The sequence below is a fragment of the Cherax quadricarinatus genome, chromosome 37, assembly GCF_038502225.1.
Source record: "Cherax quadricarinatus isolate ZL_2023a chromosome 37, ASM3850222v1, whole genome shotgun sequence".
NCBI lineage: Eukaryota > Metazoa > Arthropoda > Malacostraca > Decapoda > Parastacidae > Cherax > Cherax quadricarinatus.
The window spans coordinates 146,155-218,243 of NC_091328.1; the positions used below are offsets into that span (position 1 = coordinate 146,155).

General features: G+C 39.8%; 1 protein-coding gene across 9 annotated transcripts; it reads left to right on the forward strand.

Moving 5' to 3' along the window:
- Positions 1–1,743: 1,743 nt before the first annotated feature.
- LOC138851041 (FH1/FH2 domain-containing protein 3-like) lies at positions 1,744–59,627 on the forward strand. Of its 9 annotated transcripts, none has more exons than XM_070091752.1 (8): positions 1,757–2,004; positions 23,853–24,028; positions 25,497–25,563; positions 25,970–26,111; positions 27,188–27,758; positions 32,919–33,104; positions 40,775–40,917; positions 58,735–59,627. In XM_070091752.1, the coding sequence occupies exons 5-8, from the start codon at positions 27,687–27,689 to the stop codon at positions 58,748–58,750; spliced, it is 417 nt and encodes a 138-aa protein (XP_069947853.1). In that variant the 5' UTR covers positions 1,757–2,004; positions 23,853–24,028; positions 25,497–25,563; positions 25,970–26,111; positions 27,188–27,686; the 3' UTR covers positions 58,751–59,627. The 9 variants fall into 9 exon arrangements, 8 of the variants coding, with proteins under 8 accessions (XP_069947850.1, XP_069947853.1, XP_069947852.1 ...); XM_070091751.1 differs by having other exon boundaries at positions 25,497–25,540; XM_070091750.1 differs by lacking the exon at positions 25,497–25,563.
- The last annotated feature ends 12,462 nt before the right edge of the window (positions 59,628–72,089 follow it).

The window sequence follows — 72,089 nt, forward strand, 5'->3', positions numbered from 1 at the left end:
CTTGTCATACCAGGCAACTAAAATGCCATGAGCAAGGGGCTAGTAATCCCTTCTCCTGTATATATTACTAAATTTAAAGAGAGAAACTCGTTTTTCTTTTTAGATCACCCTGTCTTGATGGGATATAGCCGGTTTGTTGAAAAAATTATTAATATCTGTACATTACCTAGGATAACACAAAAAAGTCAGAATCCATTGATTCATCATGAGCACTTTTTTGATATTCCAATTTTTTTAATTTTTTGAATATTAACCATTTAACTAATTCTTCTGAGTTTTCAAATAAATTCATATTATACAAGAAATCCTCCTCCTTGCCTGTCTATATTGGCAGTAATTATGAGCAGGATATAATGATACTAGACACATGGTGTCTCTATTATTGGTAAAAAAACATACTGAAATGTGTCATAAGTATGTTCCCAAATTTAATAATGTCCAGTGTGTTCTGAGAATTATAGAAAATGCTTTATACAAAATATAAAAGAACAAATATACAGTGCACTCTTGCTTTCTTTTAAATTATTAATGTGAAACCATTATGGTGTTGATAGGGGTGGGGTGGCCACCTCATTCAATTTTTTATAATTATGGTGCTTACTGGAAACTACTGTTCACACCCACAAAATGCTACTTTTCTACAGTAATCAACATAAAGAATTATGTCATGCCTTACACATTCCCATGAATGATATTATACATTTCTCAATACATACAGCTTGCTTGGCTATTTTGCATTTGTTATTGTGTAAAACTTTTATATCTTAATGTAATAACTGTTATTCTAACTATACAGTATATAATGAAAGCAACCCAGTTCCATATAATGGTGGGCCCTGCTTAGCAGGTTAGCTTCAGGGTTAATGATGTTAAAACAGCCCAGTTCCATATAATGGTGGGCCCCACTTAAACAGCAGGTTAGCTTCCGGGGTGATGATGTAAAAACAAATTTGATGAAAAATGAAACATAGCAGTTTTTACTTTCAAATGCATATAAAAGCCTGATAACATGTTTACAATATCATATATTAAGTGAACAATAGAGCTAGGTCTAAAAAAAAAAGGGACATTCTCTCCTCACTTAGCAACATACTCATTTACTAATGCCTCAGACTTATGATGGGCTATCTGACCAGTGTGGATACCTAAATAATGTATATTAGAGCTGATTTCCTCTTATTCTTTTATTTCAATAACAGTACATTATTGTATAAACAGTTAAAAAAATACCAGATATGTTATAAATAGTGCAAAGGTGACATTAAAACAATATCAAAGATGATTGACACAAACTCACTACTATTATAGTATGATCCTCACTTAGCGATGAATTTGTTTAACAACGTGGTCTCAGGAACGGAACTCTGTTGTTAAGTGAGGAGAGGCTGTACAGTACACACAATACTTACCTTAAAATACTTTTTGTCCTTAGCTTATAATGAGTGGTAAATATATTTATTGTATGAAATCTGAATAAATAAAGAATTAGTATAATTGAAAACTGCTGCATTTATGAAATGTCATAAAGCAAAGTGCTGTAAAGTGGGGCCTGCCTGTACTATATGGTGCTACAGTGTAATAGCATTAACCACACATTGATCAGAAATATGTTATGACTTTGCAAAGAAATGATTTGTTATGTTAGTAAATTTTTTCATGGAACTCAGTGAGTAACATTGATTTCTTAACATTTATTGTTTGGTATGCATAAGACAAAGGTAGAGCAGGCCAGTTCAGCGTTAAATGTTTGTCAGCTTCTGACTTAAGTACAGTATAATTATATTTTGCAAAGTTAATTCCAAAAGATAGTGATGCTAAATTGAGTTTAAAGTTTGGCTATGTTTTTTTCTGCATGTACACGATTCTCCTCCTGAAGGGAGAAACAAGATGACCATTGCAAGACACTTCCTAAATTACTGTGAGAAAGCCAATAAAAGAATTTATGCCAGCAATTGGTGTGGCTTACACATCCATTCTAGGCTCCTCTACATAGCAACTGACTGGGTAAATATTGAAGTTATTGTTCATTAAAACTGTAAAAAATTTCAGTGCAGACAGATTAGACTTTCAAGATTACATTATCTTGTTGCATATACATACTCCATTTTGTATGTCTATTTATGTCACCTGGAGACAAGTACAATCGAACGTAGATCTACGTTCAGAGTGCTATGCGAGCGAACGTAGATCTACGTTCAGAGTGCTACGCGAGCGAACGTAGATCTACGTTTGGACAGTTTAAGGGTTAAATATTATATAGTAGGGTATGCAGGGTAAGCAGAAATTATAAGGTTGAAATTATTCATAATTGGGGAAGAAAAAGAGTGGTTAACCCATAAACATTCCAAACGTATATATACATTTTTACCGTTAGTGCCCCAAACGTATATATACGTTTTATGTGTCCTACATTTAACATTGCCACGGTAAGCCTGAGTCGCCTAGACATGTGAGAATGGGTGTGAGCACTCACTGTGCACCATATTAAAATAATTGGGGATGCCTGGGTACCATATGCTCTTTTTTCCTATTAAAAAACAACAATGTTTTTTTTTTTTCTCAAAAAAGTTGGGGCAGTACGGTAGTGAACGTATATATACGTTTGGACTGTTTACAGGTTAAGGATTGAACATAAAAAGTTCCAGGAACAAAAAGAGTTAGAAATGTTTAGGTTTCAAGAAAAAAACAAAGAGAAGCAGTTTGCTTCTCAACAAGCCACAATAAATAGAGTAGAACCATTTAATTTGGACAAAGTCATAAAATTTGTGCCAGATTTCCTAGAGGAAGACCCAGACCAGTTTTTCCTGTTGTTTGAAAGACTGGCCAGATTCCAAGATTGGCCAGACAAGGAATGGGTGACATTAGTACAAACCCAGTTAATTGGTAAAGGGTTATGAGCAGTTAGTTCTCTAGAGGAATGGGACTTTTCTGATTATAATAAACTGATGGAGGTAGTTTTACTTGCTTATCAGATGTTGCCAGAAAGGTATCAGCACAAGTTTAGAGGACTAAAGTTTCAGGCAGGTCAGTTTTTGGTGGAATACAGTCAGAAGTTGTCGCTTATAAACACGTGGTGTCGCTCAAAAGGTGTGGTAGACAATTATGAGGGTGTACTTTCCATAATTTTGCTAGAGGATCTTTTGAGAAATGTTCCTCCTGACCTTAAGGTATACCTTGATGAGAAGGATCTTGATGATTTTAATCATGCTTTACAGCTGGGTGATAGATTTTTACCTAACCAAAAACTTGATAGTAGTTACCACCCAGAACTTATTAAGAAATTTCAGAAGTTTAAGCCACATTTTTCAGCCTCATAACCACCAGTTTTAATAACCGTAATTCTCCAGTACATGCCCAGGAAAGTTTTAAGTCAGCTGTCACAGGTCCAGGAATACATGGAACATGTAGTTAATGCTGGGGTTGTTACAGGTCAGAACCCTCAGTCTACGCTCTCTGCTGTTCAGAACATGATTCTCTTGGCAAATCAGAGACAAAACAAATCTAAGTAATCTTCAGTACTCGTAATGTTGCTGCAGATGAAGCTTACTTTTACAATGAAAACTCCACCTTGCATTACATTATAATGGTTGCACTAGGTAATATAGTAGTTTATCAAGATCAGCTTTGGTATAGGCACAGGGAAATTTGTCATTTTTCTTGATACAAGAGTTAAATGAGCAAAGACAGCATTTCATGTGATATAAATTGTGTACATATTTTCAGTGTACATAACCTGTAACTGTTTTGCATGATGGTAGGATTGCTGGTTTCTTTTTCTGTCTCATAAACACGCTAGATAACAGGGATATCTTGCTACTCCTACTTACACTTTGGTCACACTTCACAGACACGCACATGCATATATATATACATACATCTAGGTTTTTCTCCTTTTTCTAAATAGCTCTTGTTCTTCTTTATTTCTTCTATTGTCCATGGGGAACAATAGTCGTATGAGGCGACTAAAATGCTGGGAGCAATGGGCTAGTAACCCCTTCTCCTGTAGACATTTACTAAAAAAGAGAAGAAGAAAAAACTTTATAAAACTGTGGATGTAGTGCGGATGACAAGAAACAGATGATTGCTGATGTTATGAATGAAAAGAAGTTGGATGTCCTGGCCCTAAGCGAAACAAAGCTGAAGGGGGTAGGGGAGTTTCGGTGGGGGGAAATAAATGGAATTAAATCTGGAGTATCTGAGAGAGTTAGAGCAAAGGAAGGGGTAGCAGTAATGTTGAAGGATCAGTTATGGAAGGAGAAAAGAGAATATGAATGTGTAAATTCAAGAATTATGTGGATTAAAGTAAAGGTTGGATGCGAAAAGTGGGTCATAATAAGCGTGTATGCACCTGGAGAAGAGAGGAATGTAGAGGAGAGAGAGAGATTTTGGGAGATGTTAAGTGAATGTATAGGAGCCTTTGAACCAAGTGAGAGAGTAATTGTGGTAGGGGACCTGAATGCTAAAGTAGCAGAAACTTTTAGAGAGGGTGTGGTAGGTAAGTTTGGGGTGCCAGGTGTAAATGATAATGGGAGCCCTTTGATTGAACTTTGTATAGAAAGGGGTTTAATTATAGATAATACATATTTTAAGAAAAAGAGGATAAATAAGTATACAAGATATGATGTAGGGCAAAATGACAGTAGTTTGTTGGATTATGTATTGGTAGATAAAAGACGGTTGAGTAGACTTCAGGATGTACATGTTTATAGAGAGGCCACAGATATATCAGATCACTTTCTAGTTGTAGCTACACTGAGAGTAAAAGGTAGATGGGATACAAGGAGAATAGAAGCATCAGGGAAGAGAGAGGTGAAGGTTTATAAACTAAAAGAGGAGGCAGTTAGGGTAAGATATAAACAGCTATTGGAGGATAGATGGGCTAATGAGAGCATAGGCAATGGGGTCGAAGAGGTATGGGGTAGGTTTAAAAATGTAATGTTGGAGTGTTCAGCAGAAGTTTGTGGTTACAGGAAAGTGGGTGTGGGAGGGAAGAGGAGCGATTGGTGGAATAATGATGTAAAGAGAGTAGTAAGGGAGAAAAAGTTAGCATATGAGAAGATTTTACAAAGTAGAAGTGATGCAAGGAGGGAAGAGTATATGGAGAAAAAGAGAGAGGTTAAGAGAGTGGTGAAGCAATGTAAAAAGAGAGCAAATGAGAGAGTGGTTGAGATGTTATCAACAAATTTTGTTGAAAATAAGAAAAAGTTTTGGAGTGAGATTAACAAGTTAAGGAAGCCTAGAGAACAAATGGATTTGTCAGTTAAAAATAGGAGAGGAGAGTTATTAAATGGAGAGTTAGAGGTATTGGGAAGATGGAGAGAATATTTTGAGGAATTGTTAAATGTTGATGAAGATAGGGAAGCTGTGATTTCAAGTATAGGGCAAGAAGGAATAACATCTTGTAGGAGTGAGGAAGAGCCAGTTGTGAGTGTGGGGGAAGTTCGTGAGGCAGTAGGTAAAATGAAAGGGAGTAAGGCAGCTGGGATTGATGGGATAAAGATAGAAATGTTAAAAGCAGGTGAGGATATAGTTTTGGAGTGGTTGGTGCAATTATTTAATAAATGTATGGAAGAGGGTAAGGTACCTAGGGACTGGCAGAGAGCATGCATAGTTCCTTTGTATAAAGGCAAAGGGGACAAAAGAGTGTGCAAAAATTATAGGGGGATAAGTCTGTTGAGTATACCTGGTAAAGTGTATGGTAGAGTTATTATTGAAAGAATTAAGAGTAAGACGGAGAATAGGATAGCAGATGAACAAGGAGGCTTTAGGAAAGGTAGGGGGTGTGTGGACCAGGTGTTTACAGTGAAACATATAAGTGAACAGTATTTAGATAAGGCTAAAGAGGTCTTTGTGGCATTTATGGATTTGGAAAAGGCGTATGACAGGGTGGATAGGGGGGCAATGTGGCAGATGTTGCAGGTGTATGGTATAGGAGGTAGGTTACTGAAAGCAGTGAAGAGTTTTTACAAGGATAGTGAGGCTCAAGTTAGAGTATGTAGGAAAGAGGGAAATTATTTCCCAGTAAAAGTAGGCCTTAGACAAGGATGTGTGATGTCACCGTGGTTGTTTAATATATTTATAGATGGGGTTATAAGAGAAGTAAATGCGAGGGTCTTGGCAAGAGGCGTGGAGTTAAAAGATAAAGAATCACACACAAAGTGGGAGTTGTCACAGCTACTCTTTGCTGATGACACTGTGCTCTTGGGAGATTCTGAAGAGAAGTTGCAGAGATTGGTGGATGAATTTGGTAGGGTATGCAAAAGAAGAAAATTAAAAGTGAATACAGGAAAGAGTAAGGTTATGAGGATAACAAAAAGATTAGGTGATGAAAGATTGGATATCAGATTGGAAGGAGAGTATGGAGGAGGTGAATGTATTCAGATATTTGGGAGTGGACGTGTCAGCGGATGGGTCTATGAAAGATGAGGTGAATCATAGAAATGATGAGGGGAAAAGGGTGAGTGGTGCACTTAGGAGTCTGTGGAGACAAAGAACTTTGTCCTTGTAGACAAAGAGGGGAATGTATGAGAGTATAGTTTTACCAATGCTCTTATATGGGTGTGAAGCATGGGTGATGAATGTTGCAGCGAGGAGAAGGCTGGAGGCAGTGGAGATGTCATGTCTGAGGGCAATGTGTGGTGTGAATATAATGCAGAGAATTCGTAGTTTGGAAGTTAGGAAGAGGTGCGGGATTACCAAAAATGTTGTCCAGAGGGCTGAGGAAGGGTTGTTGAGGTGGTTCGGACATGTAGAGAGAATGGAGTGAAACAGAATGACTTCAAGAGTGTATCAGTCTGTAGTGGAAGGAAGGCGGGGTAGGGGTCGGCCTAGGAAAGGTTGGAGGGAGGGGGGTAAAGGAGGTTTTGTGTGCGAGGGACTTGGACTTCCAGCAGGCATGCGTGAGCGTGTTTGATAGGAGTGAATGGAGACAAATGGTTTTTAATACTTGACGTGCTGTTGGAGTGTGAGCAAAGTAACATTTATGAAGGAGTTCAGGGAAACCGGCAGGCCGGACTTGAGTCCTGGAGATGGGATGTACAGTGCCTGCACTCTGAAGGAGGGGTGTTAATGTTGCAATTTAAAAACTGTAGTGTAAAGCACCCTTCTGGCAAGACAGTGATGGAGTGAATGATGGTGAAAGTTTTTCTTTTTTGGGCTACCCTGCCTTGGTGGGAATCGGCCAGTGTGATAATAAAAAAAAATAATATGTAGGAAGAGCCCATTTCCCCAGGGACAAGGGCCCCAGCCTATGCCAAGTGGGCAGGGGGCTTTTTAACCTTATTACTGTACATATTACAATAAACAGGGACACCTGCAGCCATTTTACAGAAAATGCTTAGGGACCAGGCTGCAGCAGATGCTTGACGATTTTGTGAAAAACAAAAATTACACTGGTTATTTAACCCCTTGACTGTCGCGGTCATATATATACATCATGGGAGATACAGTGTTTGACGTATCTATACGCATAAATTCTAGCGGCTTCAAATCAAGTGGGAGAGGGCTGGTAGGCCTACATGAGAGAGAATGGGTCTCAGTGGTGGGTGTGCACCCTGTGAAAAAAATCTGGGACTCAGCGGTGCATTGTGGAAATGCCATCTTGGTAGTCCATTTTCACCATGCCTCACGGTAAGAAGTTCCTCACTCCTCAACGGATTGGAGGTCTTTTGTTCCCAAGTGATAGCTCAAACAGCGATGAAAGTGTCAGTGAAAGTGAATTCCCTGGTTTTGAAGTGGGTGTGACCGAAAAAAGTGCCCAGGATAACATAATTAGTGATGAAAACCCAGATGACCCACAACCTTCCATCTCCGTTGCTCGGCCGGCTTGTTCATGTTCACCTGTACCAGGACGAAAGAGGAAACTATTTGCCCTTGTACAAGACTCGGATGTGAGCAGTGTAAGTGACAGTGATAGTGATTTCAAGGTTATTGAAAGCAGTTCTAGTTGTGACAGTGAGGGTGAATATTCCCCAGTGAAGCGGCAGTATATACGACGTCGCATGCAGTCTGGTAGTGTGCCATATGCTCTTCCAAGAGGAAGGAGTACATCTCAGAGCACATCCCGTGGCCCTACACCATGACCTCATAGTGAAGATGACGATATTGTTACGATGGGTATCAATGATGCAAGTGAGGCAGCAGGCGATGGTGGTGATAGTGATGGTGGCACGAGTCATGTGACACCAGCAGCGGGCCACACTACTACCCGTGCTGCTGACTCTGCACAACTACAACCAGCCTCACCCGACCCCACACTCCCACAACAACCACAACCACATTACAATATCCAGAACCCACCAGCTGACCGCATCTGGGATTGGCAGCAAGATGACGAGTTTGTTTCCAATCCCCATGACTTTGATGGAGGACAAAGTGGAATACGGCCATCATGTACACTTGGGAACAATCCCACTGAACTGGAATGCTTTCAGTTGTTCTTCGATGAACCCCTGATGGACATTATTGTCAGGGAAAGCAATACATACTATAAGAACGCCATGGCAAACACTATTCTGTCACCAAGATCACGCCTACACCAGTGAAAGGACAGAACTGTGGCACAGATATATCTGTTCTTTGCCACAATAATGCTTATGCCACATGTGTATAAGCACAGTGTCAACACATACCGGGCGACAGACCGCCTCATTTCAACCCCTGCTTTCACTGACATTATACCAGTGAATAGATTTGTGTTACTGTTACGTATGTTACACTTTTCAGACAAAACATGGCCTGACAGAAGCGACAGGTTATATAAGATCAGACATGTGTTTATGTACCTGAAACAAAAGTGCTGTATGTATTTTTATCCCTTCAGGAAGCTTGTTATTGATGAGTCTTTGATTTTGCTCAAAGGAAGACTCTCATTCAAACAGTATATACCAAGCAAGAGGAAACGTTTTGGTATAAAGTTATTTGCTCTGTGTGGTTGCAAAACTGGTCTGGTTTTGGATATAATTATGTACACTGGCAGTAAAACATTGGAAGATACCAGAAAGTTACTGGGTATGTCTGGTGATGTGGTTAGAACAATGATGGAACCATATATTGGTAAGGGGCATATTTTATATACTGACAACTGGTTTCTTGCGAGTGAACATGACAGATGTGTGTGGCACAGTGCGTGGAAATCATAAACATATGCCTAGGTTCGATGCTGGCAGTCGTAGAGGTGAAGTGCAGGTGTTTGCTGCCAATGACATCATGGCATTTCGGTGGCATGACAAACGTGATGTCACACTGCTGACATCAGTTCACCGACATGAAATGGTAGACACTGGCAAGCAGAATAGAGAGACCAATGAACCCATTGTAAAACCTGCAGCTGTGATGGATTACAACCTCAATATGCTCTTAGTGGACAAATGTGACATGCAGATTGGGTTTGCTGACTGTGTTCGCAAGAGTTATAAGTGGTACATAAAACTGTTTTTCCATCTTCTTGACATTTCCATGCTGAATGCTTATAATATAAGTTGAAGACCAAGAACAAACCCAAATATGGTGAATTTTGTTTGTCAGTCATCAGACAAATAATATTCAAGTACCAAGGAACAACACCTGCAACAGACCAGCGCCCACGAAATTATCAACACGTCCTCTCGTCTGAGGCCTGGTGATCACTACCCCATACCCCTGCCTGCTACTACTGCCAAGAAAAATGCTCAGAAGAGGTGTTTTGTCTGTGGACATACCACAAAATGCCCACAAAAAACACAGAGACACTCGTTTTATGTGTGAGGAGTGTAAAACACCATTGTGCTTATACCCATGTTTCAAAGAATTCCACAAGCTGCAGCAGTTCTAGAAAAGTGTCCAGTGATTGTACATATGTATATATATTATAGAACAATCGTAATAAACAATTTTTTTCATTGTGTAAACAAGTTTTGGCAACATTATAATGGATCAGCCGGGCTGTGGCTCGTATGTTGGTTTGCGTGCAGCCAGCAGCAACAGCCTGGTTGATCAGGCTCTGATCCACCAGGAGGCCTGGTCTCAGACCGGGCCGCGGGGGCGTTGACCCCCGGAACTCTCTCCAGGTAATACGAGTGTTTTTGCTATAATTGTGTTACATTCAACGAGTGTATATTTGAACATTGCACAATAATTTGGTCTCACAGGCCACAAAAGTTATGTGAAAAAATAAAATAGTGAAAACAAGAAACCATCGAATACAAGTAAATCAAAGTTTACCGGGTGAGCGGCAGTCGCCGCTGTTGCCGTTCACAGATCATTTTCAGCAAACTTCACACCTCTATATCTCGGTAAGTACTGATGGGAAATTTTTTTTTTTTGGACTAAAACAATCAGAAAAATAATCTTAACATTTTCATAAGAAAAAATAATTTTTTTTTTTCGAATATTTTGCCACACCAGGAGACACTTCAGGATTGGGCCTTTCGACAGTCAAAGAGTTAAGTGTATGTAGTTGTGTAGGGGATAATGGTTCTCATGAAAGATGCTGTTTTTAGCATCAATGCTTTCAATTGTAGATGCAGTTCTGAGCCCATTGTAGAAACATGTTCTGTGTTGACCTTACCTTGGAAGAATTTTATCCAAAGCCAGACAATTAATTTTACGAGGAATTCTGGACATGGCCTCATAAATCTAGTGAAAAGTCCCTGCTCATGCCTTCCTTTTCTGGGTTAGCAGAAGATGTTTATGTTAAGGGGCACGATGGAGTGTGTGTCCTTAGGTCATACTACAAGGACATAAATTACAGTTCTTTGTCTGAACAAAGCCAATGAGAAGGAAGCCCACCAGAGTTGTGATGGTGTGTGGGACCCTTGTGAAGCAACAAGTCTGGTCGAAGGTGGTTCCAAGTGTGTCTTGCTTTCAAATGATTTGTTTTTTGTATCATCTGTAAATATTGTCCATATACAATGGAACCTCTGCTTATGAATTTAATCCATTCAGTGACCTTGTTCATATCCTGATTTGTTCATATGCTGGATTAATTTTCCTCATTTAAATTAACTGAAATGCCATTACAGTGGAACCTCTACTTGCGAGCGTGTCCACGTGCGAGTTTTTCCAAATATGAGCAGTCGATGGGTCGATTTTTTGCTTCCATACGCGAGCAAAATTTCCACAAGCGAGCAGACCTCAAGGCAGGTTCCTTGACACTGGTTAGGGACTCTTGCTCTTGATCTCGGGAATTGTATCTCATTTGTTTGTTGGACTATCTTATTGAAACTTGGGCAATGTATGATGGAAAGATGCTTCTTAACGTACACCAAAAATGAAAGAAATCTAAGCATAAATAATGGAGTACACTTCTCAGCAATTAGCCACCCCTTAGTGGTAATTTCAAATGGTTTTTATGGTTGTATTCTCATTTTTTTGGTCTCATTTGATAGAATGGAAGATATATTACAGAAATAGATATGATTTTGATTGCTTTCATTTATTTATTTTATTTATTTATTTATTTATTTATAATTTGAGCACACTTACAGAGGTACAAAAAAAAAATACAGATAAGAGCAGCATGCCAAAGCCACTTATACTATGCATAGCATTACGGGCTGGCTTAAAATTAACTTAAGATTAACTAAGCAATGATGAAATCAGTGAAAAACATTAATGTAAACTGATTACTATAAAGCACAAGTGAGTATTACAAAGACAGGTCATATGTGATATAATTGTGAGAAACATTTAAGATATACAATTTATAAGGTTCAGTTATTCAGTATTTATTTGGTTTTGGGTGAGTAAGTGATCTTTGAGAAGAGACTTGAATTTATAAACAGGTAGTGTTTCTTTTATATTAACAGGTAATGAATTCCAGATTTTAGGGCCTTTTATGTGCATTGAGTTTTTGCATAGCGTGAGATGGACACGAGGAATATCAAAGAGTGATCTGTGCCTTGTGTTATGGTCATGTGTTCTGTTGAGGTTGGCAAGGAGATGTTTGAGGGGAGGGTTAATATCAGAGTTGAGTGTTCTATGTATGTAATAGGTGCAGTAATAAGTATGGATGTTTTGTATGGTGAGTAGGTTGAGTGTATTGAATATTGGTGGAGTGTGCTGCCTGTAGTGAGAATTTGTTATCATTCTAACTGCAGCCTTTTGTTGGGTAATTAGTGGTCTGAGATGGTTACTTGTTGTTGAGCCCCATGCACAAATTCCATAGGTGAGATAGGGGTAAATAAGAGAGTGATATAGGGCCAGGAGGGCTGACTGTGGAGCATAGTACCGTATCTTCGATAGTATGCCTACAGTCTTGGAAATTTTCTTAGAAATTTGTTGTATATGTGTATGAAATTTGAGTCTATTATCAAGGTGGATTCCTAAGAATTTTCCCTCTGTTAGCTTTGTGATAGGTGATCCGTTTATCATTATGTTAAGAGGGACATCTGTAGCTCTGTTACCAAACTGAATGAAGTAGGTTTTGTCAATGTTTAGTGTAAGTTTGTTAGTACTCATCCAGGTAGATATTTTCTGTAATTCGGTATTTACAGTATTGGCTAGCGTGACTGGGCTCGGGTGGGAGAAGACGTATGTTGTGTCATCAGCAAATAGTGTGGGTTTGAGTAATTGAGAAGCATTTGGTAGGTCATTTATGTATAGGAGAAAGAGAAGAGGGCCAAGGACACTTCCCTGTGGGACACCAACTGTAATTGGTTGTGCAGAAGAGTTTGCCCCATTTGCGTACACATATTGGCTTCTGTTGCTGAGGTATGACTTGAGGTAGTTGAGGGAGTGCCCTCTTATACCATAGTGTGATAATTTTACGTGGAGCAAGTCATGGTCAACTGTATCAAAAGCTTTACGTAAGTCAATGAAGATCCCCAGTGGGACTTCTTTTTTCTCTATTGCAGTGTATATATGTTCTAGCATGTGTATAATAGCATCATTAGTATTTTTATTAGGCCTGAATCCAAATTGGCAGGGGTTGAGTATGTTTTGGGAGATAAGGTAGGAGTAGATTCGTTTATGAATTAATTTTTCGAAGATTTTTGAGAGAGGGTGTAAGTTGGATATTGGCCTATAGTTATTCAACTCTGTTTGGTCTCCTCCTTTGTGGATCGGGGTGACCCTTGCTATTTTGAGTACTGTAGGGAAGGTGGAGGATTCAATGGATTTGTTAAAGAGTGTTGCAATGATTGGTGATAGCACTTGTGACACTTTTTTGTATATAAAGGGTGGTAAGGTATTTAAATCTCCTGCCTTGTTTTTTAGTGCGTTGATAATAAGGGAGACTTCGTATGGGTTAGTCGGAGCTAGGAACAGTGTGTTCGGGTAGTTGCCGGTGAGGTAGTCATTTGGTGGGGTATCTGAGCTTGGGATTTTATTGGCAAGGTTTTGTCCTATAGTGGAGAAGAAATCATTGAGTCTGTTTGCTGTTTCTGTTGGTGGGAGTTGGGGTTCATCTGATTTTGCTAATTTTATTTCGCTATTTCGTGATATCTTTTTTGTTCCCAGAATTTCTGATAGGGTTTTCCAGGTCTTTTTTATATCACCTCGTAAGTTGGATAATCTGTTCTCATAATACAATTTTTTTGCCCTTCTTATCAGGCTGGTTAGGATTGACGAGTAACGTTTTGTTTGGTCTCTGGTTATGTGACCCATTCTGTACTGTTTTTCATATTGGTGTTTTGTATTTATGGATTTGAGAATGCTGGGTGTTAGCCAGGGACTGTTCAGTCTCTTAGCTGTCATCTGCTTAGTTTTTTTAGGGCAGTGCTTGTTATAGAGGTATTGAGTCTTTTTTAGAAAATTATTAATACATTCGTCAATATCTGTATTGATTTCTAGCTCAGTGTGCCAATCAATGTTTGCTAATGCTGTTGTGAAGTTATTAATGGCTGCCTCATTGTGAAGTCTGAAGGTGACTTTAGTAGTGTCTTGGGGTAATTTACCAAGAGTTGTTATGAGGAAAGTAGGGTAGTGGTCTGTGGTATTATCTGTAATTATGCCTGATTTTAAAGGGGATATGGTGTTGGTCCAGATGTGGTCAAGTAGGGAAACACTAGTCTCTGTAACTCTTGTAGGTTTTGTTACTGTTGGTAGCAACATACAGTTACTCATTGTGTTTGTGAATTCAGTAACGTGTGGGTCCTGGTCTTGCAGGAGATTTATATTGAAGTCACCTGAGAGTAGTAAGTGATCTTTGTTCATGCGTGCATCAGTTATCATACTTCCTAGGTTTTGACTAAATTGGCTAATGTTTGACTGTGGAACTCTGTAGATGTTTATCAATGTGAGAGGTTTTTGTAGGTATTTGGATTTGAATTTGGCTATTATATATTCCCCATGTTCATCTCTTGTGCAAGTATTAGTGATACATTCTAGTTGGTCTGAGTAGTATATGGCTGTGCCACCCCCTTGTTGGTCTGGCCTACAGTTGTGTATGGCTGTGTAACCAGGAATGGTATAGACATCTGTAGTATCAGGCTTTAGCCAGGTTTCAGTTAGTGTAATGATGGACATATTGGCATGTAAGGAATTTAGTAATGCTATGAGGTCATCGTAATGCTTGCTTAAAGATCTGATATTGTAGTTAAAGATAGTTATGTTGTTGTTGGCACTGAGAAGTGCCTTTGATTGTTCTGCAGTGTAGTAATTACAGTAACTGTTTGATTCATTTAAGTCATTAAATAAGAGGTTGGTATCTGGATCAATGCTTGTAATCATAAGATTTGTAGTGAATCTATAGTTAGAATTAAGTATAAAACAAAGTAAATAGTCTTAAGCTAAAAAATAGCACCTGAATTATTTAACAAATGTAAAATAATGGGCTAAGGTATTTTTTTTTTTTTTTTTTTTTTTTAAGCTAAAATAAAGGAGACAATATAAAAGGGACTAGTACAAATAAAGTGATGATCAAATAATGGAGCTTGGGAATATGATAGTAGGTAGTACTATAAAATAAATGAGCTTTGGAATATAATGCCAAAATTGTGAACTTGTTCTACTTTAGCACCTGAGAATAGCACCTTTGATTATTTTAACAATTGTGAATGTATAAGCTAGGGTAGTTATATAAAGCTAAAATAAAGGAGAAAATATATAAGGGACTAAAATTAAGTAATGGTAAACAAAGTTAAATGGACAGATGGTCACTATGAAATAATATTGGTTTAGGAGTAAGATCTGATTTGTAATATTAGATAAATTGAGCAGTTTATTGCACAATAAAAGTAAAAAAAAATGAGGTAGTTGGTACTAGCTAGCAAAAGATAGTTTTGGTACTTGCAAAAAAGTAATTGGAATATACACTAATTGAATATACAATGTAAAGTGACTAAAAAAACAAGTAGTGATAAACAAAATTAAATGGACAGGTAAGAAAAAATGAATATTATTAATTTGGAGTAAGATTTGACTTTTAATTTAAAATTATGAGCAATTAATAGCAGTAAGAAAGTTATAGAGTATTGGAGGTAGTTGGCATTAGCTAGTGATGAAAAATAATAAAAATAATAATGTACAATATGATAGTAACGTACACTATATGCACCACACGTATATATGTATTAAGGGCACTTATTTAATCTGTTACAGAAATGTCAGCTTTTCTAAGGAAGGTAGAGAAATCATGTTCGTTTGAGATGGTATATTGTTGTCCTGTTGATGTTTTCCTTACTAGTATTTTCCCATCTCGCGTGAAACACTGATGTATTTTGTTTTCCTGTTTAAGTTTTCTCAGCCTGAACAGAAGGTTTTGACGTTTTTTTGTTAGACACTCATTTATGTACACTCCATTTTTCATTGTAATTGCTGATTTAATTAGGTCCTTTCTTTTATCGTATGAATGAAGTCGGATCATTATACTGTGTTTACTTCCTGGTTTTCCTAACAAACGTGTTTCTTTGATTTCATTGTTTTGCACGATGACTTGTACGTGGTTCTGTATTATCCTGATAGCAGTTTCTTTGCACTGTGCTTGTGTTATGTCACTAGGAATGTGTGGACTGTTTATTATAACTGCATCAGACAACTTATCTTGTTCAGTTTTGTCGTCTTGGAAATCAAGGTATTCATTTAGTCGAGTGTGCATGTTCAGATTCCAGTCCTTGATTGCTTCTTCAACCTTCATATTTATTGTTGTTATTTGTTCAGTGTGACTGGCTATAGCTGCTTTTAGAGTATTTTCTGTATCAACACTTCCCGATGTAATCTTCTCTTCAAGGTTTTGGATCTTATTCTCGAGGTTGGTTATCTTGGAATCTCGTCGCTCGAGTGCTGCTTTGATATCTTTGATTTCATTTTCTAGAGCAACGATGTAGTCCTTGATATTGTCAGGAATAATCGTACCTGAGTTATCATGGATGAATCCTTTGAAGGGAGTGGAGTTGGAGGGGGAGTCAGCCATGTTTGTTGTTGTTGTTGTTGTTCCTTGGGTGGCGGCGGAGAGAGGGGTTGATGATACACTGGCGTCCTGCTGGGTAGACAAGTTGAGTTCTAGGGTCCTTGCTGTTATTCTTTTATTACTGGTGTTGTGTCTTCTGCGATATCCTTTCATAGTATCACTGAAGTAGATACTGTGTAGCAATGGAGGAGAAGGCTTGTTTTCTCGGAGCTTGGGTTAAGTGGTTGTCTGGCAGCGGAGGCAGTGTTTGGGTTAGCAGGGCTGTCTTCCTTAGATCTTCTAATTTTGTCAAGATTTGGGTTACATTCTTAGTATTCTTGGGTCATGTTGTGGTCTACGTGGGTTCATGTAGTTGAACTTTCACTTAGGCCATCACAAGTTTTGATGGGCGATGTTTTTTTGAGAAAGAAGAGCTGGTAGGATACCGTTGCTGCCGCTGCCGCTGTTAGACACCGAAAAGTGCCTTGAAATTGAGCTCAACCTAGGAGAAATGGTCCATTGCTTGGCTGTTTCAGAGTAAACAAATGACGTCACTGTCCATTCCAATATGCAGTCATGAATGGGTTGACATATTTATACAATTATTACAATAAGGAATAACAGTAAATCTTATATTTTTTGTGTGAATAAAAATTACAAATAATATAATAATAATAATGATAATAATAATAATATATATGTAATATGTATAATAATAATACATATATAATAATAATGTACTACATATAATAATTATAATAATAGACGGCTTCAAAAGGCCGTCACTAGATGGCAGTGTTTACCGCAACAAAGAGGGAGCGGTTGTGGTCGCCTCCACCTGTTACATAATGACATATTTTATTCATTCTAGAGTATATATAGTGTTTCTATGTTATTTATATTGTTTGTTATGTCATATTAGATGAACTTTGATATACAAATAAGCCGTATAGATGATATTAGCGAAATTATTCATGAAGTATTTTGCCCAGTCTCCAGACAAACTCTTGTCCACCGCCGACATCACCCATACCACTACATGAATGGCATATTTTATTCATTTTAGAGAATATATCAGGTTTCTATGTTATTTATATTGTTTATTATGTCATATTAGATGAAGTGAGATAGATAAATAAGCCGTAGAGTTGATATTAGCGAAATTATGGAAGTACAGAATTCCACTGGAATGGATTAATTGCATTTCAGTAAATTTAAATGAGGAAAATTGACTCTGCGAACGAGCAAACCCAGTTGCGAGCAAGGTCATGGAACAGATTAAACTCGCAAGTAGAGGTTCCACTGTAATTCGTTCCGTGGGAATTCCTGCTGTCAGGAGGCATGACAAAATAGTACTTTAGTATAATGCTTCGGCTTTTTTATTTATCACAATTCATCTAATATGACATAAACAATATTAACAACATAGAAACATGATATATACTCTAGAATGAATAAAATAGGCCATAATGTGGCAAGTGATGGCAATGCCGGCAGTGGCAGAAAGCATCCACCATTTATTCTCCCACTTTAGTATCTTCCCAGTCCATATCCCCACACCTAGCTTGTGTGTATCTGTGATTAGTGGTGAGGTTGTTATGTATGTAACCACTGGTGTGGTCAAGACAGATGTATATATAGGTGAAGACGTGATCACTGTGGCCACGGTGGTGGTGGCTTTCAGCTGCCTAACTCTCTGCTACTCCTCATTTTCTGCTGCTGCCTCACTCTGCTGCTGCCTCACTCTGTTGCTGCTTCACCCTCTGCTGTTGCCTCACTCTCTGCTGCTGCTTCACTTTCTGCTGCTGCCTCACTGCTGCTGCCTCAGTCTGCTGCTGCCTCACTCTCTGCTGCTGCCTCACTCTGCTGCTGCCCCACTCTGCTGCTGCCTCACTCTGCTGCTGTTTCACTCTCTGCTGCTGCCTCACTCTGCTGCTGCCCCACTCTACTGCTGCCTCACTCTGCTTCTACCTCACTCTGCTGCTGCTTCACTCTCTGCTGCTTCACTCTCTGCTGCTGCCTCACTCTGCTGCTGCCTCACTCTGCTGCTGCTTCACTCTCTGCTGCTGCCTCACTCTGCTGCTGCTTCACTCTCTGCTGCTGCCTCACTCTGCTGCTGCTTCACTCTCTGCTGCTGCCTCACTCTGCTGCTGCCTCACTCTGCTGCTGCCCCACTCTGCTGCTGCCTCACTCTGCTGCTGCCTCACTCTGTTGCTGTTTCACTCTTTGCTGCTGCCTCACTGTGCTGCTGCCTCACTCTGCTGCTGCCTCACTCTGCTGCTGCCTCACTCTGTTGCTGTTTCACTCTTTGCTGCTGCCTCACTGTGCTGCTGCCTCACTCTGCTGCTGCCTCACTGTGCTGCTGCTGCACTCTCTGCTGCTGCCTCACTCTGCTGCTGCTTCACTCTCTGCTGCTGCCTCACTCTGCTGCTGCCTCATTCTGCTGCTGCCTCACTCTGCTGCTGCTTCACTCTCTGCTGCTGCCTCACTCTGCTGCTGCCTCATTCTGCTGCTGCTTCACTCTCTGCTGCTGCCTCACTCTGCTGCTGCCTCAGTCTGCTGCTGCTTCACTCTGCTGTTGCCTCACTCTCTGCTGCTGCCTCACTGCTGTTGCCTCACTCTGCTGCTGCCTCACTCTGCTGCTGCTGCTTCACTCTGCTGCTGCCTCACTCTCTGCTGTTGCCTCACTCTGCTGCTGCCTCACTCTGTTGCTGCTTCACTCTCTGCTGCTGCCTCACTCTTCTGCTGCCTCACTCTGCTGCTGCTTCACTCTCTGCTGCTGCCTCACTCTGCTGCTGCCTCACTCTCTGCTACTGCCTCACTGCTGTTGCCCCACTCTACTGCTGCCTCACTCTGCTGCTGCCTCACTCTGTTGCTGCTTCACTCTCTGCTGCTGCCTCACTCTGCTGCTGTCTCACTCTCTGCTGCTGCCTCACACTGCTGCTGCCCCACTCTGCTGCTGCCTCACTCTTCTGCTGCCTCACTTTCTGCTGCTGCCTCACTCTGCTGCTGCCCCATTCTGCTGCTGCCTCACTCTGCTGCTACCTCACTCTGCTGCTTCTTCACTCTCTGCTGCTGCCTCACTCTGCTGCTGCCTCACTCTGCTGCTGCTTCACTCTCTGCTGCTGCCCCACTCTGCTGCTGCTTCATTCTGCTGCTGCCTCACTCAGCTGCTGCCTCACTCTGCTGCTGCTTCACTCTCTGCTGCTGCCTCACTCTGCTGCTGCTTCACTCTCTGCTGCTGCCTCACTCTGCTGCTGCCCCACTTTGCTGCTGCCTCGCTCTGCTGCTGTTTCACTCTGCTGCTGCCTTACTCTGCTGCTGCTTCACTCTCTGCTGCTGCCTCACTCTGCTGCTGCCTCACTCTGCTGCTGCTACAGTCTCTGCTGCTGCCTCACTCTGCTGCTACTTCACTCTCTGCTGCTGCCTCACTCTGCTGCTGCTTCACTCTCTGCTGCTGCCTCACTCTGCTGCTGCCCCACTCTACTGCTGCCTCACTCTGCTTCTACCTCATTCTGCTGCTGCTTCACTCTGCTGCTGCCTCACTCTGCTGCTGCTTCACTCTCTGCTGCTGCCCCACTCTGCTGCTCCTTCACTCTCTGCTGCTGCCTCACTCTGCTGCTGCTTCACTCTCTGCTGCTGCCTCACTCTGCTGCTGCCTCACTCTGCTGCTGCCTCACTCTGCTGCTGCCTCACTCTGTTGCTGTTTCACTCTTTGCTTCTGCCTCACTGTGCTGCTGCCTCACTCTACTGCTGCCTCACTGTGCTGCTGCTGCACTCTCTGCTGCTGCCTCACTCTGCTGCTGCTTCACTCTCTGCTGCTGCCTCACTCTGCTGCTGCCTCACTCTGCTGCTGCCTCACTCTGCTGCTGCCTCACTCTGCTGCTGCCTCACTCTGCTGCTGCTTCACTCTCTGCTGCTGCCTCACTCTGCTGCTGCCTCACTCTGCTGCTGCCCCACTCTGCTGCTGCCTCACTCTGCTGCTGCCTCACTCTGCTGCTGTTTCATCTTTCCTGCTGCCTCACTCTGCTGCTGCTTCACTCTCTGCTGCTGCCTCACTCTGCTGCTGCCTCACTCTGCTACTGCCTCACTCTGCTGCTGCCTCACTCTGCTGCTGCTATACTCTCTGCTGCTGCCTCACTCTGCTGCTGCCTCACTGTGCTGCTACTTCACTCTCTGCTGCTGCCTCACTCTGCTGCTGCCTCACTCTGCTGCTGCCCCACTCTGCTGCTGCCTCACTCTGCTGCTGCCTCACTCTGCTGCTGTTTCATCTTTCCTGCTGCCTCACTCTGCTGCTGCTTCACTCTCTGCTGCTGCCTCACTCTGCTGCTGCCTCACTCTGCTGCTGCCTCACTCTGCTGCTGCCTCACTCTGCTGCTGCCTCACTCTGCTGCTGCTTCACTCTCTGCTGCTGCCTCACTCTGCTGCTGCCTCACTCTGCTGCTGCTTCACTCTCTGCTGCTGCCTCACTCTGCTGCTGCTTCACTCTCTGCTGCTGCCTCACTCTGCTGCTGCCTCACTCTGCTGCTGCTTCACTGCTACTGCTTCACTCTCTGCTGCTGCCTCACTCTGCTGCTGCTTCACTCTCTGCTGCTGCCTCACTCTGCTGCTGCTTCACTCTCTGCTGCTGCCTCACTCTGCTGCTGCTTCACTCTCTGCTGCTGCCTCACTCTGCTGCTGCCCCACTCTGCTGCTTCACTCTCTGCTGCTGCCTCACTCTCTGCTGCTGCTTCACTCTCTGCTGCTGCCTCACTCTGCTGCTGCCTCACTGCTGCTGCTTCACTCTCTGGTGCTGCCTCACTCTGCTGCTGCTTCACTCTCTGCTGCTGCCTCACTCTGCTGCTGCTTCACTCTCTGCTGCTGCCTCACTCTGCTGCTGCTTCACTCTCTGCTGCTGCCTCACTCTGCTGCTGCCTCACTCTGCTGCTGCCTCACTCTGCTGCTGCTTCACTCTGCTGCTTTCTTCTTCATTTCTCTACCTCTTTTTCATAATTTCTAGTCGCTTCCTGAGCTTCTTGCTGATTGTATGTTAATACTGTTTCTTCAGGTGAGGTATTCTTTAAGAAATTTGTTAGGTTAAACACAAAATTTTTCATCCCAATGGTCTGCAGCAGTCACTCAGAGCGACATATACATCTACCTTCTTTTCCTTATGACCCTTGGTTGGCACCGAGATAATCGTGGTCTCACAGTAGCTACAGCCACACATAGGGTTACCTTGGTTGGCACCGAGATAATCGTGGTCTCACAGTAGCTACAGCCACACATAGGGTTACCTTGGTTGACACCAAGATAGTTGTGGTCTCACAGTAGCTACAGCCACACATAGGGTTACCTTGGTTGGCACCGAGATAGTCTTGGTCTCACAGTAGCTACAGCCACACATAGGGTTACCAATTTGTATTTGAAGCATTTGACACCAAAATATGAAAAAAATTATGAAAAATGTCTAAAAATGACGACATATTATTATTACTATTATATTATATAATTATTATTATATTTATTATTATTTTATTGTTATTACATTATTATTATTATTATTATTATTATTATTATTATTAATTTAAGGAACTGAAGCACAGATTCAATTTCCTAGATCAAGAGCCCTTCACCATGTACGTACTACCACTGCTAATAATAATAATATATCTGGACATGATACATAGTTGTACAAGTAATTATAGTAGTTGGGTGTACAGAAGCACGTTGTATGCAGAACATTATGGGCAGCTTAAAATTAACTTAAAATTAACTAAGCAATGATAGGTTCAGTGGTAAAAATTACCAACAATAATAATAATAATAATAGTAATAATAATAATAATACAATGTAATAGTAATAATAATGATAGTGACTTTCTTTGTTCCAATTTTATTATTATAGGTAAACATTGTAACCTTTGCAAAGAAATAAATATTTTATTTATTTATTTAACCCATTGACTGTCGCAACCCCAAATACTGAGGTGTCTCCTGGTGTTCCAAAATATTTGAAAAAAAAAATATATTTTTTCTTATGAAATGATAGAGAAACTTTTCCCAATGGTAATGACACCAAAAGTACGAAATTTGATGGAAAATTTACGAAATTACGCTCATGGGAAGTTAGCGACCTCGGCAATATTTACGATTTGGCAATTTTGCCCACTTTGAGCACTATTTTCAGCTAATTCCATTGTTCCAGTCGACCAAACTCATAGCTGTTTCTTTAGAATTTCATTTGTATTATCGATTGGGTACAAGAAACTGCCCAATTACTGATTTCAACTACCCAATACAGTGGTCAGAAAATGGCAATTTGGCCAATTTCACACAAATTAAAAAATATGAAAATTTCAAAATAGGGTCCAGAATGAACAATGCAAACATTTCTGGCCCTAAAATAACATTTTCTTTGTTCGTCAGTCATGTCTCCAGGCCTCTCTGATATTACTCTTGCTTTCTTTTTTGAATTTTTACTCAAAAAATAGAAGATTTACTGTTATGCAGACTACTGCAATATTGTAATAATTGTATAAATAATGTCAACCCATTCATGACTGCATATTAGAATGGCTACTTGGACATTTATTGGACAATGACGTCATTTGTTTACTCTTGAACATCGGCAAAAATCAAGCATTACCCCCAATTTGAGCTCCATTTCAAGGTCCTTTTCACAGTAAAACCAATCAAGATCACCTCTATTTCTATAATATGTTTTCCATTCTATCAAATGTGACTACAAAAACGAGAATATAACCATAAAAACTATACGAAAATACACCTCAAAGTCGGCGTTTTAATCCAAAAAAACGGCTCAATTTTTTTCCTCATGCACTGCGTGCTGCAAGATTTTTTTTATACAGTGCACACTGATCACACAGACCCATTCTCTCACATGTGGGCCTACCAGCTTTCTCCTGCTTGATTTGAAGCCGCTAGAATTTTTAAGTATGTATACGTCAAACACATTGGCTCGCAAGACGTAAACATACGACCGAAACAGTCAAAGGGTTAAGGAACCTCTCTTGAGGGGGAAGAATGCATCCTGAAATTTCGTTCATATCCAGAAGTAAAAAATCGACCAAACGACGATTCATATCCTGAAAAGTTTGCATGGTGGGGCGTTTGTAAGCAGAGGTTCCACTGTAATTGCTGCTGTCATTAGCTCATTCATTTCTACCTAGTTTATCTTGATATAAGCAAGTGAGCTAGCAAAAAATGCAACTTTTGTATTCTTTATATATAGGGTGGGGGTGCTTGTCCTGAAGTCTTCATGTGATTTGCATGATCCTCTCTATAGACAGTATTGTGTTATAAACTTGCAGTGTTGTTGTGTGATTTCAGCTGCATTATCTCTACAAACCTCCCTACAGTATTGTGTTGCAAATCTGCAAAGTCATGTGGTTGTGATTTGTGTTGCAATAAACACATTTAATGGTTAGCATTTTCCTATAATGCTGGTGGGTTATGTCACCCACACTATAAAGAACCTAAACAGGCTTCTTCAGAGGTTCTTTTTTGTGTGTGTGGTCTCTTAACATTTTTTTTTTCTTCCCAGGAACATTGTAGGGGCACAGATAATCATAGATCATTGATGGACCTGTGAATTGGAAAACAAAACCTTCCTGAAAACCAACAATGATGAAAAGACAATAAAATGACCGCAGCAATCTTCACCTGATCACATGAAGGTCGCTGCCCCAACAAAAGTCAACTAGAGGAAAGAACTGTATGGTATGCATGTGTTTTTTATAGTCAAATCTCCCTTAAGCCATAGAAATGTGTCCCATTGAAGCATCTAACTTCAGGAATAATAGACCTTACTGCTTAACAATTTTGTTTAAACCAAGGATTACACTGGCTATTAACCCTTTGACTGTTTTGGTCGTATATATACGTCTTACGAGCCAGTGTTTAAGACGTATATATACTCAATAATTCTAGCGGCTTCAAATCAAGCGGAAGAAAGCTGGTAGGCCCAAATGTGAGAGAATGGGTCTGTGTGGTCAGTGTGCACCACATAAAAAAAATCCAGTGCGTAATGAGAAAAAAAAAAACTGATCGTTTTTTTGGATTAAAACGCCGACTTCGAGGTGTATTTTCGTATAGTATTTATCGATGTATTTGCGTTTTCATGGTCTTAGGTGATAAAATGGAAAACATATTACAGAAATATAGATGATTTTCATTACTTTGAAGATGAAAACATCCTTGAAACTGAGCTCAAAGTAGCGGAAATGTTCAATTTTTACCAATGTTCAGGAGTAAACAAATCACACCACACGTCCAATACACGTCAACTGGGGAGTCTAATATTCTTTCACTAGTGCACTGATATTATTTATACCATTTTTACAATAATGCAGTAGTCTGCATAACAGTAAATTTTGTATTTTTTTGTATGAATAAAAAATCAAAATAGAAAGCAGTAATAATATAAGAGGGAACTAGAGATGTGACTAATGAACAGAGGATATGTTATTTTAGTGCCAAGAATGTCTACCTTGTTTATTCTGGACCCTATTTTGAAATTGGCATCTTTTTTAGTTTGCGTGAAATTGGCCAAATTGCCAATTTCTGACCACAATATTGGGTAGTCCAAATTGGTAAATGGGAGGTTTCTTGTACTCAGCTGATAGATAAAATGGAGTTCTAAAGAAATAGCTATGAGTTTGGTCAACTGGCACAAAGGAATTGGCTGAAAATAGGGCTCAAAGTCGGCGAAATCGCCGATGCGCATATGTCGCCGAGACCGCTAACTTTGCGGGAGCGTAATTCCATGAGTTTTCGACCAAATTTCGAACTTTTGGTGTCATTACCATCGGGAAAAGATTCTCTATCATTTCATAAGAATTTTTTTTTTTTTTTTTTTTTTTTTTTTTTTTTTTTTTTTTTTTTTTTTTTTCAAAAATTTAGTGACATAGAATGACAGTTTCAGAAAGTGGCCTGAAACAGTCAAAGGGTTGAAGTCTATATAGATGTCTGGGGGATGATGGTTCTCTTGGGACATGCTGTGTTTTAGCATCATTGTATTAAATTGTAGATGCATTTCTGAGCCCAGTGCAAGAACGCAAACTTCTTCTCTTATGCTGACCTTATCATGGAGGAGTTTATCTAAGGCTTAACAGTTTGTTTTACGAGGAATTCTGACCAGGGCCTCGTAAATTATATGAAAGTCCATGTTCATGCCTTCGTTTTCCAGGGTCGCAGCAGATGTTTCTGTTTCCGTGCCTTTTTGTTTGTAAAGTAAGTCTCTTTAAAGTTACCAGGTATGTAGTATTGTAGATTTCTATCTTTGTAATATTTATCCATGAGGCTCTTGTAGGATTTTAAAGCTTACCTGGTTGTTATAACTGGAGTTAGTGTGTAATGCGTGGGATGAACTTACATCCCATTTTGAATATTGCTTGGAGATATTTAGGACATTTAAAGTAAATGTAAATGACTAGAAGTTATCTGTTGGCCATTTTAGTATAACTTTGTTGGGTCATGACATAGGTTGTGACAAGTAAATTTGCCAAAGTTTTTGTTATTGAAAATTATCCATTTGCTCTTGATTAGAAGTTCCTGCAAAGATTGTAGATTTGAAGAAGCTTTTCAGTGTGTTAAATGTCTTGAATGTGGTGCTGCCAGTAATTTGTTTTTTAGATTTTTAAAGGCTTTTGTTACTTACAGGTTGATGAATATGATTTTGGAGTCTGGGGAGTCATAGCCAAGAAAAGGTAGCCAGAAGCAGTGAGTGGAAACCAGAGGCAGTGAGTGCAAACCTGAGGCAGCAAGTGGAAACTATAAAAGGAATCCTGTGGAAAGCTACCAGGTATGTATTATTGTTTAATTGTTAAACTGAAGCAGATTGATGTCTTAGAAATATTTATGAAAGGTTACCTAGCTGTTATAATTGTAGTTGTTCATACGTGGGATGACCACGTGTCCTTTGTTGAATATCTGTTGGATAGGTTTAGGACATTTAAAGTAAATGTAAGTGACTTCAAGTCATGTGTTGGCCATTTGAGTACCAGTTTGTTGGGTCTTGAAGGTAGTGAGAAAGTACCATGTAAATTTGCCAAAGTGTTTATTACTGAGAAATAAAAAACACTGCCTATGTGTGTCCCTCCCTCCCCTCTGCCTGTGTGTATCCCACCCCCTCTCTGCCTGTGTGTGTCCCTCCCCCCTTCTCCGGTGCCTGTGGGTATCCCTCCCTTCTCTGCTTGTGTGTGCATATGTCTCTCCCTTCCCCTCTCTGCCTATGTGTGTGTATGTTCCTCCGTCCCCCTCTCTGCCTATGTGTGTGTATGTCCCTCACTCCCCCTCTCTGCCTGTGTGTGTGTGTATGTCCCTCCCTCCCCTTCTCTGCTTGTGTGTGCATATGTCTCTCCCTTCCCCTCTCTGCCTATGTGTGTGTATGTTCCTCCCTCCCCCTCTCTGCCTGTGTGTGTGTATGTCCCTCCCTCCCCCTCTCTGCCTGTGTGTGTGTGTATGTCCCTCCCTCCCCCTCTCTGCCTGTGTGTGTGTATGTTCCTCCCTCCCCCTCTCTGCGTGTGTGTGTGTGTATGTCCCTCCCTCCCCCTCTCTGCCTGTGTGTGTGTGTATGTCCCTCCCTCCCCCTCTCTGCCTGTGTGTGTGTATGTTCCTCCCTCCCCCTCTCTGCCTGTGTGTGTGTGTATGTCCCTCTCTCCCCCTTTCTGCCTGTGTGTATGTCCCTCCCTCCCCCTCTCTGCCTGTGTGCGTGTATGTCCCTCCCTCCCCCTCTCTGCCTATGTGTGTGTCCCTCCCTCCCCCCCCCTTTATTTTCTTTGTTTAACACACCAGTCATCTCTCATCAAGGTAGTGGAGACTCACCACAACAAAAAGGAAGCACATTTACCATCATTCATTCTGTCACTGTCTTGCCAGAAGTGTGATGACACCACAGTTCAGATGAACCTACCGACAATAACATCCTCGCCAGAAGTGTGATGACACCACAGTTCAGATGAACCTACCAACAACAACATTCTTGCCAGAAGTGTGATGACACCACAGTTCAGATGAACCTACCAACAGCAACATCCTCACCAGAAGTGTGATGACACTACAGTTCAGATGAACCTACCAACAACAACATCCTCACCAGAAGTGTGATGACACCATAGTTCAGATCAACCTACCAACAACATCATCTTCACCGGAAGTGTGATGACACCACAGTTCAGATCAACCTACCAACAACAACATCCTCACCAGAAGTGTGATGACACCATGGTTCAGGTGAACCTACCAACAACAACATCCTCACCAGAAGTGTGATGACACCACAGTTCAGATGAACCTACCAGCAACATCCTCACCAGACGTGTGATGACACCACAGTTCAGATCAACCTACCAACAACAACATCCTCACCAGAAGTGTGATGACACCACAGTTCAGATCAACCTACCGACAGCAACATCCTCGCCAGAAGTGTGATGACACCACAGTTCAGGTGAACCTACCAACAACAACATCCTTGCCAGAAGTGTGATGACACCACAGTTCAGATCAACCTACCAACAACAACATCCTCACCAGAAGTGTGATGACACCACAGTTCAGATCAACCTACCGACAGCAACATCCTCGCCAGAAGTGTGATGACACCACAGTTCAGATCAACCTTCCAACAACAACATCCTTGCCTCTTCTTCAGAGTGTAGTCACTCTAAACTTCATTGATTAATGTGCATGTTTATTACATTTGTATACTTGCACAGCTGTACATTGTGCACTTATACACCTGAAAACTTGTATACAGTAGTCCCCACTTATATGGCAGGTTAGGTTCCAGGTCACTGCTGGAAAGCAGACATTGCCGTATAACAGAATGCCATTTTTTCCACTTATAAGTCATATAAATATCAGATAAGAAGTTTGCACTAACATCTATTAAGTTAGCAATGCAACTAGGTGTTAAAAATAATAAAAAGTAAAATACATACACAGTACACCCATTACTTACCTTAAAATATTTATAGTCCTAATGTAGGGTGAGAGGTGAGTTTTATTTGTAGTAAGTCAGGTTTGGGAGGTATGATAGCCAGCCAGGCCACAGCCTAGCCCACCACATCCATATGTAATATGCTATGACATTTAATTAAACCTCCCCAGAGCGATAAAATACATATACATTCATTAATTACCTTAGAATATTTATAGTCTTAACCCTTTCAGGGTCGAGAGGCCCTCTCCTAAACTCGTTCTCAGGGTCGAAAATTTTTTGGAAAAAAAAAAATAATTTTTTCTTTTGAAATGATAGAGAATCTTTACCTGATCATAATGACACCAAAAGTATGAAATTTGATGGAAAACTTAGGGAATTATGCTCTCGCAAAATTAGCGGTCTCTATGATGTTGATGCATCGGCAATTTCACCCACTCTGAGCCCTGTTTTCAGCCAATTTCAGTGTACTAGTCGATAACAATCATATCTATTTCACTAGAACTTCATTTTTTCTATTGAATGAGTACAAGAAACCACCAATTTACATTGACACAGAGGGTATATATAGGCTCAGAGTGAGGTGCAATACTAGTGGTAGTAATAGTAGTGATATAAGTTATAGTAGTAGTAGTAGTTACAATATGGTAGAACAATTAACTCACACATGAGTAAAAGGATATAAAAGCTATTACTTGGGTAACATAAAAATAGGTTAGACAAATATTTCTGTTGGAGACTGGATAGAGAAGGCCTGTTTCACTGTTCATTCTCTGTAATGTGCTTTGTGTAGTATTAACAGGAGAGACTGTGATGGTAGGGTTTACTGTTTTCAGGAGGATTCTTGCTAAGACTTCAGAGATGGTGAAGCTGCCTTTGTTTTGTCTAATTGTATTCGAAACAGTGATTAGTAATGATTCAAGGCACTTGCGTCTGCAGAAATTAGTTTCTTTGATCACTAATTGGGTGTCCCTGAATTTCATGAGATGATTGGTGGAATTTCAGTGTTGTACACAGGCGGTGTTCAAGTTATCGTTCCTACATGCGTAAATGTGTTGATTGAGGCGGGTGTTGAGTTTTCTTGCTGTTTCACCTACATAAATCTTGTCGCAGCCTCCACAGGGTATAGTGTAAACCCCTGCATTGACTGGTTCATGGTGTTTTGATTTTGTCCATGATAAATCCTTTATTGAAGTGCTGGAAGCGATGGTGACTCTGGTGTTAGAAATATTGTCTAACCTATTTTTATGTTACCCAAGTAATAGCTTTTATATCCTTTTACTCATGTGCGAGTTAATTGTTCTACTACTACTACTACTACTACTACTACTAATACTACTACTACTACTACTACTACTACTACTACTACTACTACTACTACTACTACTACTACTACTACTAATACTACTACTACTACTACTACTACTACTACTACTAATACTACTACTACTACTACTACTACTACTACTACTACTACTACTACTACTACTACTACTACTACTACTACTAATACTACTACTACTACTAATACTAATACTACTACTACTAATACTACTACTACTACTACTAATACTACTACTACTAATACTACTACTACTAATACTACTACTACTAATACTAATACTACTACTACTAATACTACTACTACTACTACTAATACTACTACTACTACTACTAATACTACTACTACTAATACTAATACTACTACTACTACTACTACTACTACTACTACTACTACTACTACTACTACTACTACTACTACTACTACTAATACTACTACTACTACTACTACTAATACTACTACTACTACTACTAATACTACTACTACTAATACTACTACTACTAATACTACTACTACTACTACTAATACTACTACTACTACTACTACTACTACTACTACTAATACTACTACTACTACTACTACTACTAATACTACTACTACTACTACTAATACTACTACTACTACTACTACTACTACTACTACTACTACTACTACTACTACTACTACTACTACTACTACTACTACTACCACCACCACCACCACCACCATTAGTATTGCACCTCACTCTGAGCCTATATATACCCTCTGTGTCCATGTACTGTTTGTAATGGCTTGACAAAGCTCCTGGAGAGCAAAACGTTGCCACAATAAAAATGTCACATTAGTTGCACTTGTGTCCTTTTACTTTACTTCACACAAATTTCAGAAGATGCCAATTTCCAAATAAGGTCCAGAATAAACAAGACAGACATTCCTGGCACTAAAATAACACTTTCTCTGTTCACTAGTCATGTCCCCAGGCCCCACTTACATCTCTCTTGCTTTCCACTTTGAATTTTTATTCTCACAAAAAATAGAAGATTTGTTATTGCTGTTCTTACTGCTGAACAGCGGTTTAGTGCCGATGAAGGTAGCGTAGGTAGCAATGATACGGCCGTGGACTAGTTTGGCTTTAATTGGGTAGGAGTGAGTACACAACGGGCAGTGTGAGGGAGTGACCGCAAGCCAGTCCGTGGAGGGGGAGCACTTGTGTGTGTCAAGTCGGTCGGCCTCGGAGTGAGAGAGGGTGGGCTGTACTTCCCACCGACCTAGGTAGGCCTACAGAGGGCAGCACTGAATGCCGCGAAATATGAACTAGTCAGAGCAGACGGCTAGGCTGTGTGCTCTGACAGTACAGGCTGTCTACAGATTTACTGTTATGCAGATTACTGCATTAGTGTAGAAGTGGTATAGAAATGGTATAAATAATATCAGTGCACTTGTGAAAGAAAGAATATTAGACTCACCAGTTGACGTGTATTGGATGCTTGGCATGATTTGTTTACTTTGAAAATTTGGTAAAAATCAAACATTTCTGCTACTTTGAGCTCAATTTCAAGGTACTTTTCATTATGAAACCAATCAAAATCATTTAAATTTCTGTAATATGTCTTCCATAATATAAAATGACACCAGGAAAACTAGAATACAACCATAAATACCATACGAAAATACACTGTAAAGTCGCTGTTTTAAACCAAAAACACGGTCGGAGTTTTGTTTTTGCTCATTATGCACTGTGTGCTGTAGGATTTTTTTTATACTGTGCACACTGACCACATAGACCCATTCTTTCATATGTAGGCCTACTAGCTTTCTCTCACTAGATTTGAAGGCGCTAGAATTTAGGTGTTCCAGTACATCAATAACCCTGGTGCATAAGCCATACTAGTACATCGGAAACCCTGAAAGGGTTAATGTAGGGCAAGAGGTGAGATTTATTTGTAGGAAGTCAGGTTTGGGAAGTTTGGTAGCCAGCCAGGTCAGCCAACCCCACCCACACATAATATACTACGACATTTAATTGAAGCGCCCCAGAGCGATCAAATACACATACAGCACATTCATTAATTAACTTAAAATATTTGTAGTTTTAATGTAGGGTGAAAGGTGAGTTTTATTTGTAGGAAGTCAGGTGGTAGCCAGCCAAGGCAGAGCTCCCCACCCCACCCATACGTAATGTAAACAAACCAGGTGAACACGTCTGGTTTTCATCACTTTACATTGTGTACAAATTGTCTCCACATTGATACAGTAGAATAAATAAGGAGAAACACTCCCATTCTCCTGTAACACCATTTTTAGAAGAAATGACACTCTGAGTGAAGGCATACGAAAGGAATAATTTTCTAGTTACACCCAGTAATATTATAGTGATACATTTTTTTGTGATGTTGGACTACAAGTTGCCTGGCTACCACAAGTCCAGCAAGTCGCCTGGCTTCCACATCTCATATTTATGTTAATTTATTCTACTGTGTTTATATGTTACATAGCTTGTTTATTATATAATTTTGAAAAGAATATCATAGATGGATTATTGGAAATGTCTATATTAATGTAATATAAGACATTTATTGCACCCAAGGCATTATGTATTATGTTAAGAGTAGAGAGACTATCAGTGATTTTAATGTGTGCCTGCATGCCAGCACAGTGTGTAAGCATATTTAGGTACAGGTACACATAAGTATAATTATCAGAGTACATATAAAATATTCAATAACTTTTAAACACTTGAAAGTTTCGAAAGTTTCCAGACATAATAGAGAGATGAGCTCACGGAGAATGTAAACAAACCAGGTGGGGCGCACCATATTTGAAAGACCACTCGCTGTATAGCAAGTTTTGGTCGTAATTTGAAATTGCCGAATTAGCGGAACACCGTAAGGCGAGACCCTACTGCACTTTTGCTCATGTACACTAGTACACCTGTGCACTTGTACACCTGTACACTTGTACACTTGTACACTTGTATGCTTGTACACCTGTACACTATTCAGATGTCAGCTTGTAAGTCCTCGTAATAATTTAATGATTTATTCTAGACTTTATTAATAATAATTAGGCCTATTTTATTTCTATTGGTAAGAGACCCCTGGCTGTCTTGAAGAAGGCACTGGACAGGTACGTAAAGTCAGTACATGACCAGCCAGGCTGTGGTTCCTATATCAGTCTATATGCTGCCAGCAGTTACAGCCTGCTTGATCAGGCCCTGATCCACCATGAAGCCTGGTCATAGACCAGACCATGAAGGCCCAAAACCCCCAAAACCCTCTCTAGGTATACCCAGAACCTAAAAATGACGTAGTGTTTTGCACTGAATAACTTATTTTCTTATCTTGCAGAAATTATTGACTACAATGTTACCAACACCAGAAGAGAAGCACAAGATTCACGAAGCCACCATTTACAACCCATACCTTCCTCTGGGGTCGGCAGAACAGTTTCTTATGATGCTGTTGTCCATATCTGAACTTCCCGCCAGATTACAACTCTGGATCTTTAAGCTAGACTATGAGAACATGGAGAAGGTAATAACAAACAGGGTAATTTTTGTCCCTTTTATCAGATTTGCTTTGACATTTAGCTGGTGACTGACATGGCTGCTCTGCTTGTGTTGCTCTCTGAGACTTCCATCTTTATTGCAGAATTTTTTAACTGCATTTCCCCTTATTTCCCTTCCCATTCTGTTCATGTCCTCCCCGTAACACCTCCAACTCTTCTGTTCTGAAATCTTGTTCACCTCTGCCATGTTCCATTGAATGAACCGTGTGTGTTTAGCACTTCCCATGAATATAATAATAATAATATTGCATGGAAATGCTTCTTCACACCATAGAAATAAAATAAAATAAAATATTTATTTTTTTGTTAAGGTTACAATGTGTGTTTACATATAGTATGAATGGAGCTAAGAAAACCACTATCATGCCTAGGCATTTTGGGCAGACTTAACTTAATACTTATAGACTACTTAAGTCTAGACAGGTGAAGAGTGGTAAAATACAGTCAATCTTCAGTCAAATTTTCAAATTCAAATTCAAATTCAAAGTTTATTCTCTATAAGGATTACAATGCTGAATTTACAGAATTTGGTTATTGTGTGGTTTACATGTAGTAAAATACTAATTACAGAGGGGACCACTAGAACACCTAGCATGGCTAGGCATTTCTGGCAGACTTAGATTAATTCTTAATTTTAAAATATTACAAATTATGAGGTAAGTTGGTATTATGGCTAAGTGACTAAATACTAGTTTATGAGTTTAGCAATGTGAATGCTTTTGTTTTGGCACAATACATAGTTTCAAATTCAAATTCAAAGTTTATTCTCTATAAGGATTACAATGCTGAGTTTACAGAGTTTGGTTATTGTGTGGTTTACATGTAGTAAAATCTATTGTTAATATGAGAAATTATAAGAAATTCTGTTTGCCTGAATTGTATTAGTGGCTTTCTTTTGTGCCTAACAATGTTTTATTGCATATAAATTACTTTATTTTAAGTAGTAGGTTGGTAGACAGCAGCCACCCAGGGAGGTACTACCATCCTGCCAAGTGAGTATAAAACGGAAACCTGTATAGTAGTGCCCCACTTATATGGCAGGTTAGGTTCCAGGCTACTGCCGGAAAGTGGACATCGCAGGAAAGCAGAATGCCATTTGTTTCAAATTATAAATGTCAGATAAGTTTACACTAACATATATTAAGTTAGCAGTAGAACAAGGCATTAAAAAACAATACAGTACACTCATTACTTACCTCAAAATGTTTGTAGTCTTAATGTAGGGTGAGAAGTGAGTAGTGTTTATTGTAAGAAGTTAGGTGTGGTAGGTATGATAGCCAGCCAGGCCACCCCACCCCACCCACACATAATATACTTCAACATTTGACCCTTTGACTGTCACAGGCCCCTTTCTGAAACTGTCATTCTATGTCACAAAATTTAAAAAAAAAAAATATTTTTTCTTATGAAATGATAGAGAATTTTTTCCCGATGGTAATGACACCAAAAGTACGAAATTTGGTCAAAAACTCAGGGAATTAAGCTCCCGCGAAGTTATCGGTTTCGGCGACATATACTCATCGGCGATTTCGCTGACTTTGAGCCCTGTTTTTGGCCAATTCCATTGTTCCAATTGACCAAACTCATAGCTGTTTCTTTAGAACTCCATTTTTTCTATCAATGGAGTACAAGAAACCGCCCATTTACAGATTTGAACTACCCAGTAAAGTGGTCAGAAATTGGCAATTTGGCCAATTTCATGCAAATTAAAAAATATGCCAGTTTCAAAATAGGGTCCAGAATAAACAATGTAGACATTCTTGGCACTAAAATAACATATCCTCTGTTCATTAGTCATGTCTCTAGGCCACTCTTATATTATTACTATTGCTTTCTATTTTGATTTTTTATTCATACAAAAAATACAAAATTTACTGTTATGCAGACTACTGCATTATTGTAAAAATGGTATAAATAATATCAATGCACTAGTGAAAGAATATTAGACTCCCCAGTTGACGTGTATTGGACGTGTGGTGTGATTTGCTTACTCCTGAACATTGGTAAAAATCGAACATTTCCGCTATTTTGAGCTCAATTTCAAGGTCGTTTTCATCATGAAACTAATCAAAATCATCTCTATTTCTGTAATACGTTTTCCATTTTATCATGTGAGACCATGAAAACAAGAATACAATGATAAATACTATACGAAAATACACCTCAAAGTCGGCGTTTTAATCCAAAAAAAAACGGTCAGGTTTTTTTTTTTCATTATGCACTGCATGCTGCAGGATAATTTTTATGTGGTGCACACTGACCACACAGACCCATTCTCTCACATGTGGGCCTACCAGCTTTCTCCTGCTTGATTTGAAGCCGCTAGAATTATTGAGTATATATACGTCTGAAACACTGGCTCATAAGGCGTATATATATGACCAAAACAGTCAAAGTTTTAAAGAGCCCCAGAGTGATAAAATGCATATAGTGTACACTCATTACCTACCTTAAAATATTTTTAGTCTTAATACAGTAGGGCCCCACTTATATGGCGGGTTAGGTTCCAGGCTACCGCCGTAAAGTGGAACACCTCTTTTTTCCACTTATAAATGCATGCAAATACTAGATAACAAGTTTACACTAACATATATTAAGTTAGTAAGTAAGTTTATTCAGATATACACAAATGCAGTTACATAGATTATCATACATAGCAGCATGTGTAAAGTACCTAGGATAACCCAAAAAAGTCAGACAGTGTGACTTATTTCCATTGGGGTTAGCAGTAGAACTAGGTATTAAAAAACAATAAAAAAGCAAAATACACATATAGTACACTCATTACTTACCTTAAAATATTTGTAGTCTTAATCTAGGGTGAGACAAGTAGTATTTATTGTAAGAAATCAAGTGTGGTGTGTATGGTAACCAGCCGGGCTACCATAGCAGGCCACCCCATCCACACATAATATTCCATAACATTTAACCCTTTCAGGGTTTCAGCCGTACTAGTACGGCTTACGCACCAGGGTTTTTGATGTACTAGAACGCCTAAATTCTAGCGCCCTCAAATCTAGTGAGAGAAAGCTGGTAGGCCTACATATGAAAGAATGGGTCTATGTGGTCAGTGTGCATGGTATAAAAAAAATCCTGCAGCACACAGTGCGTAATGAGAAAAAAAAAACTTTGACCGTGTTTTTTGATTAAAACAGCGACTTTGCACTATATTTTCGTATGGTATTTATTGTTGTATTCTAGTTTTCCTGGTCTCATTTTATAGAATTGAAGACATGTAACAGAAATTGAGATGATTTTGACTGGTTTTACAAAGAAACCTACCTTGAAATTGCTCTCAAAGTAGCAGAAATGTTCGATTTTTACCAAAGTTCAAAAGTAAACAAATCATGCTATGTGTCCAATACACGTCAACTGGTGAGTCTAATATTCTTTCACAAGTGCACAGATAATATTTATACCATTTCTACACCTATGCAGTAGTCTGCATAACAGTAAATCTACATTCTTTTGGAAAGCAGAAGAATGTAAGAGGGGCATGGGGACGCGATTAATGAACAGAGGAAATGTTATTTTAGTGCCAGGAATGGCTTTTTTGTTTATTCTGGACCCTATTCAGAAATTGGCATCTTTTGAAATTTGTGTGAAATTCGCAAAATTGCTAAATTCTGACCACTGTATTGGATAGTTGAAATCTGTAAATGGGTAGTTTCTTGTACTCATTCGATAGAAAAAAATGGAGTTCTAGCGAAATAGCTATGATTTTTGTCGACAAGTACACTGGAATTGGCCGAAAATACGGCTCAAAATGGGCAAAATCGCCGATGCATACACATCGTCGAGACCACTAACTTCGTGAGAGCTTAATTCCGTAAGTTTTCCATCAAATTTCATACTTTTGGTATCATTATGATCGGGAAAAGATTCTCTATCTTTTCATAAGATTTTTTTTTTTTTTTTTTTTTTTTTTTTTTTTTTTTTTTTTTTTTTTTTTTTTTGAAATTTGGGCGACCCTGAGAGCAATTCTCTGAGAGGGCCTGTCGGCCCTGAAAGGGTTAAGTTGGTGAGGAGAAGTTACATCTCATATTTATGTTTATTTATTCTACTCTGGGGTGTATCATCTTTAAGATAAGATAAGATAAGATTTCGTTCGGATTTTTAACCCCGGAGGGTTAGCCACCCAGGATAACCCAAGAAAGTCAGTGCGTCATCGAGGACTGTCTAACTTATTTCCATTGGGGTCCTTAATCTTGTCCCCCAGGATGCGACCCACACCAGTCGACTAATACCCAGGTACCTATTTGCTGCTAGGTGAACAGGACAACAGGTGTAAGGAAACGTGTCGAAATGTTTCCACCCGCCGGGAATCGAACCCGGGCCCTCCGTGTGTGAAGCGGGAGCTTTAGCCACCAGGCCACCGGGCCACCGGGCCATGTTATGTATCTGTTTATTATATAATATTGTAAAAAATATCATGGCTGGATTAATAAAAATGTGTATATTAACGTAATATATGACATTTAATGAGACTCGGTCATTATTATTATTATTATTATTATTATAACTAATATGGCGTCACTTGTATAAGTCATCTGGCTCCCACATCCCATATTTATGTTTATTTATTCTACTGTGTAGTGTATTTCTTCTTTCAACAAACCGGCCATATCCCACCGAGGCAGGGTGGCCCAAAAAGAAAAACGAAAGTTTCTCTTTTTAAATTTAGTAATTTATACGGGAGAAGGGGTTACTAGCCCCTTGCTCCCGGCATTTTAGTCGCCTCTTACAACACGCATGGCTTACGGAGGAAGAATTCTGTTCCACTTCCCCATGGAGATAATAGGAAATAAACAAGAAAAAGAACTAGAAAGAAAATAGAAGAAAACTCAGAGGGGTATGTATATATATGCTTGTACATGTATGTGTAGTGTGCTCTAAGTGTATTTATCATCTTTATATTTTATGTATCATGTTTATTATATAATTTTGAAAAAATATCATACATGGATTAATGAAAATGTGTATATTAACGTAATATATGACATTTAATGAGACTCAATGATTATTATTGAGTATTATTATCATTACTAACATGGCATCTCGAGACATAAGACACTCTTACTGATTTTAATGTGTACCTGCACGCCAGCACAGTGTGTAAGTTTATTTAGGTACAGGTATACATAAGTATAATTATCAGAGTATATATAAAATATGAAATAACTTTTAAAAATGCTTGAAATTTTGGAGTTTCCAGACACAATGGAGAGATGTGGTGCTTATGGAGCTCATGGAGAATGTAAACAAACAGGGTGGCGGTGTGGTGACCGTATTAAAAAGTCAGGTGGGGGAGCCGTATAGAGAGTTTAGGTCATAATTTGAAATGACCGTATTAGCAGAACACCATAAAGCGGGGCTCTACTGTATAGGGTGCAAGGTGAATACAGCCTCTCCTCACTTAACAACGGAGATAGGGGCCTAAGACCCTGTCAGTAAACGATTTCATTGCTAATCGAGGAATGACCCCTTACCGAGACTTGAAAAGTGTCACCACCCAAAAAGTAAAACATTTGATTTTGTGTTTGTTGGAAAATTCTTTTCAATCTGTTTATTATTAATGGTAATACAACATGAAGTAGGTCAGTGACTTACTTCCAAGATATTCCAGGAAATGCGTACATAGCTGATTACTTGGGAAATTTTTTGTTTTGAGAAAATTACACTTTTTTCAGTCTTTGCATAGGGTAAGAGTGATTTTTCTTTAGTTACTCTTCAGGCGCGTAATATTTTCTGTTATGGTCACGGTCACTTTTTTTTTTTTATCCCTCTCCACCTCCACTCTTCAATACCTCTCTATATAATATCAGTTTTCATTAATTTGGGCATCTTTATCATGCTTCTACATTATTTGTGTTATACCTAATATTAGCCTGGAATGGATGTGATAGGTAGATAACCTTTATTGATAGTACAGTGGACCCCCGGTTTACGATCAGCTCCCAATGCGACCAATTATGTAAGTGTATTTATGTAAGTGCGTTTGTACGTGTATGTTTGGGGGTCTGAAATGGACTAATCTAATTCACAATATTCCTTATGGGAACAAATTCGGTCAGTACTGGAAACTGAACATACCTCTGGAATGAAATAATATCGTAAACCGGGGGTCCACTGTAATGGTATAATTAAACAATATTTTATAGTGCTGTGAGCTTACACGTCCATACATCATGGTGAAGCATGAATTAATGAGACTGCTGGTGCCTTCTCCTCTCTCTTGTATAGCCCCAGCCCCACACATCCTCCAGTGCCTCTCCATATATGTCAGTTTTTATTAATTTGGGTAGCTTTTTCATGCTTCTACGTTATTTAATCAAACTTTTTGTTCATCCATGACTTGCCGTAAATGTTTCTGTTGATTCCTCACCTTCACCTGCCTTCAAGGTCTCAAAGATACTGTGTGCCTTGGCATGAATAATTGAAAGGCTCATCGGTATTCTTTTTTGTATCCAATAGTCAAACCACATCACCAGTAATTTCTCCAGTTCTTGAATGAGGCCTTTCTGCTGCCTAGTTATTATGGCTTGAAATCCTGTCGATGCTTTCACTGCCTCTTTCACTCTATCTTTATCCTTCAAGATAGTGGAAATGGTAGAATGTGCCACCTTCAAGTCATCGGCTATCACTTGTACTTTCTTACCAGCTTCATACTCATTTATAACCTTCATTTTCACCTCAAGATCAAGAGTCTTCCTTTGGTTCTTACCACTTCCTTCAGGTGAAGTCAAGATCTTCCTTTTTGCTGACATCTTGTACTATGGGATGCACAATAAAGTGCAAATTTGTACAAATATATATTCTTGGAGACAGTGAAAGCTGAGTGTCTGTAGGACGAAGTCTGAGATACTTGACGCTGAGACATCACTTTGCCTGTATAACTGCCATACGTATTTTGTACAAGTTTGGTAGCTAGCATTTAAGCTACTCCAGAGCAGTTGTTGTTATTATTATTATTATTAGTAGTAGTAGTAGGAGTAGTAGTAGTGGTAGTAGTATTCTTCTTTCAACAAACCAGCTGCATCCCACTGAGGCAGGGTGACCCAAAAAGAAAAACAAAAGTTTTTCTTCTTTTTACATTTAGCAATATAGTATACAGGAGAAAGGATCACTAGCCTCTTGCTCCTGACATTTTAGTTGCCTTTTATTGGCACTTAAAACAATGTATATTTGCTTCAGTTCTCCTTGTTGACTAAGCACGAGATTACACGGTCTGGCCATGAGTTTACATTTCACTGCTGTGTGAATAGTCAATAATGTTCTGTCACAGTTTACCCACTTACTCAGATTGATCTTGCAAGTCTTGGTGTTGTCCACGCTTCCTTATATGAGCATAATGCATGGCTGCCAGCCATCACTACATGGTTCAGTCAAGGAACCAATTTTCCCAATTCTGAAATGTTTCACGTTAAATGAGTCTTACTAGCTATAGCTGAGGTACAAATAGAGTTTTGGATAAAGAAGTGTCTGATTCAACATTGAAATTTATTTTTATATCAGGGGGAGGACATGAGATTTTTTGAAGTGTCAAGGTGGGGCACGATGCAAAGAAGGTTGGGAACCACTGAACCACTGTCTTAGACATCAAGTGCAAATTAACCGCTTACATTTTTTCCTGTAGATTGACTCAATCACCCGTGTCTCGAAGGTGGACTTCGAGGAGCTGTCTCATAACATTGCCAAGATAGAGGTTGGCTGTAAGGAATCATGGGGTCATCTAAAAGCCATTGCAAAACATGATGGTCCTACGCAGATTAAGCTTAAGTAAGATGGCTATTAATGCTAATTTACATTGTTCCACTGCACTGAGATCAGTTTGCCTAAGATGTGATTTTTATAATTACTAGAAGGTACTTGTGTGGTGTATTTATGGTGTATTTACAGTAATTGTTATTATGAACTTGCTAGTGTAAACGTTTTTTATTTTTGAGAGTTGGGAGTTTTATTGTGCATATACTTTATTATTGACAGGTATGAGTGTTAATATGAATGAGTGTATGTATGGTACCTTGTTTTGGAGAAGACTGCTGAATGATCTAGTAGGGTGACCCAAAAAAGAAAGAAAATCCCCAAAAAGAAAATACTTTCATCATCATTCAACACTTTCACCACACTCACACATTATCACTGTTTTTGCAGAGGTGCTCAGAATACAACAGTTTATAAGCATATACTGCTCACACTCCAACAGATCATCAGGTCCCAAGTACCATTTGTCTCCATTCACTCCTATCTAACACGCTCACACACGCTTGCTGGAAGTCCAAGCCCCTCGCCCACAAAACCTCCTTTACCCCCTCTCTCCAACCCTTTCGAGGACGACCCCTACCCCGCCTTCCTTCCCCTATAGATTTATATGCTTTCCATGTCATTCTACTTTGATCCATTCTCTCTAAATGACCAAACCACCTCAACAACCCCTCTTCTGCCCTCTGACTAATACTTTTATTAACTCCACACCTTTTCCTAATTTCCACACTCGGAATTTTCTGCATAATATTTACACCACACATTGCCCTTAGACAGGACATCTCCACTGCCTTCAACCGTCTCCTCGCTGCTGCATTTACCACCCAAGCTTCACATCCATATAAGAGTGTTGGTACTACTATACTTTCATACATTCCTTTCTTTGCCTCCATAGATAACGTTTTTTGACTCCACATATACCTCAACGCACCACTCACCTTTTTTCCCTCATCAGTTCTATGATTAACCTCATCCTTCATAAATCCATCCGCTGACACGTCAACTCCCAAGTATCTGAAAACATTCACTTCTTCCATACTCTGTAAATATTATGACTTTCTTCCACAACACTGAGAAGGTAAGTTTATTTAGGTACAAGTACACATAAGTACAATTATCATACCAAGTAATAGGTGTGCAACTCACCCAGGATAACCCAGAAAAGTCAAAATTACTTATTTCATTTGGGATCCTTGTAATATCTTGTCCATTGTCATAATATTTGTGCTAGTGAAACATTACATAAACTGAGGTTTTATTATGCAGTTTGTGTTTCCTTGCAGTGTGCTCCAGTGAACCAATGAGTGGGACAGTAGTGGATTAAGACCCAGGTTGGAATATTTACTGGAACAGTAAGTGGGGATGTTGCAGTTCAGAAATTCATTTAGACTGTGGTGTCTGTATATTTACAAGACAACTGTTGAATGACTGATTACCAGTGTGTCTACAAATTCAAAGTTTATTCTCTATAAGGATTACAATGCTGAGTTTACAGAATTTGGTTATTGTATTGTTTACAAGTAGTAAAATAATAATTACAGAATGTACCACTAGAACACCTAGCATGGCTAGGCATTTCGAGCAGACTTAAATTAAATCTTAAGTTTAAAATATTATAAAATTATGAGGTAAGTTGGTATTATGGCTAAGTGACTAAATACTAGTTTGTGAGTTTAGCAATGTGAATTCTTTTGTTTTGGCACTATACATAGTTTCAGTATTGGAGTATCACAGGCCAACTTAAGACTAGTTAAGATTCATTATTTTGAGATTGAGATTGATATTTCTGTTTATGGTCAAATGGGTGAGTGAGTGTAAGTGTTAACCACCAGGTGGTATTCATGTAATTAGTTGACAGGGTGTATGGACTACACATAGACAGCTGTTAAATGAATAATAATGATAATAATAATCTTTATTACTACAAGTACATGTACAAGGTGATAAATTAGACACATGTGCAACTCTTGGGTATCTTTATTGAGGAAAGAAGTTGCAGTGTCTGACAGGATTGTAGATGAATGGTTCAGAGAACCGACATGTTGATAAATTAGACACATGTGCAACTCTTGCACATGTGTCTAATTTATCAACATGTTGATAAATTATTGACATGTTGATAAATTAGACACATGTGCAACTCTTGCACATGTGTCTAATTTATCAATATGTCGGTTCTCTGAACCATTCATCTACATTCCTGTCAGACACTGCAACTTCCTCAATAAAGATACCCAAGAGTTGCACATGTGTCTAATTTATCAACATGTCGGTTCTCTGAACCATTCATCTACAATGTACAAGGTGTACAGACCATAACTAACATCACTGACATACTACTATGTATATAGAAAGCCCCTTGTTATGCAGAGCATTTTGGGCATATTAAGTCACTTATGTCCCAGGATGTGACCCACACCAGTTGACTAACACCTAGGTACCTATTTTACTACTAGGTGAACATGGACAACAGGTGTCTTAGGAAACATGTCCTGATGTTTCCACCTGTACCAGGGATCGACCCCCAGACCTCAGTGTGTGAGCTGAATGCACTACCAATTGAGCTACAGGACACTTAATGATTACCAGTGTGGTTTACAAGTGTCCTGGACTGTACATAAATGTCTTTCCACTTTGTAGGTAATGCCTATAGGTATGGCAGAAAGAGACCTGGTTCATAACAAACCTTGGTTAAATAAAACTTGATAAAGCTCAACTCCATAATAAGAACTCACTCTGCGTCTGTACTAAGTGTCAGTCTATAATGAAGTGGCCTAAACAGTGCTGGTGGAGACTGTAAATATAAAGATTAGATTTTGCCACCGAAGTGGCTAGTTTATTGTGCACCCCATATCCATCCTGTGGATGGTAGCACAAGAGCATATGGATACACAAAAGGCCCAGGAACTAGGCCCCAAGGGGTTAACATGAATACATATGGATTTATATTTACATATCTATAGTTCACTTATCTGTTACAAGCAAATTTAGGAAATTTGCTTAGTATATCTGGTATCTTATTTTCATTAACCCTTTGAGGGTTTTGGTCGTACTGGTACGTCTTACGCGTAGGGGTTTTTGACGTACTAGTACGCATAAATTCTAGCGGCCTCAAATCTCGCAGGAAAAGGCTGATAAGCCTAGATGTGAGAGAATGGGTCTGTGTGGTGGGTGTGCGCAGTAGGAAAAAAATCTGGGACCCAGTGGTGCATTGTGGGAATGCCATCATAGTACACAATTTCCACCGTGCCCTGCGGTAAGAAGTTCCTCACTCCTCGGCGAATTGGGACACTTTTGTTCCCCAGTGACAGTTCTAATACAGATGGAAGTGACAGTGAAGATGAGTTTCAAGGTTCTGGTGAGGTTTTGACCGAAACTAATGACCATAATATGGGTAATAGTGAGGAAAACCCAGACAACCCACAGCCTTCCACCTCTGGTGCTGGGCTGTCTTGTTCACGTTCAGTTGTACCAGAATCAAAGAGGAAACTCCTATTTTCCAAAATCCCAGACTCAGATGTGAGCATTGGTGATGATAGTGATAGTGATTATGAACTACAAGCTCTTCAAACTTGTTCCAAGAATGGAGGAGGAGGAGGAGGAGGCAGAGGAGGAGGAGGCAAGAGGAGGAGGAGGCAAGAGGAGGAGGAGGCAGAGGAGGAGGAGGAGGAGGAGGAAGAAGAAGAGGAGGAGGAGGAGGAGGAAGAAGAGGAGGAGGAGGAGGAAGAAGAAGAATACGTAATGATAACAATAATACATAATAATAATAATACATAATAATAATACATAATAATAATACATAATAATAATAATAGGTAATAATAATAATAATAATAATATGTAATAATAAATGTTCACCCATGACAGTAACAAGATAAGGGGAGATAACATCTGATAAGTGCTGACGTTTGATGAGGGTAAATGAGGGTGTAGCCCATACCAAAAGATGAGATGAACATCGCCCTCCCTTTGTTTTTGCTGGTATACTAACATTTCTGTCTGTCTATTTGCCTGTCTGTCAAGCTCCCTGTCTATCCGTCTAGCTCTCTGTCTCAGAGAGCCACAAGACTGCGTCATCACTTTTACTCACATCTTCAAGCAGAGTATAGCACTTTGTCTGGGTTTCTTGGGTTATCCTAGGTAATTTATACTATGTATACTTGTATTTATGTGTACCTGTGAGACAGAGATAAACAGACAGATAGAATGAGGGAGAAAGATAATTAAATAGAATGGAGGAAGGGAAGCAGCATCCGACCCCATTGTTTTGACAGGCGGGAGGGGGAGTGAGTAATGAGACAATATGTCATTTTGACAGCTGCCGACTCCTGGTAATTTACACTATGGAGGAGGAGGAGGAGAAGGAGGAAGAGTAGGGGGAAGAGGAAGAAGAGGAGGAGGAGGAAGAGGAAGAGTAGGAGGAAGAGGAATAAGAGGAAGAGGAATAGTAGGAGGAAGATTAGGGGGAAGAGGAGGAAGAGGAAGAAGAGGAGGAGGAGGAAGAGTAGGAGGAAGAGGAAGAAGAGGAGGAAGAGAAAGAGTATGAGGAAGAGTAGGGGGAAGAGGAGGAAGAGTAGGGGGAAGAGGAGGAAGAGGAAGAAGAGGAGGAGGAGGGTGGAACACTAGTACACTGGTACTGGTACACTAACATTTCTGTCTGTCTATTTGTCTGTCTGTCAAGCTCCCTGTCTATCTGTCTATCCGTCTAGCTCTCTGTCTCAGAGAGCCACAAGACTGTGTCATCACTTTTACTCACATCTTCAAGCAGAGTATAGCACTTTGTCTGGATTTCTTGGGTTATCCTAGGTAATTTATACTATGTATACTTGTATTTGTGTGTACCTGTGAGACAGAGATAGACAGACAGATAGAAAGAGAGAGACAGATTGAAAGAGATAGAATGAGGGAGAAAGATAAAACACCATTGTGTATGACACCATGTTTCAGAGTTCCACAAGCTGCAGAACTAATAGGAATATGTTCAGTGACTGTATATTGGTATATATATTATAGAACAATAATAATAAACAGTGTTTTGTATTGTTTGTTTTTGTAAACAAGTTTTGTAAACAATATATTGATAATTATGTTTGTGTGCTTATTGTGTTGTATACAACAAGTGTATATATGTACATTGCACCTTACTTTGGTCTCATAGGCCACATAAGTTATGTGAAAAAATAAAATAGTGAAAAAAACAACAAACCTTCAAATACAAGTAAACTAAAGTTTACCAGGTGAGCGGCAGTCGCCGCTGTTGCCATACGCGGCTCATTTTCTGCAAACTTCATGCATCCATATCTCCGTAAGTATTGATGGTAAATTTTTTTTGTTTATCCTATAATGTTTAGAAAAAAAAAACTATTTTTTCATAAGAAATTTTTTTTTTTTTTTTTTTTTTGAAATTTGGCCGACCCAGAGAACGAGTTTCGGAGAGGGCCTGTCGACCCTCAAAGGGTTAATAAGATATTTTGACATGTCACATAGGTTATTATACTGTCTATCTATGTGTTCCTCAATAAGTGGACAATTAAGCACATAGTGTTCAAGAGAGTGACCATATGCCTGATCACATAATTTACATTTAGTTTGATCATCATCTGTGTGTCTCCCAAACTGCCAGAAGTACTTGTAACCAAGCCTAAGCCTGGCCACTACAATATCAGTCAGTCTGTTCACATTCCACGTTGCTCCATAAACATACTTATCTAAGTTCATGTTATTATAGTGGGTTATAGATCTACTCAGGCTTCTAATTGCATTCCTGTAACAATCATTTTTATTATTTCTCTCCTAATATTATACCTAATGCTAGACACAGTTATACCAAAGTTATATTCTACATTCTCCTTCTGGGTACTCGTCTTGGCTAACATATCAACTTTATCATGAAGGAGTAATCCAATGTGTGATGGGATCCATAGCAGCTGTACATTAATTCCTTTGTCCCTGATTTTTAAGTATCTATACCTGGCTTCTCCAATGAGCATGTTATTGGAGTTATTATACGAGTCAAAAGCCTTCAATAATGACATAGAATCAGTAATGATGATAGAGTCAAGCTCGGTGTCATAGGTTAGCTTTAGCGCCATTAGGATTGCAAACAATTCAGTTTGCAGTGTAGACGCCCAGTTGTTAATTCTTATGCCTAACTCAACAAATTTATTATCGTTCTTAACTAGGGAGGTGGCAACAAGAGCAGATGCAGCCCTGCCAGAAGACTCCTGTTTAGATCCATCAGTGTATATAACTTGTGATAACTTATTACTACCAGCTAGGCGAGAAATTTCTTCTTGAGCAGTTGCTTTAACAAGTGATTTAAGGAAGGGATTACTAGCAATGAGCTTCAAGGTACCTGGAGGGGTGAAATGCTCTTGTTGCCTACAGTGATACAGTTCATGCAGGTTATAAAACTTAATGCAATTGCACGTTTTCACAATCCATTTAGATCTGTGTGTATTTACCTCTAGACACTTGGTAAGATTCATTGTGACAGAGTCTGGTTCATTTCTCAACATTCTAATACCGAGTACAGTGTTAATCTCAACAATCCTATCACTGATACTAGAAATACCAAGCTCCTTCCTCATATTAAGAACCTTTGTAGATCTGGGACACCCAAGAATAATTCTGAGAGCTTCATTTTGCATTAACTCCAAGGGTCGGAGAGAACTTTCCCTAGCTAATATCAACATGGGAGCAGCATAATCAATTAAGGACCTAACATAGGCTATGTACATCATTCTCACGATTCTCACATTAGCACCATAGTTGGGGTTGTAGCCAGCAACAGCTTTGAGAGCATTTAGCCTATCTTTGCATTTCTTATTTAGTTGTGGTATAGTGGATTTGTTAAAGGGTACATCTACACCAAGATATCTGTAAGTTTTAACGTAGCTAATGTTTTCACCCTGCAAATAGATGGGTGGGGGATGTCGTTTGCTTGTTAATATCTTTGTTTTAGAGGAAGATATTATGAGGCCTAGTCGATTACAAATTGCTTGAACTTCATTAAGAATGGTCTCATCTTCTTATGCCCTGTTGTATGTATCATGATGTCATCAGCATAGCTTATAGCTATATGTTTAGGTGAGGCAGGTAGAGCATTTAGGAGAGCATTAATCAGAATATTAAATAGCATGGGACTAAGAACTCCTCCCTGCAGTGTACCTAAAGACATTTCTTTAGACTCACTTCTAAAGCCTTGATAAAGGACAGAGGATACTCTATTTGACAGGTATCCTATTATCCAGCAGAGTAAGCTACCACCAATATTCATTTTGGCTAGTTCATGTAGTATAACGGTTCTGTTCGCAATATCAAATGCAGATTTTAGATCAAGAAAAGTGGTAAAACTAGTAGAGGTGTGTGCAGTGAGAAAGGTGGAAATACAGTTCTGCACACTTTTACCTTTCATGAACCCATAGAGGTAGGGGGAAAGTTGGTGTCTGATTCTGTAGTACAGTCTGTTAAGTATCATTCTTTCAAAGGTTTTACAAAGACAACTAGTTAAGGAGATCGGTCTAAATGTATCAGGCTGTTGGGGCTTAGGGATAGGCACAATGAGACTATTGGTCCAGGAAGTAGGAAGAACGCCCTCAATGTAACTGAGATTATACAGTGCCAACAAAGGGTTATCAGGCACGTGCCTTAGAGTTCTGAGAATATCATAGGTTATACCATCCTCTCCAGGAGCAGTTGATCGACCTTTAGTTAATGCATTATCTAATTCATACTCGGTGAAGAGGCAATCACTCTCATCAATATTTTGGCTCATAAAATTAATCAGTTTCAACATTTCTTCAGAAGTACTCTCTAAATTTTTTCTAATATGAGATGGAAGGTTTTCATGCCTGGATGTTTTGGACCAGTCATTTATGAGGTCATTTGCTTTTTCAAGAGGAAAGGGATGAGCAACATTGCCAGTCTTTTTCCTGGTTATTTTATTTATACCTTTCCAAGCCAAACTTAAAGGGGTGGACCTATTTAATCCACTAACAAATTGTTCCCATTCCTGTTGCCTAAGTTCTTGCTTTCTATTCCTTGCATTTGTTAGTGCAGCTTGGAACGTTCTGAGCAGGTCTGGGGTTCTACATTCACAGTATGCTTTACCAATCCTCCTAGCTGCATGTGTTAGATTGTGTAACTCTGGATCATTATAGTATTTATATTGGTTTGCATGTGTTAGATTGTGTAACTCTGGATTATTATAGTATTTATATTGGTTTTTATTGTTATTTATAGTGGAGGGTCTATGTTTCCTTTTCATGCCCACTTGATCTGTGAGGACAGTCTCAATAGTGGTAACTAAATCATCATTAAATTTTTGTGTGCCATTGGGCTGGTAATTCTTATACCATTGATCCAAGTGGTTAATAAAGTTATCTCTGTGTTCTTGGTTGAGAATAAGGTTCCTCCTGAATTTAGCTTCTTGATTGCTGGAGATGTGATCAAGATTGACAGTTGTTAGTCTTGGGAAGTGATCAGATAGAAGATCATCAACTATGACAGAGTCATGCATCGTATATGATGTATTAAATCCAAGGCACAGATCTAGTATGCCACCATATATGTGAGTAGGCTCAGTAGTGCCCACAATTCGAACATTATCATGCTCATTTAGCAATTTCACTAGTTTAGTTCCATTGGTGTTTGTTATAGACCCACCAATATTCTTATGTCTGGCATTAAAATCTCCAAGAATGAGGGTAGGTTCACTATTGATGCGATCTGGTAAAGCATCAGGTCGAAGCTGGTTCGCTGGGGCATAGAGATTAAAAATGTTTATGGAAAAATCGCCTGCATATACTTTGACACCATGATACTGCATGTTAACTCGACTCTGCAAGGAAAGGAGTAAATGTGGCAAGTTCTTTCTGACATACATCACACAACAGTTGGTTGACCTTAGGTTATAAGCTGCATATCCAGGCAACTTTGGTGGAGGTGCTCCATCTTTCAGTCTACATTCCTGCAAACAGATGACATCAATATTCTTGGTTGCACTAATATGATGTAAGTCAGGCAACCGCTTCCTGATGGAAGCAATGTTCCATGAAAAGATTTGTAATGTATCCATTGTAGTGAGTTATTACAATCTCTTGCTCATAAGATGGTAAAACTATTATGCTCTGGCTACAGTGTGCAGACACTTAAGAGCAAATAGCATAGTTTGTACGTCTTTATCTTCAGAGCCTTTATTTTTAAGCATTTTTTGGCATCTTGGCAGCGAGTTAAAAGGCAAGTCTTGAAGCCAAGAGTCATGGGCTTCTTTCTTACAAATTGCTTGAAACTGAACGGAGATTGCTGCACTTTTGACATCATCACCATACTCAAGAGCATCATCCTGATTACATATATTTATTAAACTTGTCAGGATCTGTTCAAGATGCTCAATTTTTTTCTGCAAATTTGTTATAATATGAGGAAGGTCAGGCGAATCCAATGCCTCTTCGGAGGATGGCACTTCTGAGTTAGTGCTTTCTTTAACACCTATCACCTTAACAGGTGCCATGGTTACATTAGTGTTCTCTGATGGTGCCTGTGGCAAGTCTGCCTCATCATTATTCATTGCAGGTAGGTCCTGGGCATCTGACTCATCTCCAGCTTCCAGGGGGGTTACCTGTGTGGTGTCCGTCTGACTGTTGTAGTTGTGTGTGTTGGTAAAAATGACAAGCTCATCCCCATATTCAGGTGTAGGCGTAGGTATCAGTAGTGGCAGATCAGTAGTTCCACATGTGCTAGCAGGGATGGCTAGCTCCTCCACAACTAGTGTGTGTGATGGCATTCTGGTATCACCAGAATCCTTTGCAGTGAGGTTGGGTTCTTCCGCACTTTGCAGAGGTTCAGTCTCAGCTCTGGCTATGGTAGACTGGCCTCATCCTCAGTTACCATTAAAGGACTGTTATCAGGTTTACGTCGAAGGTTGTTTGGGTTCTGACTGCAGTCCTTGTGGGAAACTGTAACCCCAACTTCTTTACAGTTAATACACTTAAATTTTTGGCTGTCAAGGCCTACTGTGCATTCTCTAGTAGAATGTTTCCCAGCACACTTACCACACCAAGAATGTAGTATTTCACAGTCTACTGCAACATGGCCATAGTGCTGGCATTTGTAACACCTGTGTCGAGGGGGTAGGTACACTTCGATGTTTAGGAAACATAGGCCACGCACCCAGATATTTCGAGGGAGGGGCACAGGGCCTACCCAACTGGCAATAATTTGGGATTTTCCTTTAAGTCTTTTAGGCTTGATGATATGCTCATTAGAGTCAGATGGGATGAGTCCATGTAGAGAGGGTATCCAAAGATTATGATACTGACCCATTTTTTATAGTGGTGAGTGTCTGTTGGAGGGCAGAGCAGCTTAATACCCCCATAAGGTGTACTAAGTAGATCATTGATCAGTTCTTCATTCTGTTCCACAAACACAAAGTTGTGTGTGCTTTTCCTAAATTGGATCCTTGAGTTAGCTTCCATTAGCCATGCACACTTTGCAGGCAGCAGGGTGTTGTCAGGGAAGTTCAGTTTATCATATTCTTCCTTTGAAGAAAGAATTCTTGCACCCTCTGTGCACCAAGGACGTTGAGTTTCACATTGCCTACAAGTCAAGTGAGCCTGACTATGTCGGTGCTCTAACCCTTTCTCACTTTTTCTCCTTTGTTTACTTTTAAAGATCTGGAAGCTATCATCATTTCCATTACCTGCTGAAATAGGTTCCTCTATGACAGTTGCCATGTTTGCAGGTGATGCTATCTCATATAAGACTCACAACACAAGAATTCCTCCCCCCTTACCTTCCCCTTATAGCTTATGCAAGAGTAAGTCAGAAGTCTAAAACAGATCAAATGGCACAAGGGTTCAAGTTCACACTTCTAATTATACTTAACTCAGGTCGCTACTACTTAATACGATACACACCTCACTAAGAATACATTCAGGGGCTTCTTGTATGTGTGTTAATAATATGGTACATATAATGGATGGTACAGGCAAGGTCTTACACCTAATCACAAATTACAAAGATGAAGAGAGAGAGAGAAAGTAGGTAATATTGATCATAAAATTAGAATTCTGACATATATTACATTAAACAAGAGGTTCAAATTCAATGATAACTTCCACTTGAGTCAGTTCAGGCTGCTGCCACCATATATTTTTTTTTATTATTATCACACTGGCCGATTCCCACCAAGGCAGGGTGGCCCGAAAAAGAAAAACTTTCACCATCATTCACTCCATCACTGTCTTGCCAGAAGGGTGCTTTACACTACAGTTTTTAAACTGCAACATTAACACCCCTCCTTCAGAGTGCAGGCACTGTACTTCCCATCTCCAGGACTCAAGTCCGGCCTGCCGGTTTCTCTGAACCCCTTCATAAATGTTACTTTGCTCACACTCCAACAGCACGTCAAGTATTAAAAACCATTTGTCTCCATTCACTCCTATCAAACACGCTCACGCATGCCTGCTGGAAGTCCAAGCCCCTTGCACACAAAACTTCCTTTACCCCCTCCCTCCAACCTTTCTGTTTTGCTCCATTCTCTCTACATGTCCGAACCACCTCAACAACCCTTCCTCAGCCCTCTGGACAACAGTTTTGGTAATCCCACACCTCCTCCTACTTCCAAACTATGAATTCTCTGCATTATATTCACACCACACATTGCCCTCAGACATGATATCTCCACTGCCTCCAGCCTTCTCCTCGCTGCAACATTCATCACCCATGCTTCACACCCATATAAGAGCGTTGGTAACACTATACTCTCATACATTCCCCTCTTTGCCTCCAAGGACATAGTTCTTTGTCTCCACAGACTCCTAAGTGCACCACTCACCCTTTTCCCCTCATCAATTCTATGATTCACCTCATCTTTCATAGACCCATCCGCTGACACGTACACTCCCAAATATCTGAACTCATTCACCTCTTCCATACTCTCTCCCTCCAATCTGATATCCAATCTTTCATCACCTAATCTTTTTGTTATCCTCATAACCTTACTCTTTCCTGTATTCACTTTTAATTTTCTTCTTTTGCACACCCTACCAAATTCATCCACCAATCTCTGCAGCTTCTCTTCAGAATCTCCCAAGAGCACAGTGTCATCAGCAAAGAGCAACTGTGACAACTCCCACTTTATGTGTGATTCTTTATCTTTTAACTCCATGCCTCTTGCCAAGACCCTCGTATTTACTTCTCTTACAACCCCATCTATAAATATATTAAACAACCACGGTGACATCACACATCCTTGTCTAAGGCCTACTTTTACTGGGAAATAATTTCCCTCTTCCCTACATACTCACTATCCTCGTAAAAACTCTTCACTGCTTTCAGTAACCTACCTCCTACACCATACACCTGCAACACCTGCCACATTGCCCCCCTATCCACCCTGTCATATGCCTTTTCCAAATCCATAAATGCCACAAAGACCTCTTTAGCCTTATCTAAATACTGTTCACTTATATGTTTCACTGTAAACACCTGGTCCACACACCCCCTACCATCATACTCTTAATTCTTTCAATAATAACTCTACCATACACTTTACCAGGTATACTCAACAGACTTATCCCCCTATAATTTTTGCACTCTCTTTTGTCCCCTTTGCCTTTATACAAAGGAACTATGCATGCTCTCTGCCAATCCCTAGGTACCTTACCCTCTTCCATACATTTATTAAATAATTGCACCAACCACTCCAAAACTATATCCCCACCTGCTTTTAACATTTCTATCTTTATCCCATCAATCCCGGCTGCCTTACCCCCTTTCATTTTACCTACTGCCTCACGAACTTCCCCCACACTCACAACTGGCTCTTCCTCACTCCTACAAGATGTTATTCCTCCTTGCCCTATACACGAAGTCACAGCTTCCCTATCTTCATCAACATTTAACTATTCCTCAAAATATTCCCTCCATCTTCCCAATACCTCTAACTCTCCATTTAATAACTCTCCTCTCCTATTTTTAACTGACAAATCCATTTGTTCTCTAGGCTTCCTTAACTTGTTAATCTTACTCCAAAACTTTTTCTTATTTTCAACAAAATTTATTGATAACATCTCACCCACTCTCATTTGCTCTCTTTTTACATTGCTTCACCACTCTCTTAACCTCTCTCTTTTTCTCCATATACTCTTCCCTCCTTGCATCACTTCTACTTTGTAAAAACTAATCATATGCTAACTTTTTCTCCCTTACTACTCTCTTTACATCATCATTCCACCAATCGCTCCTCTTCCCTCCCGCATCCACTTTCCTGTAACCACAAACTTCTGCTGAACACTCTAACACTACATTTTTAAACCTACCCCATTCCTCTTCAACCCCATTGCCTATGCTCTCATTAGCCCATCTATCCTCCAATAGCTGTTTATATCTTACCCTAATGCCTCCTCTTTTAGTTTATAAACCTTCACCTCTCTCTTCCCTGATGCTTCTATTCTCCTTGTATCCCATCTACCTTTTACTCTCAGTGTAGCTACAACTAGAAAGTGATCTGATATATCTGTGGCCCCTCTATAAACATGTACATCCTGAAGTCTACTCAACAGTCTTTTATCTACCAATACATAATCCAACAAACTACTGTCATTTTGCCCTACATCATATCTTGTATACTTATTTATCCTCTTTTTCTTAAAATATGTATTACCTATAACTAAACCCCTTTCTATACAAAGTTCAATCAAAGGGCTCCCATTATCATTTACACCTGGCACCCCAAACTTACCTACCACACCCTCTCTAAAAGTTTCTCCTACTTTAGCATTCAGGTCCCCTACCACAATTACTCTCTCACTTGGTTCAAAGGCTCCTATACATTCACTTAACATCTCCCAAAATCTCTCTCTCTCCTCTACATTCCTCTCTTCTCCAGGTGCATACACACTTATTATGACCCACTTTTTGCATCCAACCTTTACTTTAATCCACATAATTCTTGAATTTACACATTCATATTCTCTTTTCTACTTCCATAACTGATCCTTCAATATTACTGCTACCCCTTCCTTTGCTCTAACTCTCTCAGATACTCCAGATTTAATCCCATTTATTTCCCCCACCGAAACTCCCCTACCCCTTTCAGCTTTGTTTCGCTTAGGGCCAGGACATCCAACTTCTTTTCATTCATAACATCAGCAATCATCTGTTTCTTGTCATCTGCACTACATCCACGCACATTCAAGCATCCCAGTTTTATAAAGTTTTTCTTCTCTTTTTTAGTAAATGTCTACAGGAGAAGGGGTTACTAGCCCATTGCTCCCGGCATTTTAGTCGCCTCATACGACACTCATGGCTTACGATGGAAAGATTCTTTTCCACTTCCCCATGGACAATAGAAGAAATAAAGAAGAACAAGAGCTATTTAGAAAAAGGAGAAAAACCTAGATGTATGTATATATATATGCATGTGCGTGTCTGTGAAGTGTGACCAAAGTGTAAGTAGGAGTAGCAAGATATCCCTGTTATCTAGCGTGTTTATGAGACAGAAAAAGAAACCAGCAATCCTACCATCATGCAAAACAGTTACAGGTTTCTGTTTCACAGTCATCTGGCAGGACGGTAGTACTTCCCTGGGTGGTTGCTGTCTACCAACCTACTATCTATATATCTACTGAAATAAAAATATAGCGGACATCACAATGAATGCTGAGGACAACCTCTTACCCCAGCCATAGATTGTAAACAATACAGTATTACTTTAGAAAAAAAAAACAGTAACTAGGTAATGTTGCAATGACAGTGAGATAAATCACTCTGGCCGACTTCCTTGGTCCATCCTGGGTAACTCACACGTTGCTATATATGCTATGTATGTTTTTATTATTATTTTATTATTAACACACTGGCCGATTCCCACCAAGGCAGGGTGGCCCGAAAAAGAAAAACTTTCACCATCATTCACTCCATCACTGTCTTGCCAGAAGGGTGCTTTACACTACAGTTTTTAAACTGCAACATTAACACCCTTCCTTCAGAGTGCAGGCACAGTACTTCCCATCTCCAGGACTCAAGTCCGGCCTGCTGGTTTCCCTGAATCCCTTCATAAATGTTACTTTGCTCACACTCCAACAGCACGTCAAGTATTAAAAACCATTTGTCTCCATTCACTCCTATCAAACACGCTCACGCATGCCTGCTGGAAGTCCCAGCCTCTCGCACACAAAACCTCCTTTACCCCCTCCCTCCAACCTTTCCTAGGCCGACCCCTACCCCGCCTTCCTTCCACTACAGACTGATACACACTTGAAGTCATTCTGTTTCGCTCCATTCTCTCTACATGTCCGAACCACCTCAACAACCCTTCCTCAGCCCTCTGGACAACAGTTTTGGTAATCCCGCACCTCCTCCTAACTTCCAAACTATGAATTCTCTGCATTATATTCACACCACACATTGCCGTCAGACATGACATCTCCACTGCCTCCAGCCTTCTCCTCATTGCAACATTCATCACCCATGCTTCACACCCATATAAGAGTGTTGGTATAACCATACTCTCATACATTCCCCTATTTGCTTCTACGGACAAAGTTTTTTGTCTCCATGGACTCTAAGTGCACCACTCACCCTTTTCCCTTCATCAATTCTATAATTCACTTCATCCTTCATAAACCCATCTGCTGACACTTCCACTCCTAAATATCTGAATACATTCACCTCCTCCATACTCTCTCCTTCCAATCTGATATCTAATCTTTCTGTTATCCTCATCACCTTACTCTTTTCTATATTCACTTTGAATTTTCTTCTTTTACATACCCTACCAAATTCATCCAGACAAAACATACAAGCATTATGCATCACATATGCATATTTAAAGTTTCCATCTTCAGTACCCTTGGAGCTGATTAATACATTCTGCTTGATACCTCTAGCATCACTGATATTCCTCTTGGGTGCCATGTTGAATGTCCAGAATAGAGATGATGTGAGAAAAAAGATCCAAAATACTTTGATGACACTGAGAAAGGAACAAGACAAACCCAACTTGTGTTGAAGGGAAGGAAATCAACTATGCAAACTTAAGTGATTTTTACATGTAACCTGAGTATTCTGTGCCTACAAAGTTTTTTTAAATGGTAATCAAGAAAAGAATTCAGTTAATCAGTTGTATTTACACAGAATCCATACTACAAGTTTGAGTCCATATTATCTCATTTTTTAATCTATTTCAGTGCTAACTCTGTAGCTGACACCTTGATCAAGCTCAAAAAATCTTACCTTAAATTTGGAAACTACATGAACCTCCTGTACTACACCTCTTGTTTGTGCTCTAATAATCTAGAGGTCTCCCTCACTAGTATAGAATTTAATTCAGAATAGGCTCATTGGATTTGCCACACTCTGCTTTCTTTTATATGAATATAAGCCCACAGACTGCTTTTTGAAGAGGTATTCCTCAGATGGTACCTCACAATAATGCACACTGAACACCAACCTTCTGATGGTACCTCACCACCACAACGATGCACACTGAACACCAACCGTCCAATAATGCACACTATAATAATGCACACTGAACACCAACCATCCAATGGTACCTCACCACCACAATGATGCACACTGAACACCAATTGTCCAATGGTACCTCACCACCACAATGATGCACACTGAACACCAGCTGTCCGATGGTACCTCACCACCACAATGATGCACATTGAACACCAACCATCCGATAGTACCTCACCACCACAATGATGCACAGTGAGGAACAACTAGTTTGGGGGGTACCAAGTCCCAAAGTTTGGGAGGAGAAGGCTAGGGAAACCCTGCCAGACCTTTTCCCTGATGGTTCCACCATGAGAAATATGGCTCATGATCATGCTACCAATAGTCTTCATGATATTTCTCATGAGGATGGTGAGGGCTTAAGTCTGGAAACTGTTCTCTGATGTTGAACTGCAGTCAACCGAAGAAAAGGATGTTCCAGCCAGAGCCGAGCATGATTGGAGCATGGATCAGTTAAGTAGAGTGAGAGAGGCTGCACCTACTAGGGCGCAATTAATTTCTGCACAGGAGAATGATGTCACTCTTAAGCTGATCAGAGCCTCAACTGTGGCAGAGGAAGAGATTTTACAATTAAATAAGTGTTTTCATTTCAGGGAGGAAACTCTTACAAAGAAGTCACCTCTGTTTGCAGTACCAATGGAAGGAGAACAAGGGTTTTGTCACCAGATGGTGATGTCCAGGCATTTCTTCTGGCCTCTGCTGTGAGAGACTGACAGAGAGTATATTAAGACCTATCATGTCTGTCAAATTATAGGGACACCTAGTCAAAGTATTAAACCTGTTCCCCTTCAGCTTATTTCAGCACCAAGTGAACCCTTCAGCAAGCTGGTAGTGGATGTAGTTGGTCCAATTCCAAGGACCAGAATGGGAAATGATTATTTAATCACAATTATTTGCTCCACTACCAGGTACCTGGAAGCAATCCCTCTACATAAGATAACAGCTCATGTAGTCTTAAGAGCTTTGATGAAGTTCTTTTTTCATGTTGGTTTTCCTCAAGAGATGCAAACACACCAAGGGCCTAATTTTACCTCAAGAGTTGTTTAGAAATGTTTTAAAGGGATTAAAAGTAGAGCTTAACTTTTCAACTGCCTATCACCCTCAATTTCAGGGGAAAATAGTGAAATTCCATCATACCCTTAAGACAATGCTGCATGCCTATAGTATAGACAATACTAACAACTGGGATGAGAGGATCCCACTTTTTGTATTTGCTGAGTGGGGAAGCACATTGGAATCTCTGAGCTATTGGCTTGGGGGGGATGATGATGCTCCCCTCTAGGAGCTTTTTCTCTGTTTCAGACACTGGCTCGTATGAAGTGGATAGTACCGGTGAACGTGCCCATCAACCAGACCAGGATGATGATGTGGGATCGTAATGTGGACCATAGTGCTCTGGAAGCTGGGGAGAAGGTGCTGGCATTGGAGCCAATTCATGTGAAAATCTGTATGGCAAGTTGTTGTGACCTGAACATGGTGTGGGGAAAGTTCTCAGGTGTAAGGTATAAAACCCACATGCGAGCAGGAAAAGAATGAGTGTGAGGTACACAGTAACCGGTTAAAGGGTTTAAAGTTATATCAGAAATCCAGAGAGACGAATATTTTAATGGAATGTAAAGGGGTGCAAAACAGTAATCTTATGTAATAGCAAAGGTGTATTTAACCCCTTGACTGTTGCAAGCCCATTTCTGAAACTGCCATTCTATGTCAAAAAATATTCAAAAAATAAAAAAATCGATTTTTTCTTGCCAAAATGTTATGATTATTTTGCCGAGTGTTTTAAGCCTAAAAATTTTTCTTGCGATCAGTACTTACCAAGATATAGAGGCATGAATTTGGCAGAAAATGATCAGCATATGGCAACAGTGGTAAATGCCACTCACTCAGTATACAATATTGTATACTGTCACTGACAGTAGTGTCAGTGACAATAGTGTCACCCCCTATTTTCTTTAATACTTTGATTATATAATGTACAAGTATAAAGAAAGATTTAAAGAAAAAAGATTCATTATATTGAATGTTATCCATAATATCTAGTGAAAATAGGGGGTGTTGCAGTTCAGCAGGACCCCTGCACGAGCCGCCACTGAATTTAAGCTCGACATGCTTACACTATAAGTGCTCAGTACAGCTAGGCATTAAAAAATCACATACAGAAGTAAAAATATAAAATAAATATAATACTTAAAACATGACACTGGTAACTCTTCCCTGACACAACTCTTGTGCAAAGAAGTGGAAAAAGCACCAAACAATAATTGAAAACTGAAAAAGTGAGAACAGTAAAGAGGGAGCAGAAAATACAGGGCTTTCCTATATTACTTTCCTTTGTGTTTTGTAATACATAGTTCTTAATCCTGTAATATTTCCTTTCCTACCTAGGAAGCCTGGTCTGTGACTGAGCCCAGGGGGAGATAATCCCCACATCCACCATATAATTTCCAACTTGTTTTTATTCAGCTTTAGTGAATGATTAATGAGGCTTCCAGGCATTTTTGACATTGAAAGTCATCACAGGACACAACTTTAGATGTAATATTGATGGTAGAATTACCGACAGTATGTTAGATAAATGGACACAAGTGCAACTAATGTGACATTTTATTGTAGCAACATTTTGCTCTCCAGGAGCTTTGTCAAACCCATTACAAACAATACATGAACACAGAGAGTGTATATAGGTAGAGTGTAGGGTGCAAAGTATAATATAATCATTGTAGGTGGTGGTAGTAGTTGTACTATTACTACCACAAATACTACTGCTATTACCTACAATGATTGTATTATGCTTTGCACCTCACACTATACCTATATATACTCTGTGTCCTTGTTTGTAATGTCTTAACAAAGCTCCTGCATAGTGAAATGTTGCTACAATAAAATGTTGCATTAGTTGCACTTGTGTCCTTATATCAAACACAACCATAGATTCTGAAAATGCCTGGAACCTTGATTAATTGCAGTTGCTGCAACTGGACAAAAAAGCTGGTCATTATAACACGTGGAAAACACCGACACATCTGATACTCAACCAAGACCTATCCACTACGTGATGTAGTTGTCACTTGACTTCAAAGGTTACCTGATGCTGTCTCCTACCTCACTGGTCAGGTCATCACCTTACACTCTTGCCAGTATGTGTTGTTCAAAAACCTGTGTTTGTTACAGAGGATCATATTCCCAGAATACAAATATTTTCTAGATATTCACGTTTGCTCGTGTCTCTCCCCTCAAAGAAAGTTCCTTGATGCTGTGAAGGGCTCTTGATATAGGGAATTGGATCTGTTCTCTGGTTCCCTGAATTAAACCTGAATACCTTCCACATCCCCCCCAGGAGCTGTATAATCCTACGGGTTTAGCGCTTTCCCCTTGATTATAATAATAATGCTCATGTCTCTTTCTCAACCACTTTCCTGCATCTACTGAAGTTGATGCTGGTGTTGGGCACTTGATGCAAGGAATTGGACTTTTTCCTCTCTTGGATCCTCTCAAGGAAGGTACCTTGATACTGGTGAGGGGCTCTTGATTTAGGGAATTGGGTCTGTGCTCCAGCTGCCTGAATACCTTCAATCTAAATCCTCCCCCCTATGTGTGCTGTATAATTCTACAGGTTTAGTGCTCTCCCTTGATTGTGATAATCCTCTCTTGGCTAAATTGGCCTGCTTCTCATTGACCCTTGTGGGTTTAGCTCTTAGTTATGATTATAATTGCCTCCCATTTCCCAGGCACACTATGACCTCTGTAGGTTTTGTGCTTCATCCTCGGTAACAGAACGAGTTAGCATCACTTGCTGCAATAGGTATCAAAGTAAAAGTTAATGAAAATGGCACCTGGCTGCCAGCTACTATATTATTATTATAATCAAAGGGGAAGCGCTAAACCCGTAGGATTATACAGCACCAGCTACTATAGGGAGAATAAACTTAGTTAATTTTTTTGCACAATACCCCTCAAGGAAGGTTCCTTGATGTTGGTGAGGGGCTCTTGATTTAGGGAATTGGATCTGTGCTCCAGTTCCCCGAATTAAGCCTGAATGCCTTCCACGTCCCCCCCCCCAGGCGCTGTATAATCCTCTGGGTTTAGCGCTTCCCCCTTTATAATAATAATAATTTGCACAATAGATGGCACAAAAAAAAATTGAAAATGGCACTTAGATGCCATCTATTGTTCAAATTATTGATTAATGCCAGTTCATTATTTGCACATGCTGTATAGCCCTTGTGGCTTAGGGCTTCTTTTTGATTATAATAATTATTTGCACAATAGATGGCCCTAAAAATTACTAATAAAATGGCACTTGGCTGCCATCTATTGTAATTATTTACAAATTCTAGTTCAGTTTTTGCATAATAGAGCTGTATAGTCCTTGTGGCTTAGCGCTTCTTTTTGATTATAATAATAATAATTTGCATAATAGATGATGCAGTAAGTTAATGAAAATAGGAAGATAAAGGCTAGACTAAACTAAATATTTTTTTCACTTTTTGCTCAATAGATGGCAAAAAAAAAATTGAAAATGGGAGGATTAATTAGGGGACTGAATAAAATATTTTTAGTTCATAATTCTCACACTAGATGGCATCCAAGTGCCATTTTCATTAGTAATTTTCAGCGCCATCTATTGTGCAAAAAAATGAAATAAAAGTTTAGTTCACAATTCTCACAATAGATGGCAGCCAAGTGCCATTTCCATTAGTAATTTTCATTATTATTATTATAATCAAAAAGAAGCGCTAAGCCACAAGGGCTATACAGTAGTAATTTTCAGTGCCATCTATTGTGCAAAAAATAAACTAAAAGTATTTTGTTTAGTCTCCCCTAGTTTATCTAACCATTTTCAATTTTTTTTTTCGCCATCTATTGAGCAAAAAGTGAACTAAAAAAACAATTTAGTTTAGTCTACCATTTACCTTCCCATTTTCATTAACTTGCAGTGCCATCTATTATGTAAAAACTGAACTAGATTTAGTAAATAATTACAACAGATGGCAGCCAAGTGCCATTTTCATTAGTAATATTTAGGGCCATCTATTGCGCAAAAAAATTAACTAATTTAGTTTATTCTTCCTCCAATAGATGGCAACCTAGTGCTATTTTCATTAACTTTGTGCCATTATCAAAACTAAGCGCTAAACCCACTCGGGTCATACAGTGCTGTCTCCCTGCACTAGGTGGCACCCCGAATGCAGTGTAGTGACTTAACTCCAAGCACTATCATTTTCTTTATACAAGATGGCACCAAAGTGCAATGTTATAGGTGCCATCTGTAGTTGTAGACACACAGTAACTTTAAGACAATAATCTTGTATCAGATTATTATTATTATAATCAAAAAGAAGCGCTAAGCCACAAGGGCTATACAGCAATCTTGTATCAGAATTTATTGTGATAGATTATATCTGGTATACCTGGAGAGTTCCAGGGGTCAATGCCCCCACAGCCTGGTCTGTGACCAGGCCTCATGGTGGATCAGGGCCTGATCAACCAGGCTGTTACTGCTAGCTGCACATAATACAACATACAGACTACAGCCCGGCTGGTCAGGTACTGACTCTAGGTGCTCATTTGGAGACAGCCAGGGGTCTGTTGGCAATCCCCCTGATGTACACTGGGAAGCAGTTGAACAGTCTTGGGCCCCTGACACTTACTGTATTGTCTCTTATCATGCTAGTGGCACCCCTGCTTTTCATTGAGGGGATGTTGCATCATATGCAGAGTCTTTTGATTTCACAGGGAGTGATTTTCATGTGCAAGTTTGGCACTAGTCCCTCTAGGATTTTCCAGATGTATATAATCATGTCTCTCTCCCTCCTGCATTCTAGGGAGTACAGGTTTAGGAGCTTCAAGCATTCCCACAGTTTATAAGCTCATAACCACAGTTTATAGGCTGGAGAAACATAAGTGTAAATATTAGAGAAGTATGGCAGTAGGCCTACTGGCCCATGCTAGGATAGATCTTGAGGCACATTAACATGTTAGGTAGTGATGGTAGTAGTTAATGGTGGTGATGGTAGTAGATAATGGTAGTGTACTATCTGCTTCAATATTTATATTACGTATTTGTATTGTGCACTGAAGAGCTTTTACGAGGATAGTGAGGCTCATGTTAGAGTATGTAGGAGGGAGATTACGAAAGGTTGGAGGGGGTAAAGGAGGTTTTGTGTGTTAGGGACTTGGACATCCAGCAAGCATGCGTGAGCATGTTAAGAGCAAATGGAGACACGTGGTTTTTAGGACTTGATATGCTGTTGGAGTGTGTGGAAAATATTTTAATTTTCCGAAGCTATAGCGCCTAATAGGTGTTTAATAATAATAATAATAATATCTTTATTTACTACACGTACATGTACAAGGTATACAGGCCTAGCTGACATCAGTGACATACTACTGTATAGAAAGGCACTTTTTATGCTAAGTATTTCAAGAAAATTAGGTCAGTGTCCCAGGATAACACCCACACTAGTCGACTAACACCCAGGTACCCATTTACTAATGGGTAAACATAGACAACAGGTGTAAAGAAACACGCCTAATGTTTCTACCCTGGCTTGGAATCGAATATTTACCAAAAATCATATATGGCTAACCCAAGCCAGGTACTAAAAATAAGCCACGTTGACTTTTTTGGGGTTATCCTAGGTTCTCTACACATATGCTGCTATGTGTGATAATCTATAGAGAGAAAATAACTTTTTTGTTTCATGTTTATGGTGGAGTACGAGTGTATATCATAGTTAGCCCTGTGCTATACTTTTTCTCTAATATAAGCCACCAAGACAAGGATAGGAGAATGGTATTTGTTTACCATATCCTCTTCATAACTCTCTCGAACTGCTCGGTGTTATGCCAAATATTATTCATTCTGGAGTATTTAACATGTTTTATGTTATTTATATTGTTTATGTCATATTAGATCAATTGTGATAGGCAAATAAGCTGTAGTGTTGATATTAGCATAATAATAAAGCATATTCTCCTGCTTCATGAGACTGAGCTCATGGCAACCGACAGTGGCTTCAAAGCCACCTTATCTTTAATGGATAATGTACTGTGTAGGTGCTTTACATAATGAGAAGCATTTCTTTTATTCATTGGAACCATGGCTAGGGCTAAAGGTAACCAGGTTAAAACAATAAATGGAGAAAAAGAAATTGGAATGACATATGCAGAAAGTAGCACCACCAAACAGTACCAGCAGGTTGGTGTGGCGACCCTGGAAATTTGAAATTATGCTAGCCAAAATTAGTGCCGAATAACTGAAGGAACCGAATAATTGATTGCCGGATTTGTGATGGCGGACCTGTACAACCTAAGTAGACACCTTATGAGAGTAATTCTTGCACTTTTCTCTTGTATAAATCCTAGCCACATGTGCTAGTAATTAATTGGGCTAATTATCATCCACCACACGACCGATTAAATTTGTGTACTCTATACACACTTCCTTCAATCAGTCACTTAATTATTAAGTAATTAATTCAATTAATTTTTCACTGATAGCCTCCGGTTCAGGAAGGACCAGCGGGCAGATATGGAAAATTTATAAGGGGTTACCTGTATGTACCTCAACATTACATGCATACAAGTAATCTCATTGGGAGACAACAACCATATTGTTTACCGTAGTCACCCCATGTAGACATGTGAGAAAACTTAGCCACCCCTGGTCACTGCAGGTGGCTCCTTCGACCTCACAAGCTTACCCATATCTATCCGAGACCAGTATGAATTGGATAGCACCCACAAGTACGGCTCTACTAATTAATTGCGGACTGTATAGATTATATTAGTTTAACTGAATGAAGAAGGGGGGGTAGGTTACACATGGATATATCCATCAAGGAAAAACACATAATACCACCACTTACCAGATATTTTCTGGTGGTCACTTGATGTAGCTGGATCACCCACAACCTATCCAGTTACAACATACCTAACTGGCCAGTATCAGTCTGCTATAACTAGAAGGGTTACTTAACTGTGGGTGATTGATGCTCCTTATTTCCTCTGTTCACCATCTCATTTCGATGTTCTGCTACACGGACACGGATCTTATTCCAGCAGGATGAGGTATCCGTTGGTTTGTCCCGGTTTAGAAGTCGTGACTCCATAAAAACTTCACTATCCTCGGGACAAGAACCACGAGGTCTACACATGTTCACTCGGAGCAAGGCGACTTATTTCACCTCATGCATTCTCTTAACTTAGTGTTATTATCACTGATTACATTACAATTCACAAGACAATTTAATGTCTCATAATTATTATGCACATTAGAGGTCACTTCATTAAGATCTGAGACCGATGAGTGATGATTAAATCATGGGTATTTTCCCCTGGACACTCCATGGCGTTGCACCAGTCACCACCAGTCCTACCAGTATTCACTAATTTTACCACTTTATTACGGTGGTCTCATAAATCACGTTCCCTCACTCTTCACCAGGAACAGTTACTACACTTCCTATTATGAAGTGAGGCCCATATTAATCCTTAGGCCGCTGTGAATGCCAATTTCCTGGTCCCATGCTTTCTCAGCCTCTTAACTCCATTCAAAACACTCCCGCTCCTGATGCCCCGTCTCGACCTCTCCCTCCACACATCCGCACAGGCACAGAGGGAACCCTGTTGGTTCTATTCTATTTTCAAATACATTTTTTGACCCATATCAACACATTAAACACCTATTAGGCACTATAGCCCCCCTTAAATCAGGGATAATCACAGATAGCACTACAGACCACTACCCTACCTTCCTCTTGACAAACATTAGTAAACCACCACTTGAATACAACAAAGTTTCATTTAGACTCCATGACGAGGCCTCAATAAGGAATTTCACAGCTGACCTAGAGACTGTTGACTGGCTTACAGAATTCTCCAAGGCCAATGGTATTGATGACTGGACAGACATTTTTCTTAACAAATTACTTAGACTATACAACAAACATTGTCCTATAAAAACGAAACAGATCACAAACAAACGGCTTGGTTGTCCATGGCTAACTAGCACCATTCTGAAATCCATTGATAAGAAACACCAATATGAAAAGCAATATAGACAGGGCTTAATACACAAAGATATTCTTAAACACTATTCATCAGTTCTCACCAAAGTAATAAAGAAAGCCAAACAACTATACTACACTACAACTATACTATACTTAAAGGACCCCAATGGAAATAAGTCACTCTGTCTGACTTTTTTGGGTTATCCTAGGTTCTCTACACATATGCTGCTATGTATGATAATTCTATGTAACTGTATTTGTGTATACCTGAATAAACTTACTTACTTACTTACTTATTCCAGCAGATTCACTGACACAAGAGGAGATATAAAGAAGACCTGGAAAACACTCTCTCAGATTCTAGGGACCCACAAACTCAAAAAAAAACAAGAATATTGTCCTAACTAAACCTAATGAAACACCACTGCATCCCACTGACACAGCCAACAAGATAAACGACTTCTTCTCAACCATAGGATCTAATCTCGCCAATAAAATCCCACGTACCAATGCCCATGCCGGGGACTACCTAGATGGGAATTTCCCAAATTCCTTCTATCTTGCACCAACTGAGCCCATGGAAGTCACCATTATAAACTCCCTTAAAAATAACTCAGGGAATCTGTCTCATGTCCCACCATTATTGTACAAGTGAGCAGCCCATGTCCTTTCGCATGCTATTTCATTACTTTTTAACAAGTCACTAGAAACTAACACCTTCCCGAAACTACTCAAGATGGCAAGGGTTACACCAATACATAAAGGTGGTGACCCTACAGATTTAAACAACTATAGGCCAATATCAAATTTACCATTGCTATCCAAAATCTTTGAGAAACTCGTGCACAGGAGACTATATTCATTTATAATGGCACAAAACATACTCAACCCTGCCAATTTGGATTCAGGAAAAATAAAAGCACTAATGATGCAATTATAAAATTGCTAGATCTGCTTTACACAGCATTGGAAAATAAGAAATATCCACTAGGAATTTTTATTGACCTAAGAAAAGCTTTTGACACAGTAGACCATGGCATCCTACTCCACAAACTTGACGATTATGGTATAAGAGGCCATGCGCTTGCATATTTCAAATCTTACCTTACTAATAGGTGTCAGTATGTCACCATTAAAGACGCAGCATCAACAACACGGCCACTTGATACTGGAGTTCTGCAGGGAAGTGTCCTTGGTCCCCTGCTCTTCCTCATATACATCAATGATCTTCCAAACGTATCCCAATGCCTGAACCCCATTCTCTTTGCTGATGACACGACTTAAGTAATCTCTCACCCTAATCTTGCCACCCTCAACACCATTGTTAATGAGGAGCTGATCAAAATATCGACTTGGATGACAGCCAATAAACTTACGCTTAACACTGACAAAACCTACTACATTATGTTTGGTAGCAGAGCAGGAGATGCGCAAATTAACATTAAGATCGACAACACTCTAATTGCCAGGCATAATGAGGGCAAATTCCTAGGCCTATACCTCTACAACAACCTGAATTTCAGCACCCATATCCAACACATAACCAAAAAAGTATCCAAAACGGTTGGGATCCTCTCCAAGATACGATACTACATGCCGCAAAATGCCCTTCTCGCACTATACCACTCACTTATTTATCCATACCTCACCTATGCTGTTTGTGCTTGGGGATCAACTGCAGCAACACACCTAAACCCAATAATAACCCAACAAAAAGCCGCAGTAAGAATAATCACTAAATCCCATACCTGGCAACACACCCCCCCCACTCTTCACAGATCTAAACTTACTCCCTGTTCAGTACATCCACACTTACTACTGTGCAATCTACATCTACAGGACCTTAAATTCCAATATTAACCTTGACCTAAAATGCTTTCTTGATAGTTGTGACAGAACCCACAGGCATAACACCAGACACAAACATCTCTATGACATTCCCCGTGTCCGACTAAACCTTTACAGAAATTCAATGTATGTCAAAGGTCCTAAAATCTGGAACACCCTACCTGAAAACTCTAGAACTGCAGACATATTCACCACCTTCAAAACTACCATTAGAAAACATCTTATCTCCCTGATACACCCCGTCAACTAATTACACGAATACCACCTGGTGGTTCACACTTAAACTCACTCACCCATTTGACCATAAACAGAAATATCAATCTCAATCTTAAAATAATGAATCCTAACTAGTCATAAGTTGGCCTGTGATACTCCAATACTGAAACTATGTATTGTGCCAAAACAAAAGCATTCACATTGCTAAACTCACAAACTAGTATTTAGTCACTTAGCCATAATACCAACTTACCTCATAATTTGTAATATTTTAAATTTAAGAATTAATCTAAGTCTGCCCGAAATGCCTAGCCATGCTAGGCATTCTAATGGCACCCTCTGTAATTAGTACTTTACTACATGTAAACCACACAATAACCAAATTCTATAAACTCAGCATTGTAATCCTTATAGAGAATAAACTTTGAATTTGAATAGCTTAGGAAGATTAAAATATTTTCCACAATAATAATAATAATTATAATAATAATAATAATTATTATTATTATTATTATTCTTTCAACACACTGGCCGTATCCCACCAAGGCGGGGTGGCCCAAAAGGAAAAACGAAAGTTTCTCCGTTTACATTTAGTAATACAGTGGACCCCCGGTTAACGAACTTTTTTCATTCCAGTAGTATGTTCAGGTGCCAGTACTGACCGAATTTTTTCCCATAAGGAATATTGTGAAGTAGATTAGTCCATTTCAGACCCCCAAACATACACGTACAAAAGCACTTACATAAATACACTTACATAATTGGTCGCATTTGGAGGTGATCGTTAAGCGGGGGTCCACTGTATATACAGGAGAAGGGGTTACTAGCCCCATGCTCCTGGCATTTTAGTTGCCTCTTACAACACGCATGGCTTACGGAGGAAGAATTCTGTTCCATTTTCTCATGGAGATAAGAGGAAATAAACAAGAACAAGAACTAGAAAGAAAATAGAAGAAAACCCAGAGGGGTGTGTATATATATGCTTGTACATGTATGTGTAGTGTGACCTAAGTGTAAGTAGAAGTAGCAAGACATACCTAAAATCTTGCATGTTTATGAGACAGACAAAAAACACCAGCAATCCTACCATCATGTAAACAATTACAGACTTCCGTTTTACACTCACTTGGCAGGACGGTAGTACCTCCCTGGGCGGTTGCTGTCTACCAACCTACTACCTAGGTATTATTATTATTAATTTAGGGAAGTGGAGCACAGATCCAATTCCCTTGATCAAGAGCCCCTCACCAAGGAATGCCCTTCCTCACATGGTGGGGCATTCGTAAGCCGAGGTTCCACTGTATTTTCTTACTAGTTCTTGCTCTTTTTTATTTCCTCTTATCTCCATGGGAAAGTAGAACAGAATTCTTCCTCTGTAAGCCAAACATGTCATAAGAGGCAACTAAAATGTCAGGAGCAAGGGGATAGTAACCCCTTCTCCTGTATACATTATTAATTTTAACCCTTTGACTGTTTCCGACGTATAAATACGTCTTACGAGCCAATGTTTCTGACGTATTTATACGCACAAATTCTAGCGGCTTCAAATCGCGCGCCAAAGGCCTGGTAGGCCTACACGGGAGAGAATGGGTCTCAGTGGTCGGTGTGCACCCTGTGAAAAAAATCTCGGACCTAGCGGTGCATTGTGGGAACGCCATGTTGTCAGTCCATTTTCACCATGCCTCTCGGTAAGAAGTTCCTCACTCCTCGGCGGATTGGAGGTCTTTTGTTCCCAAGTGATAGCTCTAACAGCGATGAAAATGTCAGTGACAGTGAATTCAAGGGTTTTCAAGTGAGTGTTACCGAAAAAAGTGCCCAGGATAACGTAAATAGTGACGAAAACCCAGATGACCCACAACCTTCGACCTCTGGTGCTGTGCCGGCTTGTTCACATTCACCTTCGCCTGTACCAGGACGAAAGAGGAAACTATTTGGTCGTGTACAACACCCTGATGATAGCAGTGATAGTGATAGTGATAGTGATAGTGATTTCAAGGTCATTGAAAGCAGTTCTAGTGACAGTGAGAGTGAATATTCCCCAGTGAAGCGCCAGTATGTACGACGTAGCATGCGGTCTGGTAGTGTTTCATATGTTGTTCCAAGGGGAAGGAGAAACTCTGGGAGCACATCCCGTGGCCCAACACCACGACCTGATAGTGAAGATGATGATATTGTAACGATGGGTATGAATGGTGACAGTGAGGGAGGAGGCAGTGGTGGTGATAGTGAGGGTGGCACGGCCCATGTGGCACCATCACCGGGCCACGCTACTAGCCACGCGGCTGACTCAGCAGAACAACCAGCCTCACCCTACCCCACACTGCCACAACCTGCACCACCACAACCACAGCCACAACCACGGTACAATATCCAGACCCCACCAGCAGACCGCATCTGGGATTGGCAGGACGGTGACGAGTTTGTTCCCAGTCCCCATGACTTTGATGAAACACAAAGTGGAATAAAGCCATCTTGTCCACTTGGGAACAATGCCAGTGAACTGGACTGCTTTGAGTTATTCTTCGATGAACCCCTGATGGACATCATTGTCAGGGAAACCAACACATACTGTGAATACACCATGGCAAATACAATTCTCTCACCAAAATCACGGCTACACAAGTGGAAGGAGACAACTGTGGCAGAGATGTACCTGTTTTTTGCCACAATAATGCTTATGCCACATGTGTATAAGCACACTGTCACCACATACTGGACAACAGATCGCCTGATTTCAACTCCAGGTTTTAGTGACATTATAGGTGTCAATCGTTTCCTGATACTGTTGCGTATGTTACACTTTTCAGACAAAACCAGGCCTGACAGAAGCGACAGGTTATATAAGATAAGAAATGTGTTTATGTACCTGAAACAAAAGTGCTGCATGTATTTTTATCCCTTCAGGAAGCTTGTTATTGATGAGTCCTTGATTTTATTCAAAGGAAGACTCTCATTCAAGCAATATATACCAAGCAAGAGGAAACGCTTTGGTATAAAGCTATTTGTACTGTGTGATTGCAGAAGTGGTCTTGTTTTAGATATTATTGTGTACACTGGCAGTAATACTTTGAGAGATACCATGAAGTTATTGGGTATCTCTGGTGATGTGGTTCGAACAATGATGGAACCATATCTTGGTAAGGGGCATATGTTATTTACTGATAACTGGTACACAAGCCCCTTACTCAGTGATTTCTTGCGAGTGAACTTGACAGACGTGTGTGGCACAGTGCGTGGTAATCGCAAACATATGCCAAGGTTCAACGCTGGCACTCGCAGAGGTGAGGTGCAAGCCTTTGCTGCCAATGACATCATGGCATTTCGGTGGCATGACAAACGTGATGTCACATTGTTGACATCAGTTCACACAAACGAAATGGTACCCAGTGGCAGGGACAACAGAGAGACCAATGAACCCATTCTAAAGCCTGCAGCTGTCATGGACTACAACCTCAATATGCGCTTAGTGGACAAATGTGACATGCAGATTGGGTTTGCAGACTGTGTACGCAAGAGTTATAAGTGGTATATCAAACTTTTTTTCCATCTTGTTGATATCTCTATGCTAAATGCTTATAA

Bases quoted from the DNA above. Each gene is read 5' to 3' on its own strand.
- LOC138851041 (XM_070091746.1), top strand. From the start codon at position 1,888: ATGACCATTGCAAGACACTTCCTAAATTACTGTGAGAAAGCCAATAAA. The intron at 2,005-32,918 runs GTAAATATTGAA...CTTATCTTGCAG, and splicing joins TCTACATAGCAACTGACTGG to AAATTATTGACTACAATGTT. The intron at 33,105-40,774 runs GTAATAACAAAC...TTTTTCCTGTAG, and splicing joins ACTATGAGAACATGGAGAAG to ATTGACTCAATCACCCGTGT.